The sequence below is a fragment of the Coptis chinensis genome, chromosome 3, assembly GCF_015680905.1.
Source record: "Coptis chinensis isolate HL-2020 chromosome 3, ASM1568090v1, whole genome shotgun sequence".
Lineage (NCBI taxonomy): Eukaryota > Viridiplantae > Streptophyta > Magnoliopsida > Ranunculales > Ranunculaceae > Coptis > Coptis chinensis.
In genome coordinates, this window is record NC_141458.1 from 16669586 (window position 1) to 16731490 (window position 61905).

The following is a 61905-nucleotide window of genomic DNA, read 5'->3' on the forward strand; positions in this document are numbered from 1 at the left end:
GACAGCAGAGCAGAAAATGATAAAACATTTTTCAAACAGACTCGATGGAACATTTAACCATAAGTATACACAAAATCGCAAATAAATATTTGAAAATGAACCTTTGAAGCCATATTTGATAGTCATAATAGAAGTAGTAAAGTTCAGGAGCTACAGACTGGAACTACCTTGAAAGTCCTCTTACGTCGAATCTCACAGAAAATGGTGCTTCGGTTAATTCTTTTTAGAAACTAGAACCTAACTAAGAAATTACGTGTTGGCATCATAATACATTTCTAGGCATTGATGACTTGCATAGATGCGTGAAAATGTTCTCACAAACCAGATATTATGAACCTGAAAGCTTGAGTCTGATATCCTCTTGCATTGTTCTTTCTGCTCTATATGGTGTAAACTGTAAAGTTCCTTTAAATTTTCAAACAACCCAAGTGCAACATTGGCATGTGCGGGATTGAACTGAACCGTAGACCTCAATTTCTACAGAATCCCTTTTCTATGAATTTAAAACTTAGCACTGTGTTTTAGAAATTTCGGGTTTTTGACATGTCTAACTTTCTGTAATACCAAGAGTCTTTGTCTATGGATTGAAGGCGTCGAATACACTAGAGTATAGACCAGTAGATCACCAGTGAGTGGCTGGCTTATATAAGCTATAGCCTTATACTCTTATGACCAAGATAAAGTGAACTGAATAGTGAAACCCAAAATGTATTTGAAAGTGTCGCCATTCTTTCATTCTTAAATTCCAATTTTCAGTTGGCGCCAATTGTAATTTTGGTCAAAGCTTTGGGATGCGTGTCTGTTTTGCTTAGTGCTTACAAATTGTGGTTGTGGTTACAACTCTTCTTCCTCTACTGGACGGAAGAACCCAGGTATTACTCTGCGCTAAATCTTGTCTTTTTTTTTTTTTTTTTTTTTTTTTTTTTTTTTTTTTTTTTTTTTTTCTCATTAAGCAAGATTTTTGTATTGAAGAAAGAGGGGGAAGGAGGACTGGAGGAGGGAGTACCTAAGTACAGGGGATACTTACAGCCTACACATCATTGTAGCACCATAAAAAATTAACAAAACCTATAATAAAGATGCTCTGGAACTTCCCATTTGGTTATCCACGGGATGGGGTTTAGCAAGAAAGTTAAGTTGAACATTGTCTTGAATATTGGCTGTGTACTTTGCCAATTGGTCTGCTGTAAAATTAACTTCTCTCCAAATTGGAGTCAATTTGCAGTAGTCTAGGTGTTCTATGCATCTCTTCCATTGTTGCTTCACACACCAAGGTAGATTTGACACGTCAAAAGCATTAATTGCAGATGTGGAATCTGACTCCACCCAAAGACTCCTCCAATTTCTTTGGACGGTGTACTCCACCGCCTCTAGAATAGCTAAATACTCGGAGTTGAAATTCGATGGATGGCCAATATTCCTGTAAATAAACGCAAGGAACACACATTCATTATTTCTAAAGCACACCCCATAGCCAGCCGAGCCAGGATTACCCTGCGAAGCTCCATCTACACTAGCTTTTATGATCTCACCATCAAGTGGGTACCATTTCCATTCCTTAATCCTAGGTACCCTCCCTAGCTTGTCTAGCCAACCCCAATTTTTCAAGATTTGAGAATCACTAACCCCTCTATTCATCTGACCTGGCGCAAGGCAGTAAAAAATATGGATATTAGTTCTCAAATGTGTTTTTAGCTGACATAGACTCAACCGTTCACCTTCAAAGATACATCGGTTTCTATTTCTCCAAATGTTGGCCATGCCTACTAGTATAGTCAACTCCTACAACTGCTTAAGAGCATCTCCAATTGGGGGGGAGGGGGGGGGGGGGGAGTGTAAACCGTATAGAGTGGAAAATTTACACTCTAAGTGTCAAAAAACTCTATCCAATGGGAGTGCTAAACTGTAGATAATAAACTATTAGTTGATAAGTTATCAATTGATAAATAGCATAGGTGACACTTAGAAACACACGGTGGGAAATGTTCCCCATCTCTATCTATTTCAAAGTTGATAAAAATTTTTAAACTCCTGGGTGACACTTGAAGTGGCATCCCTCTTTAAAATTTGTCCAATGGCTCCCATCCCTTTAAAAGAAATGTTCAGCGTTTTATTCTCTATCATTAATTTTCTATATATATAAAAGGATTTTTTTTTTTTTATCTTCTATTTTACTTGATATATGTTTTAAATATGTAAAAAAAATCCTTTGATATACATAGAAAAATAATGATAGAGAGTAAAATATGTTGACTTTATCCCTTTAAATTTCTTTTATTGAACTACTTTTAAAGGGATAGGGAGCCATTGGACTCGGCCTTAAAGTGTCATCCGAGTTTAAAATCAAACTTTTTTACACTTCTCCGTTGTGAACAATAGATAGTAGATATTTATGGGCTATATAATAATTTGCAATTGGAGTTGTAAAATCTTAATGGCACCTAGGTGGAGCCTATGTGGAAGTGTAATTTTACACTCCCATTGGAAATGCCCTAATCAGAGAACTACTTACTCTATGTAGCCCAAGAGCCTTTGAAAAATTTGCAAAGTTACTATTGAATCCAAACTGTGATCCAGCCCATTCCCATAACTTCTTCGTCTCCTTACAATCCCACAAAATATGTTGATGAGTTTCAATTAGAAACTAGTTTAACACCCCTCTTTTGTAGACCTCATCAGTAGCAGCACAGTTTCTTAGTAGTTTTCAGCAGTACCCGAGAGACCGAGGCCTTTGGTTGCAACCAATTGTGCCACACATTTTTGCACCACCAAGCACTTGCCGCTTTTCTTCTAATAGAGTCAAAAGCCGAATGAACCGAAAATTGACCTTGTTGGTCGATTCCATATTGCATGGTCTGCTCCATTGATGATAGGCAGTTGATTTAAGTTCACACCTGCAATCATAAGAATGAATTGAAGAGCCCGAGGGATAGACCATGCACTATCAGTAATAATACTGCTAACCTTAGCTCTACAACCCTTGAGGAGGTCAGATTGTAACTGTAGCCTCTGTTGAACCCAACAGTCTCTCCATACCTTCTCACCTGAACCCAAAATCCATTGAGCCCTGCAAGAAACTTTAGGCAAAGCCCACTTAACTCCTGCCCATATGGCAGACTTTGCATAATAACGTCTTTCTCATGAATGCAAAGTAATCATCGTCGCTAAATCTTATGTGCCAAACTAATTTCATTAACAAGGCCAGATTTAACTCTTTCAATCTTCTGATGCCAAGACCACCCTCCTCTTGAGGTTTGCAAACTTTTTCCCATGAGACTGTCACTAGTCTTTTCTTCTGTCACTAGTCTTTTCTTCGCTGGACTGCCCGTCCAAAGAAAATTCCTTGACGGTTCTTCGGCCTCTTTGATATTTGATAACGCTTATAGGCCACTTGTAAACTCCCATGTTGTACACCGGAATACTAGCCAGTAATGTTTTCTATTACTTTCAAGGTTGAAATTTGAGTTCTTTACTCTATGGGCTTCTAAATATGTACATGTTCATCAGTTTTGTGTTGCATAATGTTAGGTCCTGTATGTATTTATTGGAAGACTACTGGATCTCTATGATATTTAAGTTGAAAATATTGTTGAACTTGTTTTGGTTCGGAATGTTTTTTAAAAAAAATTGCAGGTTATTAAATAGGTCTATTGACTTGTGTGACGAAATGTAGAAGATGTATGTGAGGAATTGGTCCCAACTTCCGCCAGAACTTCTTGGATTAATAACACAATGCTTAACTTCTGTAGAAGACTACGTCAGCTTTGGTGGTGTCTGTCAATCATGGAGATCTGTTGGTCTGTTACTGCACATAAACCTCATTACAGTTTTCTAGCAAAGCGCTTCCTTGGTTGATGCTTCCTCAGGATGATGAGGTTGAAGGGGACCGCAGTTTCTTTAGTCTTTCAAAGAATAAGGTTGTTAAGAGTATTGAGGTGCGTCAAGCTTTTGATTGTGTTTGTTGGGGTTCTCCTTATGGCTGGGTAGTCTCACACTATATTTGGAGAAATGGAAATTCTGAATCCACTTACCCTTGAGCAAGTTCTTCTCCCACCTCTCTACTTTAGAAATCTACAACGGTTATTCCTTCTCTTCAAATTGCATTCACAAAGCCGTTTTAGCAATCTCCTCTGGTTCTCCCCTTCAACCACCCCTACGAAAGACCTATTTGTAGCTTTGGTTACTTTCTCCAAACACGAGGTCTTGGCATTTGCAAGGCCAGGAGATAAAACTTGGACTACTGTTGAAATCCCACATACTTTTAGTAGTGGCATCTTGTATGATGACAATTTGCATTTCAATGATCAGTTTTACATTGTTGATACTGAAGGCAAAGTTAGGTATTTTGACATTTCTAGTCCAAATCCAGTTGCAGTTGCAGTTGCATTACCTCCTGAAGATTTAGAAGCAAAAGAAAATATGGATGTAGAAACTGAAGGCCGCAGGTTTTATCTTGTGGAATTGCAGGGTGATCAGTTGCATATGGTTGTAAAACTTTTTTATTTTGAGACTAGGCCTTTAGATTGTGATAAGCTTGAAAATGATAGACCTTTCGAGCTCCACCACCCACATACAAACCTTCAAAGTCTTTTAAATTGGATTTATGCAATGCGGAATGGGAAGAGGTTTATACTTTGGGGGACTATGGCTATCTTTGTAGGTATGAATACTTCGTTTTCACTTCTAGTTTCTGACTATCCACTTATCCAGGATGCAAGTCTGATTCCATCTACTTCACTGAATCGCTGATGATGACTTTGGAGAAATGTCTGCTACCGGTCTTGAACTCTTGATATGGGGATATATGACCTTGAGACAGAGAATGTGGAACCATTTTATACCGGTGATGATGTTGTTACTTTGTTCACTCCCCCATTTTGGATTACACCGAACTTAAGTTTAATGAAGACGTTGGCTTTATTTACGTTCTTAACTGTTCTCAGTTTTGTTATTGTTGTTGTAGTGCGATTGGGTGTATAAGATCCTTTATAAGTTGTTGTATCACTTCAGATTTTAAAAGAGTGGAAACTGACTCAGTGACAATGTCCTTTATGAAAATTGTGACAATTTATTGTTTTAGTTGTGTTCTTAGTTTCTTAAATACATATCTGTAACCAGCTAATGATACTGCACTATTGCAGAGTAATAGGAATAACTAAATCAGGTAATATTGAGTAATATCTTTAAGGCTCAAAACAACAAATGAGATATCACTCTTGTAAAGAAGAGATTTGAATCCTGAATAAAGATGATGGGTTTGTGGTAGAGATGATCAGTTTAACTGCTTATCATAAATTCATAACATGACTCATTCTACTTACAGAGTTATAGTTGTAGTTAGTCCTAAACTGCTCTTCCTTTTAGGGGTTTAGCCGTTTAGGTATCAAATGAACCGATGGCATAATTTACCATCAAAATTTGTACCAAACACATCAATGGTCAAAATTTTCCCCAACTTACATCTAGCAACTAGAGCTTGAACTGATGACTCAGAGAAACAGAGTCCTGACCATTTTTCTCATATATAAACGCCAGACGATAGAGTGATATAGTAATAACAAGTAACAGAATGTTGAAGCTAGACTCCTCTGTGAAGAATTAAAAATTGTTGTTTTGCAAATGTCCAAATCCATAGGCAACACCGAAATATATGCCCAGGTCTATAGTTCTAGACGAAATCGCGTTAGACAAACGTAAAACCAAAAATATGATTCTCACAATCTCACTATAAATCTTAGAATCATCAGCTTGAGTTGTAAACTAATCATACATATAAGAAATGTGTAGTGAAGAGAATTTGCATCAAATCCTTACTTTTCTTTATATGGTCCCCAACAAATAATCAAGCTTCAATTCCATCCTCAAGACAATCAACTTTGAGAATCATCTTCTTCTTAGCCTCTTCCTTTTGTTTACTCTTCTTTTAGTAACCAGTGTTTTGTTTAGAGAATATGGACTCAATTAAGGACCAAATCATGCATTGTTCTCTTTATCCAGGATCACGCACATCTCTAGTTCAAGCTTACGTTTGCATAAATTGAATCGAGACAAGACTCGAAAAACAACACTAATGGGATTTATTATTGTTGCTGTTATTATTGTTATTGTTAGTATATTATTATTAACTTTAGCATATTTTCCAAGGTTGTCGTCGAATCCTTGAATGAATGGCCTAAGTCTTTTAGATGTTTGAACATTTGATTTGAGCATTTTTGCAATTTGGGTGGTACCAATAGGAATTTGATTTTCTAAAGCATCAATTATGGGCGTTCACATAGTTTTGTTAATTTGTTATGTGCGAATTTGTTTTAGGTTCCAAGATACTGTTGATTCTCCCTGTCAAAGTTAGTTTCGAATGTAAAGTAGACGAATCAATCAACAGTAATTCAAAAGAGAAGTCAATATTTTGTCATTTTTGTGAATGTTACTACGTACTTCTAGGATATAAGGTGCCGTGTAACTCTACTAGGAAAACACATGCTGACAATCTATAGGATTCGTAGACAAATTTGAGAGAATTGCTCATATCCGAAACAGTCACTCCGAAAAATGTTACATGTTCAGACAGTGTAGTCATCAGCCTATGAACTCCCAAACAAGATCTTAGCTATCAATCTATCAAACGTAAGTACATAACGACATATAAAAGCTGGATAATGTCTGCTGTAAAAATGACTGCACATCAACTAATATCTTTAATCTTATATATAATAGTTAGACTGATAGATTGCGAATGTAATGTATTATTAAAGAACTTAGGAAGATAAAGTTAACATTAACTTTGATTGGTTACTAAAACCGTAGAATCTAGTACTTCAAGAAAGGTAATATAAAGCTTAATTCTAACGATAATATACCTTATTGAAAGAAAAGAAAAAGTAAAAAGAATAAGCTTTTCGATCATAGAAAATTCATTCAGTCTGCATTTAAAACTGTTTCTTGATGATTAGCATGAAAGATGAGATCCACACGAGACAAGAAGCACAGCTACAGTTACTACAATGTACAACGTTTAAAGAAAATTAAATAGGAAAAATATCCGGAAAAGAACTCACGATCGAATCGATACTTCAAATATATGAAGTATGATGTAGGAATATTATATATATGCCTAAACACCATAATTTCTGTTAACTTCTTGTTATCTATCTCTTATACACAAATGGAATTGCCGCTCATTCTTTCTTCTTTGAATGTGACCATTGATTGACATGCCTTGGTCTTCAGTCTTCATGAAATCTGACCATTTTTCTGTGATTCTGTCTGGGTCGGGTGAATGAATCTGACCTTAAAATTAAGTCTGTCGACTTTAGTCTTCCTCAACCTAATTAAAGTCCTAAAGTAGTGGTTAACCATCTCAATCGACTTCTTCTAGTTATTAATCACAAACTGTTTCCATCCTAATGTGATAATCTGTACAACATGTTAACTGTGCAATAAGATTACTTTAGCTAAACGACAATGACTATATTGGTTACACTTACAATTGTGATTAGTCCCACTACAATGCCATTTCGACGCAACAGACTGGTACCTTGGAAAGTTTCTGTGGATGGAGTACGTAGAAAACTTCTGGCATTTTGTTACATTCTCTGGATCTCCATGGTCCATATATAAGAGTGATCTAAGAGATCAGATCCCCCAAAATACATATTTGTTTTTGGTAAAGCCTCCCAAAAACATATGTATGGCTAATGTGTGATGTTTCTAAAATTGTTGGCCTATAAACAGGATGTCAAGGGAATAGTTTGATGAAAATACGTAGTATCATATCTGAAGTATCTGCAACGGGTTCCTGAAAAACCAATAGTAGTACATTACAAATGTCGATATTTGTTTTAGGATATTTTGGCCCTTGCTCCTACACAATGATTATTTTAGCTCTAACATCAGCATCAATTGGTTCATTTTGTATCTATAGCACATATAAGTGGGGGTCTACAATCCACACCACGAATGTTTTATACATTGTGGGGCATTCGGTAACCATGATTTGTGGGGTGACGGAGGTTTTTAACTTAAACTAATCAAATTAAGCCAAGCAACTAGTATATATAGTGAGAGTACTCTCAAAGAGATGTGCATTCAAGGCCAGTCTGGACTTCCAACTCAATCTATACACACATTTCAGCTTCTACCCTGTGTCTTAGTCCCAAAACCATCATCACTTCCCAGCAGCATGTTTAAGTTATCAACTAAAATCTCAGAACTTCATCTCAAACCATCACCAAATATAGCTGAGAAGTTGGTTGTAGTGAGAGAGTATGATGAGAAGAAAGATACAGAAGCAGTTGAAGAAGTAGAGAGGCAATGTGAATTCGGGTCGTCAAAAGGAAAGCCTTCAGTTCTAATGGATGTCATGGGTGACCCGGTGTCTCGTGTTCGCCAATCCCCTTCTTATGTCATGCTGGTAGTTACATACTTAACATATGCATGTACAACTAGTACCATATCGTCATATTCCTATAACTGATGAGAATTTTCATTCTAGGTTGCTGAGTATGGAGAACAGAAAGAAATTGTTGGGATGATAATGGGCAGTGTAAAGACTGTGACAAGAGGTAAAAAAGGCATGAGTTATCAGTTTCCCGTATATGTTAAGGTTGCTTACATACTTGGGCTTCGGGTCTTGCCTTCACACAGGTTATTGCTTTCCCTATGTTACCATAATCTGCATTGCATGATTTTATTGGTAGTTGTAGTTTGTTGATTTGTTCAGTGAGTCATGGAAAATTCATTTATCACTCTTATATGAGTTCGTTAATTTCTTATGTATTTCCGGCTATTGTAGGTTATTTCATTAAGAGAGTTTTCTTTTACTTTGTCTGTAATCGGTCGATCAAACTTTTTCATGTACTATCTTTTCTTTTTCTACCAGCTATCATAGTCAGCTCTTTTGCGAAAGAAAAGAAAATGTGCTAATCAGCTAGTCCATCTAAATTTAGGAGTCGACATCAGCAAAACATTTGCCATCTGAACGATTTTGCCCTGCTTTCGGCTAATATAGAATGTGTGTCAAAGGACTCTTTTTAAGTAGTCTGTTAATCGCCTTTAATTCACTCATACCATAGTACCATAATTGATATATTTGCACACACTGCAACTTCATATGGGGCCATCATTCCTACATTTTTTTTCTTGATAATAGCCATCTTTCCTACATACAATTAGGGCCACATATACTAAATTTTTTGGCCAAACACTGGGCTATTGACCACAAAATACGCAAAAGTTATCTTTCTCTTTTCAACCATATGGCATCTAATCTAAACGATCAGATTCTACCATAAAAATACTGCAAATTGTTTCCATATATCAAGGAAAGTAAAGAAGTATATTATCAGTGCACTTCAGAAAAATAGATAAACTGTAACATGCACTTGTTGATTGCCATGTACTCTTTGCTTTAATAACCTAATACACATTTGAACTTTGCAGGAGGCTAGGACTTGGCACAAAATTAGCTCAAAAGCTAGAAGAGTGGTGCATGCAAAGAGGTGCGGAATACTCATACATGGCCACAGAATGTACCAACAAAGCTTCAATCAATCTCTTCACACTAAAATGCTCCTATGTCAAATTCCGCACACCAACCGTACTCGTGCACCCAGTACATGCCCACAAAAAGCCATTGGGCTCAGGGATCAGAATAATTCGACTGACCTCACAAGTCGCCGAATCAATTTATCGCCAAGTTTTCGCTAGCTCGGAGCTCTTCCCCAAGGATATAGAAGTGATTTTGTCCAACAAACTCAACTTGGGTACATTCATGGCTATGCCAAAGAAATTTCTCAACAACCGGGACTTGCAAAAGAGTAGTGATGGTAGACTTCCTCCAAGCTTTGCTATATTGAGTGTGTGGAACACAAAAGAAGTGTTTAAGCTACAAGTTAAGGGTATCTCTTCACTAACATACGCCGGATGCGTAGCTAGTAGAGTGATGGATACATGGATGCCATGGCTAAAAATACCATCTATCCCGAACTTGTTTAGTCCCTTTGGTGTATATTTCTTGTACGGATTACACATGCAAGGAAAGGGTGCTTCAGGGCTTATGAAGAATCTATGCTCTTTCGCTCATAATATGGCCAGAAATGATGTTGGATGTGGAGCCCTTGTGGCTGAAGTGGGAAAGTGGGATCCAGTAAAAGAAGGGATCCCACATTGGAGAAAGTTTTCTTGGGCAGAAGACATATGGTGTATGAAGAGGCTGGGAACATCAAGCAATGATGATGAAGAGAGTGATTGGACCACACCCCCACCTTCCTCATCTGTTATTTTTGTTGACCCGCGTGATTTTTAACTCTTAATCTAATGCTTTAAACTTTAATGAAATTAGGGTGGATATGGTCAGGAATTATTTCCTTCCTATTGCATCGACGCTAGAGTGCAAATATTTTGTTTGTTGGCGAACGCAGGACTCTTCCATCCAATGGGGAGTGTATACCAGAACCATTTACACACAAACAAGAAAGAAATGACTCGAGATAAAAACATATTTCTCTTCGATATAAGTGGAATAACGAAAGTAATGATACAAAGAGAAACCAGCAGAGAAATCAAAAGAAAGACACCAAGGAAAGTAAGAAACTACATACATCTCTCTGGAGTAAAACCTTTTTGGATTGCATAAGTACATCAGCTACAACAAAATCCATCCTTTTTACATTTTAACTGCTACCTTTTCCATTTGTTCAGATATCCTAATATTCTTCTTAAGAAATGGAATGCCTCCTATGTCTTGAAGAGGAACCAGATGACTTGGTCTCACCGGGATTTAGTGAGGTTGGACTCATAGAACTCCCTGACGTCTCCGAGCTCTTTATCTCCCCAAGGCCCTTGCTACCAACCCACAACTTATCAAAGATCCTCCTTGACCGAGATGGAAGCAATAATATCCCGCCACCTTTGCTTTTGCTGCTCTTCTTGTTTCTCTTCCCAGTTTTCCTACAATCTTCATCCGAAATCTTCATGCTTTTCATTTGTTTATCAAGACACTTGTAGTCCTCAGGAACAGTCTTCTCCCAGTCTTCTGTGTTTGTGGTAGAACGTGAACTGTGGCAAGAGATGTTTTGAGGTGGATTTAATCCCGCAGCAGCAGCTGCCCTGGCCTGCTCATAGAAGAGTACCTGGACAACAACACGGAGTGGGAGCCTCTCATTCTGCGCTGCATGCATACATGCATCCATTGTTAACTTTTTGACATCCATCAAGCCACATATAGTCTTTTTCTCAGTTTTCGTTAAAGCTGGATGTTCCTGCATAGGTAACAAAAAGAAGACATGAGATACATGATAACCAATTTTCTTTTGTCTGCACAGAGAGGAATAAAATCCAATCCAGGTTGCCGACAGTGTTATTTCTATCCAAATAAAAGGATACAAATAGAACGCAAAGAACTTGAATATGTTTTAGGCAGGGGACTACAGTTAACAAATTAGAATAAAAAAGGATACTGCAATTTAAAAAATGGATTTTGAACATCCAATAGCTTACAAGAAAGTTCTGTTTAAATTAGCTATACTATCATACTATCAGTCTAGAAGTATACAAACATATAGCAGTGCTAAAGTTCCAGAAATACAGTAGTCCTTTAAGGCTTTAATAGGATTACATGAGTTCATCTCCTCTGTATATGTACCATGTTTAAGCTAACCTACTGGGATAGGATTCACTAATTACTAATTAGCATACATACACCTAACATTAAAGTTTACCTTCAGATAAATGTCAATGGCTCGGTACACCCCATCATGTACTGGTCGGGCTGACAGAGGAATCGATTGCGAAAGGTCAACAAAGCTGGAGAGATGCATATTTGGATCACGCGCAATCTCAGCAAGATACGCATCAATAACATTACCAATCTTCAGCCACGAGACACGTCCTAAAACTAAATCATCTGTTCCTTTGTCATTTTTATCAGCATAATCCAAATTTCGAGTTTGGTGCAACACATATCGATTTACAAGATCTTGCACAAGTTCAACATCATAAATAATGCCGTCATCACATGTTGCCGGAATAAGTAGATCTTTGCCGGAAACTTCGTATAACTGCAAACTGATCCTCTTCATTAACTCTTCCCTTGGCACATCACCAACTCCCACCAAGATTGCAAATTTCAATAATTTCAGTAGGAAACTACAGGAACAACAAACATCCTTGTTAGACGGCAACAGCCAAATGATTGTTTCCACTAAAATCTTATTCTGTCGAATATGCTCTTCAGAAACTAAGGCAGTGACAGAATCTGGCAACCATCTGACAGCATAACAATCAAGTGCCTCCCCTATCACACTACCAGACATTCTCCCTTTCGCTTTGATCGCAAACATAACTCGCTTGTAAAGATCAATCTCCAGCTCACATATATCTTCAACCCACCAGTCCTTTGGAACAGAGTGGAATTTCTGTTGAAATCTCTCAGTGTTATCAGTAATCTGATCTACCACTGCTAATTTCCGATTATAGGTGTATGACCAGTTCACATTGGAAGGGTCCATAGAAGTCTTAGAAGCAATAGAGTCAATACATCTTCCAACCACTTTTAGATCCTCAGACAATGGCATAAGAGACTTTGTAGTTTGAAGAACAATTATAGAATCCTTCCAGCTTCTGAAAATACTTGAAGTCAAGAATACCTCGATTTTGAAAACAAGGTTACCACGGTCCACAGCTTCTGTCATCTCTAGGTACTCGGCTGCACATCGAGCAGTAACAACATTATAAGCGTTCAGGGTGACAGTCATACCATAACAAAATTTGGCACAAATCTCAAAGGCCTTTGGCCCACCAGGAAAATCGAGCATGTGAACTTCATCAGTATTTTCCTCGTTGGTTTTCGAAATCAACTTTTGCAAATGGTTACTCTTCGACAGGAGAGGGAACTGCAACAATTGGACAGACCATGCATCAAACAATAATTACACAAACAGGAGATATATGTAGCGAAACGAGAGCCATTACAGAAATAAAAGTACAAAAAAACAGTGAATCTCATGTTCTTAGCTGAGTTTGTCCAATGAGTCGATACCAGTATCACAGTTCCGTTTGTTCTCCCATAACTTAGGAAAAAGATAGTTGTCTCAACAATTATTTTTTAGGGATTTATCTCAACAGTCAATGAAAAATGTATGTACATGGATTTTCTCTCGTAAAAGAATTGGATAGAGAGAAGAAGATGTGGGTTTCTATAATGTAAATCATATCATTTGAAAACTTCTGTAGCAGAGTCAATGAACCAACAAGAAAATGTTGAGTGAAATAACCTTCAGTGAGAACATAAATACTTTGCTGTCCAATGCAGTTGGAAAACTCACTTAGCATAGGATATGGGCTTGTGGCCTTATGGGTAGTGTGCACCAGTCCCTAGTTTCTCTAACTGTTTGATAAAGTCTTTCAGTCCGTTCCACAACAGTGGATTTCTTCTGTTAATACCCAAGGCAATCAGAGTCACCAGTTTTATTTACAAATCAACAGTTCGGGATAAATTCTCATCGGAAGATATCACATAGAAAAACTATCGTTGTGAACAATTTAGGCAACTAAAGAAGAAGTATAAAGCAGAGACTTTACCTTGTGCAAACAAAATTTCACTTCTCCAACATTTATGACAATATCTGTCACTAGATCAGATGCCACATACCTGCACGAGTAGAAGTGAATTATGCCAAGCTCGAAACTTAAAGATTATGAATAGATAAGGGTGGAATTCAAGCTAATCAAGCCAAGCTTCACTATGCTCAAGCTTGGCTCGTTTATTAAGCGAGCTTTGAAAAAAGCTCAAGCTTGGCTCAAATAATATATGAACGAGCCCGAGCCAAGCTTTTAGCGAGCCGAGCCCAAGTAGCTCGGTTATTTTACACTATGGTGATGCTATTTCAGCTTATAGAGCCGAGCTTTATCAAGCTTGATTGTTACACGAGCTATAATATAGGCTCAAGCTTGGCACATTTATTAAATGAACGAGCTCGAGCCGAGCCCGAGCCGCTCGGCTCAAATTCCACCCTCAGAATAGATGGAAGGCCATTGTACAAGAAATTGGATATTAATTATTATAGAGCTGGTTGAATGGTACATCACGTAAACAAGGGAAGTTGATCTCTTTTGACCAAAAGAAGAAAAAGTATTGCATAGTTTTTCTTCCAACCAAATTTCAGAAACGCATGGGCACAAAAGGCATTGCATTGTCGAAGACCCCAAGTTATACTTTACCTAATATACTTCTTGCATTAAAAGATTTTTTTTATATATAGATAGTCATTTTAGTCATCCAAAACAATATTCTGAATCTACCCGCTACAATTAAGAATTTGCGGAGCCCTTCGAAGGGAACAGTTAATACTAGTTCAAAAATAATACAAATTCCAACATAATTCAAAGTTCTACCAATGGGTATCTCATACCAATTTCTTACATACCCAAATAAGATTACAGAAGATGCCTGATAATTTTTAAGACGAATCTGTTTCAAGTTTTCCCCTATTTCACAACACTTACCTACAAATGTCAACTAATTCATTAATCAAGCTGGACATTTCTGGAGTTGGACCACATATTCATCACTAGTTACAATCCAAGTTCAATGAGAGGAGGACCACCTCCCTTAATGGGTAAAAAATAATGTCTACGACCTCTTGCATTACTTCCAATCTATCTAGTCCAAACCTGAACTATACCATTTGAGGAGTGAGCCTCAAATCATGCAATTTCTCACTTCATACTCATTCCACTACAAATTTCCATATCATACATTTCAAGTATATGTACAAAATTTCACTTTTCATCTTCACCTACTAAAAATCTCACATGCAAAGAGAATGTACATAGAAAACGTCTGTTCACGATGACCTTTAGAGTTAACTAGACCAAGGAGCTGTTAGAATCTCCATTTCTTTACCAAAATCAGAATCTTTTCCTAAAAAACATGTTAAAAATGTCTTCTTTTGTAGTAAAAATGGCAACAAACCTTTCCCAACATGCTTCAAAGTAACAAAACAAACAAAAAAGAACAAAACACAGAATAAAGTAGCAAGAGCAAGTGAAAGAAATGAAAAAGAAGAAGAAGAAGAAGAACCAAACCAACCTTATACAGTTACCATCAGCTTGAAATGCATCTGGCTTAGAACCCAACTTCATAAACTTCATCTTTCAAACCCTTCAAAAAACAAAAACCACCTTCCAACTTCCAAAGCCACTTTCTTTTCACTCTCCCCAACCTTCAAAAAACCACTAAACAAAACACCACCGCAATGCACAAAACTACAACACTTATATATAAAAACCCACTTCAGTGTAATATAGGCCGTTGGATTTCTAGACTTTCCATAATGATGGTAATGAAATGTCCCATCTCAGTTGTTGTTGTGGTCTTAAATTCTCGCCGCCTTTGCCTTAAATCACTCTGATCCGAGAAAATCTCTTCTTGAGATCCCCACACTTTTTTTTGCTCTCTTTAAAACTTTTGCAGACAGCAATGAAAGAGAAAGCTGAAAACAAAAAAGAGTATATGTCTCAGTTGGTTGGTGTTGTGTAATGTGTACAACTTGTGTTTGTGTGTGAAATGCTACTGTATACAGAGTAGGGAACTCAAAACTGTGTTTTTGACAGAGCTTCTTTATTATGAAAGCGGCTTTTTTTTTATCTCTGCTTTTTTTGTCAAGGAAGCACGCCATGTGAAGGAAATTATGATATTGTCCTTGTTATTTAATTTTTATTCTACTTATTGTCCTTTGTTTTGGGACCATTTTTTATTTCATTCCATGTGGCGTTCAGTGTTGTTCCTGTGTACTGTGGGTTTGACTGTTTTTATCTGATACCTTAGTTTTTTATTTTGACTTTTTTTTTACTGCTTTGTTGTTTTTTTCGATGAATGTTGGAAGGAATTTTGGCTTTGGAAGTTTTAAGTTACTTTGGTTCTTGCTTGGTATGGATCATCACATGACCAAGAAAAAAATTGGATCATCACATGAACAATATCTCTTCGTTTGTATTTTTATGGCAGATGCATTTGATCCAAGAGCACGTTATTGATTCTATCTACTGAAAGATGAGCACGTTATTGAGAGAATAACATTTTGAACGAGTCCTGTAGGGCTGTAGCTGTAGTTGCAGTCAAGAATCTCAAAATTGCAACAAGTTTCGAAAGCTTTTAGTTGTCAAGCAGAATACTGGTCTCAACTCTCAACTCTCAACTCCTAATCTACTATCATCTATCATCTCTCTCTATATTAAAGCAGAATACTGCTGAGGTGGACAGTCTCTCTCTTAGGTGGCACTCTCTAAGGAGAGAGTTCTCCCACGTGGACACTTTTAATAATTATATCTTTGTGTATTTAGTTTCCTAATTGAACTTGGACTTTTAAGTAAACAAATATAATTAAATGCCTTAATAATTATATCTTTGTGTATTTAGTTTCATAATTGAGCCTTGAACTAATAACAAATATAATATATTGAAAAAAAGGTAAACAAATATAAGCCACATTTAGAAATCAATTCTGATCCGATCAGGAAACAAATAGCATGAAATTTGACCCTTCGTTGCTTTCAAAACATGAATTCCTATGCAAGGTTTCCATTACTAACTCGATCTTCACTTCAATGAATTTGTATCTTTAACTAATTCCTACAATTGCATATTGCGATATTCATTAATATCTACATTCATGGTCTTGGTTGGGATATACATCTACTATCTATATACTAAAGCAGAGACCTTTAAAGAAGGATTTTCTCTCTCCTATGTGGCACTATAATATGAGAGTTAGCTTTTTTTTTTTCTATCTTATGTGACACTCTAATATGAAAGATAATATTTTCTAATAGTCTCCCACATACATGGAACATCTTTAGAGAGTTTGAGTGTATTTCTAATTCTTATATTTTGAGAGTTGAGTGTATTTTCAATTCTTATATATTTGATCAAATAAAAAAAATTACTAAAAAAAGGTGATTTGTAAAACACTTTTAGTGTTCCAATTCTTATATATTTGATCAAATAAAAAAAATATTGCTAAAAAATAGGTGATTTGTAAAAACTAATTTATATTTGATCAAATAAAAAAAAATTGCTAAAAAATAGGTGATTTGTATAAACTAATTCCTTATTACAAATCATACAATTTTAGTATCTATGATAAAACACCGACTTATTTCGAATATATCCTTAACATGGCTTCAAAACATAGTTAAAAACAATTATACAAAATATATAATAGAAAATGAAAAAAAAAATGGCAAAGCAATAATGACAAATATTTTAAAATATATATAATATTGAATAAAACTAACGACAAAAAACAATTAATAGGGAATGGAAAACTGGATGCAAATGCATCGAACTAACCTCAAATAATATTTAATGGGAAATCGGAAACTGAATGCAAATGCAAGCATTAAATTAATCTTAAAAAGTAATTAATAAAAAATCAGAATATGGATACAACTGCATTAAACTAATCTCAAAGAATAATTAACAAAAAATCAAAACTTGGATACAAATACATCAAACTAACATCAAAAAATAATTGTCGGAAAATCAGAAACTGGATGCAAATACATTGAGCTAACCCTCAAAGATTAAATTAACGGAAAATCGAAAACTGGATGCAACTATATTGAACTAACCTCAAAGAAAAATTAATTATAAATTGGGAATATAATGTAAATGTGTGGAACTAATCTTAAAAAATAATTAACAGAAAATCGAAAATCGGATGCAACTGCATTGAACTAATCTCAAAAAATATCTTTGGATCTTGAAACCTCAAGAAATAATTAACTGAAATCGAAACCGGATGCAAACTCATTGAAGTAACCTCAAACAATAATCAACGGGAAATCTGAAACTAGATGCAAATGCAACTTTATCAAATAATAAACACGAAAAATCGAAAACTTGATGCAAATACATTAAATTAATCTCACATAATAATTAACGGAAAATCAGAAACTTGATGCAAATGCATTGAACTGACCTCAAAGAACAATTAATAGAAAATTGGGAATTTGATACAAATGTATTGAACTAACCGAAAAGAATAATTAACGCTCAATAAGAAACTGGATGCAACTGCATTAAACTGATTTAAAAAAATAAATAATGGGAATTGGAAATTGGATGCAACTGCATTGAACTAACCTCAAAATATAAATAACGAAAAATCAGAAACTAGATGCAAATGCATTAAACTAACCTCAAAACATAGTTGGGTTATATGTTGTGGGAATGTCTCGATAAGTATAGTTTTGCATTTAAAATGATGTTTATCTTATCTCTTTCCGTATGATTGGGAACTCCTTGCTATTCAAATAGCTTCAATATATATGAACTTCGACTTATTAGGCAATCTCACAAAAATTCAATCAAACTTCTATTATTAAACAAAAAAATGAAGTTGAAGAATTTTATCAAAGGTGAGTTATTTTTTTTTAATGGAGAGAGAGGTTTTAACGTTATAAGAAATTTGGTCGAGTGATCAATATAATATTAATATATAATAGTTATACATATTTGCAAATATTTTTTAAAATTTTTAATATAACAACACCCATTCGTAGATAATCTTTGAAGATTCCACATAGTGAGTAATGCATAATTTACAGAATAATTAACGAGAAATCGAAAAGTAGATAATCTTCGATGATCCCACATAGTAAGTTAAGCATAATTTACTTTTTATGTCATGTTTTCAAGGACACTACAGATGGATCAGTAGAAGTTGGTATTACACACCACATTGGATAATTATAAGAAAATTGGAAAATGGATTCAAATACATAACTGAGCTCAAGGAGTAATTAATGGGAAATCATAAACTTTATGCAAATTGCATTAAACTAATGACAGAGAGTAACTAACGGATAATTAGAAATTGAATGCAAATCCTTGAAAAATATTTATCGGAAAATCGGAAACGGTATGCAAATACATCAAACAAACCTCAAATAATAATTAATGGGAAACCGAAAATTGAATGCGAATGCATTGAACTTAACTCAAAAAATAATTAATATAAAATCAAAAACCGAATGCAACTGCATTGAACTAACCTCATAAAATAATTGGTGGGAAATCGAAAACTAAATGTAAATGCATTGAAATAACCTCAAAGAATAGTTAACGGAAAATAAAAAACTGGATATAATTATATCGAACTAACCTCAAAGCATAAATAATCAGAAACTAGATGTAGATGTATTGAACTAACCTTAAAGAGTTATTAACAGGAAATCGGAAACTGGATCCAAATGCAATGAACTAATCTCAAATACTAATTAATGAAACATTAAAAAATAGATGAAACTGCACTGAACTAACCTAAATGAATAATTAACGGAAAATTATAAATTTGATGTAACTGCATTGAACTAACCTCAAAAAATAATTAATCGGAAATCATAAACTTGATGCAAATGCATTGAACTAACCTCAAAGAATAATTAATATAAAATCTAAAATTATATGCAACTGCATTGAACTAAACTCAAAGAATAATTAATGGAAAACTAAAAACTGGATGCAACTGCAATAAACTAAAATCAGAGATTAACTAACGGGAAATCAAAAATTGGATGCAAATGCATTGAAATAACATAAAAAAATGGTTAACTATAAATCGGAAGTCGGATGTAACTGCATCGCACTGACCTCAAGGCATAAATATCCAATTTTTTAGCCTTCTCATATGAGTAATTACAAGTAATTATGAACCCAAAACGAAAGTGAGTTTATAAATTAAAACAGACTCTTACATGTATGCAAACTGTATAGAAATTGTAAACTATCGAACTAACCTAGAAAACAAACGGAAATCGGCTTATGCAAATATATTGAACTAACCTCAAAGAGTAATTAACGGGAGATTGGAACTTAGATGCAAATGCAATGAACTAATCTCAAAGACTAATTAATGAAACATCAAAAACTGGATGCAACTGTACGTACTGAATTAACTTTAATGAATAACTAACGGGAAATCATAAAATGGATGTAATTGCACTGTACTAACCTCAAATAATAATTAACGGGAAATCGAAAACTTGATGCAACTGCATTGTACTAACTTCAAAGAATAATTAATGAGAAATTAGAAACGGGATGCAACATACTATATTAAACTAACCTCAAAGAATAATTAATGAAAAATCATAAACTTGGTGCAAATGCATTGAACTAATAACCCTAAAACATATTTGTATTTTATGTAGGGAGAATAAATAGCTCGACAAATATAATATTGCATTTTAAGTAGTGTTTATTATAATTCTTTTTATTGTGATTGGGAATACCTTGCTATTCAAGTATCTTCAATATTATATTCGCCGCATTGGGCATTCTCACAAAACTTCAATTATTAAACCTAACAATAAAAAAAAAAAAAAAATCAATTAGTTTTATCAAGATTTGGTGCTTCCTTTTTATAGAGAGTGGTGCAAGAAATTTAAATGAGTAATTAATATAATTTTCATATCTCATAACTATGCATAGTTGCTAATATTTTTTAGAATAATTTAATATAACGGTACCCGTTCGTAGGACACGTTCATATGATAAATCTTTTCAAGTGGGAGTAGTGTATTATTTGAGGATATGGAAACAATTAATCTGTTTTAGTGATTTGTACACATTAGTACGTAAGCCGAACGGTGATGATTTACCGCTAAATCACCATAAATCTAATAAAACTATTATACAAGCTAGATCGAGTTTAAAATAATTTTATTTGAAAATTACAAATTAATATTCTAAACCACAAAGTGAATAGACTATCTCAATTTGATCCCTTAGTTTCCAAGTACTTATGCACCATAATCGCTGTTCATTAACGTATTTCGGTTTATTTTCAATAAAAATATATTCTGATTCAAAAATTTGCCGCTAAATCACCATAAATCTAAGAAAACTATTATACAAGCTAGATTGAGTTTAATATAATTCTATTTGAAAATTTTGGATTAATATCCTAAACCACAAAGTGAATAGGCTATCTCAATTTGATCCCTTAGTTTCCAAGTACTTATACATCATAATCGCTGCTCATTAACGTATTTCGGTTTATTTTTAATAAAAATATATTCTGATTCGAAAATTTGCCGCTAAATCACCATAAATATAATAAAACTATTATACAAGATAGATCGAGTTTAAGATAATTCTATTTGAAAATTACGGATTAATATCATAAACCACAAAGTGATGATGCTATCTCAATTTGATCTCTTAATTAGTTTCCAAGTACTTATGCACCATAATCGTTGGTCATTAATGTATTTCGGTTTATTTTCAATAAAAATATATTCTTATTCGAAAATGTGTGTGAGACATTTTGTAAAGCATTTTCAGCCCACAAAATATTTAATAGATCCCGGGCGTATGTCCGGGTCCAAAATCTAGTGTATATATACTAAAGCAGAGACTTTTAAAGAAGAATTTTCTCTTTCCTATGTGGCACTCTAATATGAAAGATAATATTTTATAATAGCCTATAATCCCACGTACATAGAACTTCTTTTGGGAGTTTAAGTGTATTTCTAATTCTTATATATTTGATTAAATAATAAAAAAAAATGCTAAAAAATAGGTGATTTGTATAAGGTAATTTCCTATTACAAATTAAATATTTTTAGTGTTCCAATTCTTATATATTTAGTCAAATAAAAAAAATTGCTAACAAATAAGTGATTTGTAGAAATTAATTTCCTATTACAAATCATACAATTTTAGTGTCTATGATAAAACACTGACTTATTAATTAATAGAGAAATCAGAATATAGATACAACAGCATTAAACTAACCTCAAAGAATAATTAACGGAAAATCAAAACTTAGATGCAAATACATCAAACTAACATCAAAAAATAATTGTCGGAAAATCGGAAACTAGATGCAAATGCATTGAGCTAACCTTCAAAGATTAAATTAATGAGAAATCGGAAATTGGGTGCAACTGCATTGAACTAACCTCAAATAAAAAATAATTATAAATTGAAAACATAATGCAAATGTGTGGAACTAATCTTAAAACATAATTAACGGGAAATCGAAAACCGAATGCAACTGCACTGAACTAATCTAAAAAAATACATTGGAAAGCTCAAGAAATAATTAATGAGAAATCGGAAACTGGTTGCAAATTCATTGAACTAATCTCAAATAATATTTAACGGGAAATCAGAAACTGGATGCAAATGCAAGCATTAAATTAATCTTAAAAAGTAATTAATAGAAAATCAGAATATGGATACAACTGCATTAAACTAACTTCAAAGAATAATTAACGGAAAATCAAAACTTGGATGCAAATACATCAAACTAACACCAAAAATTTATTGTCGGAAAATCGGAAACTGGATGCAAATGCATTGAACTAATTCTCAAAGATTAAATTAACGGAAAATCGGAAACTGGATTCAACTGCATTGAACTAACCTCAAAGAAAAATTAATTATAAATTGGAAACATAATGCACATGCGTGAAACTAATCTTAAAAAATAATTAACGGAAAATCGGAAACCGGATGCAACTGCACTTAACTAATCTCAAAAAATAAACTGGATGCAAAACCTCAAGAAATAATTAATGGGAAATTGAAAACTGGATGCAAACTCATTGAACTAAGCTCAAACAATAATTAACGAAAAATCAGAAACTAGATGCAAAGGCAACTTTATCAAATAATAAACAAGAAATACGAAACTGGATGCAAATGCAAAACTATTATATATTAATATTATATTGATCACTCAACCAAATTTCTTATAACGTGAAAACCTCACTCTCCATTAAAAAAAAAATCACCTTTAATAAAACCTTTCAACTTCATTTTGTTGTTTAATAATTGAAGTTTAAAATATTTATCATTATTGCTTTGCCGTTATTTTTTTTTTTCATTTTCTATTATATATTTTGTGATGTTATTTTTTGTATAATTGTTTTTAACTATGTTTTGAGGCCGTGTTAAGAATATATTCGAAATAAGTTAGGTGCTTTATCATAGACACTAAAATTGTATGATTTGTAATAGGGAATTAGTTTCTACAAATCACATATTTTTTAGCAATTTTTTTTTTATTTGATCAAATATATAAGAATTGGAACACTAAAAGTGTTTAATTCGTAATAAGAAATTACCTTTTACAAATCACCTATTTTTTAGCAATTTTTTTTATTTGATCAATTATATAAGAATTGGAAATACACTCAAACTTTCTAAATATAAAAATTAGAAATACACTCAAACTCTCCAAAGAGGTTCCATATACGTGGGATTGTAGGCTATTAGAAAAGACTATTTTTTATATTAGAGTACCACATAGGAGAGAAAAAAAAAAACTAACTCTCATATTAGAGTTCCACATAGAAGAGAGAAAATCCTCAAAGATTAAATTAATGGGAAATAAAAAACTGGATGCAACTGCATTGAACTAACCTCAAAGAAAAATTAATTATAAATTGGAAACATAATACAAATGTGTGGAACTAATCTTAAAACATAATTATCGGAAATCGAAAACCTAATGCAACTCAAGACTTTGTAACGCATCCACAAAATAATGTAATTATTTATTAATTAATTAATTAAATTATTTATATAAAATTCGCTGGACTGGATTTGGGAATGTGGGCCTGATTTCTGGGTCCGAGTCTGTATTGGGCTTAGGTTTCGAACCCAAGTATATATTCATATTTTTCTAGAGAATAGGGTTTGGAGATAAAAATAAAATAATAAAAATGGAGGCAGCTCGTCTCTATATTAAAGCAGAGTATACCTTACGTGGACAGCCACGTGGATGTTGGTTCTTTCGTAGAAAAAACTCAATTACTTTCCTGCCTTCAGTTTCCTAATTCAACGCAAACACTTAATAAGTCATCAAAAAAAAAAAAAAAAAATGCTTAATAGCATGTAATTAATGAGAGAGAGCCTAATTAGATTTTCTTCCCAACTCATTGTTGGGTTCAGCAGCCACGGTAGTTCTGTAGAATCCACTATGTATAGATGATATGAACTACCTAAACAATAATTCTTGAATGGCGAACAATCGGAGCCTATTACTCACTACATTAAAAAAAATCCATTAATAAAAATACGCATGTCCAATGAAATGGTGGTTGCTATCTGCTTCTGCTATTATAAAGACAACTACCAATATTAGTGTGACTGGATAAACTATACACTAATATATACGGTATATGGTATCAAAGAAGTTACCAAAAAAATCTGATGCATGTTTGATCAAATTGAGGAATTTTTTGACCACCGTGTTGTGCTCTCTATCATCTACAAAGTGAAGTTGCGACAGATGAACTTAGGAGAAGAACTCGATGATGATCGAACTTTAGCAAGTTATAACATCAAAGGGGGGTCAGTAATTTACGGTGGTCTTTCGTACGCTTGGGGGATACTTTAGCAAGTTATAACATCGAAGGAGGGTCACTAATTTACGACGGTCTTTCGTACGCTTGGGGGGATGCTCTGTCTTGATCAGGTGAAGCTCAAAGATGATATGAATTTGAATTAACTTGCTCTGTGTAACAAATTAAGATTTGCTAGAACTTCATAATATGATCAGCATATAAAAAATTATTAATGGGGTTCACAGGCCGAAAATTCCAAACAGTTTGAGAACTTTTACAATATAGTCAGAATTGCTTTAGGTATTTTGAGGAGTAGATTAAAATCTCTATAGTTTGATTTCCTTAGGTATATGTTTTTTAAGCATTTATTGTCTCTTCTTTGCATGACTCCCAAGTATATAAAGTGATGCAAGAAAGAACAATAATTCTCATATACACTTTGAGTCTTAGTTTAATGCATCTACTTTGCTCTTTGACATGAAGGATATGTACATTGTCAAACATATTGTACATATAATAAATCATTGTTATGCCAAGTGAATTGTTGTGATTAACACATATTATATTAAAGTTGATTTTGGGGTTTGATTTTGCACTTATGTTTTGCTTGGCTGCTGTCTGATGGAGATGACTAAATATCATGGGAAGTATACAATGTTTTTCAGGAAATATAGGACCGGCCTGATCGATTAAGGGAACTTCTATGAGCACTTGCAACTGATCGATCTATGAGCACTGCAACTTCTTTGTAAAAGTATAAAATCGCTAGAAACCAATCACACTACTATTGTTATGCGTTGTTGAGTCAATTGAAACTCAACATGAATGTACCAGAAAATTATGAATGGCAAGATTTTCGGTGTGTGATGCTTGATTATTATTTTCATGTCTTCATAGGGTTGGGCAAGAATAAAATGTCAGTGGCACTCTCAGAGTTAGTATGTAGGGAGTACTTTGTAGGTTGGAAACTTATGCCGGTTTTATTACCATGACATCGACTTTGTTATCTATTAAATAAATTATACTCCAATGGGAGGTTTTTCCCCACTATGGAGTGGTCAAAGCTAATTACCTTATGATAAAGGGCTGCTATGTGGAACCAAAGAAGCGTGTCATTACTCTGAGATAGTCACTGTTGAAGCAGACCTCAAGATTGGCCTTGGAGGAAATCAAGTTCAAACTCATAGACACGCATGCACTTACTCAATGGGAGGTTTTTCCCCACTATGGAGTGGTCAAAGCTAATTACCTTATAATAAAGGGATATTGTGTGTGACCAAGAAGCATGTCGTTAATCTGATACAGTCACTGTTGAAGTAGACCTCAAGATTGGCCTTGGAGAAAATCAAGCTCAAACTCATAGACACGCACTTACTCAAAGTTTGGCCATGGTAGAAGTCCAAGTACTATGGCTAATTCATGGCTTAGAAATTGCAGAATGTTAACTACCGTTCCGTTTAGTTCTAGCAACTGTTGTGTTTAGTTTGTTTTATGTTCTATGCTTGGGCTTTGATCTTCAGTGATCTTATTTAGTTTTTTGTCATTTCTGTAAAGATCTTAAGTTTTGATCACAATGTGACTTATGAGCAGTCGTATCCATAATACATATATACTATTGAAAAGTTACATACATCCTCTAACTCTAATTTATAGAGGACTGAAATTGAGAGATATCTAAACAATTGGACTTCTTTGGATTGCTTTAAAGTCTCTAATACCTAAGAAATGGAATTGAATATTGGTTTTGGTACATAGTCATCTATATATTGGGAAGTGTAAGTCATCAAGGTTTTTATGAGGATGAATGGATGTAAGAAAACATTTTTTAAAACTTTTAGTTTGCAAAATAATATAGAGAACTACCTTATCACCATTGTGAGTATATCTATTGTGTTTGATAATGAGAATAATTTTGGCAATGATATACATAGGCAACAATAGATCTGAAACAAAACAATAGATGAAGAGACAATGAATTTGTGAATGGTAATCTGATGTTGTTAGCAGGCCTGCTATCATGGTGTTTCGTGGTCGTCCTTTGTCAAAAACCAGATAAATGTTTTCTTATTAGTGGTGGAAAGTTAGTAGTAGATAATCACGAGCCTGACTCTTGAAGGAATAAATGTTATATCATTATCATGATTCTATTTTCAATTTAGTTTTTAATGGCACATGTTGAATGGGTTGTGCGTCCTACTAAACTTTTTGCACTATTGCTAGAAACATAGAAACTCCCATCAAGTAAAACACACTAAGAGTGATGGCCATATAGGCGGGTCGAAAATCTTGTCTATATACTAAAGTAGAGACCTCCAATGAATAATTTTCTCTCTCTTAGGTGACACTCTAATATGAGAGTTAGCCTTTTCTAATAGCCCTTACAATGCCACCATATAGACTTCTCTCTCAATTAAAACTCTTGACTTTTTGAGAAACCTAAAGACCTCCAAATTGGCAAAGCTTTCTATACTGCCTCCGCTTATCTCTTTCTCGAGTCTCGACTTATATATATTTTCTTGATGGGGCATAAAATATTTAATACCTTGATAGAATTAATCTATTTGGAAAATAACCGCCCACAATTAATTAAGGACGGAAAGATTGGTGTGGTTACATTTTGTTTTTAAGAGGCAATGTTTATGAGTTGAGGACTTTTTGATATAAACTTTTACATGGGAAAACATGTATAAACGTCGTCTATTGGGATCCTCATAAATTGTTGACCTTAACTCTTATGGGGTTTTTTTTTTTAATATTCACCACTAGTAATGCATGCATAACCGACGACAAAGAAGAATTCATCAATATTAGTGATGATTATTGAAGATTTTCATTGTTTCAATTATTAGTTTGTTTGTTTACTTAAATTTACACAAAACAATAGTCAATTAAAGAAATTATGTTGTATGTTCAAAAATAGTCTAGACACTATGTTCTATGCATTAATTTTTCTTTAACATGTTATTGTTCTACTCACATTACACGAATCACACATTATAAAAGTGATCCTTGAGGAGAGAGATTGTGCAGATGAAGCAAATTGTTAGTAATGTTAGTAGTGGGTCATTGGGTTTAGTAGCTTATAATCCTAAGAAACTTCTGTGAAAGAGCCATATAACTTAAATTTTTTTCATCAAAAAGTGCTAGACCAAAACTACAATCGGAAATAGATGTCTTATCTGGACTGCATAAGACACATGTGATAGATCGATAGAGTACGTATTGGAACATAGAACACATTTGATCTTAATAGTGTTTCAGGGCATAAACAATGTTCGAATACTGCGATTTATATACTCAAAATACCTAAAAAATCTCAGCCTATACCCGGGCTCAAAATCTAATACTTAGCTAAATTAGCAGCCAAGTTGTTGATATAAATATGATACCAAAATTACCAAGTCGGTTTTTGGCTGAAAGTCATGAGAGTTTAAAAGAAATCCAGCCAGTATTAATGACTTGTAAAATGATTTTGAATGGATCGAAGTGGATGTAGAACTTCACTATTTTAAACACTTGTATAAATTAGCTCTTAAGTTATCTAACAATTTATCATAACTTGACCAATACTTGACCATAAATGGAATGAAGATAGTACTAGAATTTGCCCTAAAACAACCAAGCAGGCAAGCAGCAGATTGGTGTGCCACAGTGCCAGCAAGACTAAGTGCGTGTTAGCTGAAAAAGTGTGCTTTCTAATCCCAATCGGACGTCTCGAGGAATGCAATGTGTACTGTTCAGATTCCAATTTCCAACACATTACCTTTGCTTTGTTTATCAAAAGATTGTTTTAACAAGCAAAAGTAGTGAAAGTAGGTTTGATGATTATGTTTAGTTATTGGTCTTTCATGGTGGTTACAATTTACATGAGCTTCTAGAAAACAAATTATTCTCCTCTTTACTCATCAAGTTTCTTTTAGCAACGTAATTGCTAAGTTTCTGGCACGATGAGATGAGATTCATCAGTCATGGATCTGGGTCCAAAATCCAATGAAACACATCATGCATGATTCACTTCTTGCCTTCCGCAAATACTGTATAACTGCCGAAGGACAGTAGTCCATAGACAAGAGTTTCCGAATCACATATTTGACAAGTAATAAATTGGAAACTTAAACCAAAACTTTGGTATTTATTGAGATATTTTGGCATGTGGTGGTTTATAAGGCATACTCCATGTTGAATTCCTGAAAATCCCACAAAAATCTGCAAAGTATCGGTATATTTCAAATGAAATTGGAGTCTAGGCGACTAGCGGACTAGGTAATCTTAGAACATTATGTCGTGCACTATCCCGATATCTGTAACGATATATCTCATTATATTGTATGCACAACGATTAAATGCCCATAGGCCACTTTGATATTTCAAGAGATCTATAAATGATCCAATATTTTTTTGTTCTCGGATATTTTGCCTAATACAACTAAAAGTCTAAAACCCTAAAGCTAAAACCCGGTAAACCTTGGTTCTTATTAGAGTTTCAACTTTCAAGACACTCTCCAAAGTCCAAACCTCTCTTTCATGGCTTCGTCTGTTCTTAGAAAACCTAACTCCACGCATCTTTTCCGCTTCTCTACCATTCACTTTTGCTGCCGAGGAGAGATTACTAATCACTTTTCTGAATACGGGCCAATCTGCACAAATGCACTAATAACATATTCGGTTAAACCTGATCCACCACAGGAGATTCGCGTAGAGATTATAGGCCCCAATAATGAACCGAAGACGTTATTTGTATGGCAAATGGCACCGAGAAAAAATGGAAAGGATTTTGATTTGGTTTCTATTGCAGAAAACTTGTTGTTAGAATTGTCCAAAAAGATTGGAATAAACCTATCGTATCTGAGTATCAACCCTTTTGGTCAGCAGGTTGCTACGCCCATCGCCCTCCCAGAAGACTACCCTCCCAGAAGACTACCTTTTGACGAGTTTTTAGATCAGTATCATTCAAGTGTTAGCAATAGCATCAGTAGTCTCTCTTTTCAAGAGCTTGTAGAGCAATTCATTCTACAATTAAGTAAGGCTGGAGATGAATCTACAACATTGGAACGTTATCAAGATGCTAGATACCATATCGAACGCTATCTTAAAATGCTTACATATCGTGGGCATGACTGCCTGTCATCCACCATCCAATGTATGGGGAAGATTATCTTTTCAAGAAATGGCCGAGGATTACATTCTGCATTTAATATCAAAACACAAATTTTGGGAACTTGGATCACCGCCATCAACACATATTGAGGATTTAGAAGTTATCTCATACTTCATCTTTGAATATGATAGTAACGTGCCAAATTTAAATATGGAAGAGGTGAAATCAAAGTTTGTAACCATGCACGAGAAGCCGAGTCCGAATTTGTTGCACACTGATATATCAGGGTGCTTGTTAACACTTTTTTTTATTGGTCCACATCTTAATTTCTTCCACCTCAGCATTTGACTTAAAATCAAAATCAGGGTGCTTGTTAACACTTTTTTTTATTGGTCCACATCTTAATTTCTTCCACCTCAGCATTTGACTTAAAATCAAACAAAGATACGAGATAAAGTTTCTCACAACTCATGAGAGGAGAAAATGAAAAACAAAGAAACAAAAGCTTTCTCCTTCCATTCTCTGTATCGTCACTTTCCATTCTTCCATTCTTCAATTTATGTTTCAGCATAATCTAATCGTCACCAATACTCATTCTCATCGCTAAAGGTATCTCCACTCACCATTCCCAACTCTCATCAATTCACATTCCATATTCACCTCCAAAACTATTGTCCACATTAATTAATGGATCACTACTTTAATTTTTTCCTACTAAAACATCACCTTTTAATTTTTTTCAAGCTAGTTTCTTGAAGTGATCATTATTGTAAAATTTGTTTTTTTTTTTGCTCAACATTACATATTTTATTTTTAATAAATATTTTCTTGTTTAAACTTGTTCAATGTCAATGTAAATGAAATAAATATATTTGATATTGATATACTACCTTTCTTTTGTAGATGGATGGTGAAGATTTCCAGGTCCTAGATTCCCTTGATTTTGATGATGATAGTCTAGGAGGCTTTCGACAGAACACAGTTGGGGTCTGATGATGATATGGCAGAGCATGATGAGTATAACTTAGAAAGTAGCATCTTAGTTGATGAAGATCCCAAAGTTGGTATGGAGTTTAACACTACAGAAGAGGCGCACAATTACTATAATCACTACGCAAGAGTTGTTGGATTTAGTGTTAGAAAACGGAGAACAAATAAAAGCGCAACTGATCGAAAGAAGATACTGAGATATACATTATGTTGTTCTTGTGAAGGTACTTATACTAAGATCAAAACTCCAATAAAAAAGAGAGATGAAAGACGATTTAATTGTAAAGCAGAATTTGTTGTTAAGCTTAACAAAAAGGGGAAATATGAGTTGGTCAAGTTTATTGCAGAACACACTCATGAAGTTGTCGCAGCTAAGAGTGCACATTTGATGAGGTCACAGAGAAGTGTTATGTTTTCACAAGCAGACTTTTTTTAGTAAAATGTATTCTTCGGGAATTCGACAATCAGATATATTCAAATATTTCAGTGAAGAAGTCGGAGGAAATGAATATCTTAATTTCACAAGAACTGATCTCAATAACTTCTTTCAAAGACAACATGCAGAAATTCGTAAAAGAGGTGATGCACTATCTCTACTTGATTATTTTAGAGCAAAAAAAGAGGAGAACAAGCATTTTTATTATTCTATTCGAACCAATGATGATAATGAAATTTGTGGGGTCTTTTTTTGTGATGGATTGTCAAGGCGTGACTATGCGTTGTTTGGTGATGTAATGAGTTTTGATACAATATTTAGAACAAATGACTACAACATGCTTTGCGCACCGTTTGTTGGTGTCAACAATCATGGGCAAACAACTATCTTCGGATGTGGTTTGATAGAGAGAGAAAACAACCGAGTCTTTTATATGGTTGTTCACTACTTTCTTGAATGCTATGGGAGGAAAAAAAAAACTGAAGCCATTTTTTCAGATAAAGCTATGGCAATTTCGAATGCTATCAGTGATGTGTTTCCTGGTGTTTATCATGGACTATGTCTTTGGCACATTTACAATAATGCATTAACAAACTTGAATCACATGTTTCGCAAGTGCAATTATGAATTTAATCGCCGTTTCAGAGAATGCATATATGAAGGAGAAACGATTGAAGAATTTCAAGAGACTTGGGCTGATTTTCTCAAAGATTTTAACTTGGAAGATAATAAGTGGTTGCAAGGGTTATACAAGTCAAGCGAAAAATGGGCTCAAGTGTATGCTCGTATTCATTTTTGTGCAGGTGTAACCACGACACAAAGGAGTGAAAGTATAAACAAGTTTTTGAAAGCATTCCTTGGAAGTAAGATGATTCTTCGAGAGTTTGTAGATCAATATGCCAAGGCTATGGCTACTCGTCGTGAATATGAAAAGGAAGAGGACTATAGGACCGCCAAACTGCACCTAGCTTGTGGTCTAATTGGTGCGTGGAACGTGAATGTAAAGTCCCTGAATTTTATACAAGGAAATTTTTATAAATTTCAAGAAGAGTATCAAAAACTAGGGTCATTTAATGGAATTGGTTGAAACTAACGTTTATATTTCAACCGTGGCCCGAACTTACTAAAACTTAACTCCCGAGGGGCATAAGGCACGTTAGAATCTCTATAACACCCAATTTGGCTAAAAAAATTAGTGGCTTTTTCCTTTGTTTAATCGACATTGAGTGGGGTAAACCCTGAAGAATATAGCGATTAAATTTAACGGGTTGGGCCATAATTACCCCCTAAACACCTTAATAATTCAATTCTTCCAAATATATATATATCCAAAATAGGCCCACAACCCGAAATCTTAACCACAAAATTCGCGCACTTCATCTTCCTCAATTTTAAGCTTTCTAAAACCTAGGAGAGAAAACAAAATTCTCTCAATTCCCATCGATTTTACATCAAAATGACCTCAAACCTAGAAACCTTAAACCCAAAATGAGAAATAGTCTCTTGAAAATTGAGCATCAAAGCGGCGAACTTGAGGAATTCCTCTCCAACCGATTCAACCCAAGGAACAACTAATCCCCCAAAACACCCAAAGCAAGTGTGGGGGATTCAAAAGGTTTGGAAAACCTCTTTTCCGTGAGTTTGAATTCGTTTCAAATAAATAGTTAGGATTCGATTGCAAATTGTAATGTTGAATTTGATTGGGTTAGGGGTGTTAAATAGGTACTTATAGAAAAGATTTAAAACATCAGGGTGTAGCCGAAATTCTTGGATTCAAATATCGGTTTTCGAAGAATTATGAATTTCGCAAATCGATAGTGTAAACTCGATTTCGAGTTCATTAGTGGATATAAAAAAAATATTTTAATAATAATTGGAATTGGTTGTTGAATGTCCTATTAGAATGGTTTGGAGAGGATGAGTTGAGCGATATCGGTGGAGCAAAGCTAGGAGCGATTTTGGTGACTTCGACCAAAGGGTACCATTAAATATTCAATCTATTTTAGAGCATTGATGCTAGTTGTGTTGTTTAAAAAATCCCCAAAGCTTTTAGGGCTCGGTGGTGAGTGAAAAGAACACCCACTTAGTATTATTGGATTAAATGTGAATTGAGAGGTGGAGAATGGGTTGTAGTTGAAATTTGGACCGGAATTGGGATAGAATAGGATCCTCGATTGATATCCGATATGAGGGGACTAAACTCTGGCGAAAACGGCGAAGAAGACCGTCGAGTTATGTAACCCCAAATGGCATGTAGCCATCTAATGCCATGACAGTTAGATGGAAATTTACCATGGTTAAATCCTTAAAAAGTAGAAATTCTTTTCGGCGTTACTAGATAAGAATTTTCTCATTAGTTTGATAAACTCTAACGACCGGCGTATACATTTGATGTTATAGAATGATCTCGAGTGAATTTGATTAAGTGGGATTGATTGATTAAGTTCCTTCTTTATGAGGAGAATTCGGAATTGCTAAAGGTAAATCCCCTACATACCAATATATATATCTATATATTTTCATGCATGATTTGAGTTGTTTAAAATGTTAAGAAATAGTTTATATTTACCATGCATGTATATATGCTATTCATGTTTTTGCATTGTAGTTTTCCTCGATATGAACTAACCATATGGATAACTTATGACTCCCAAATGGTTTTCTAGTAAAATCGGGACCGAGGATTGTTTTACGGTTTAAAAGTGAAAAACTGGTTTCCCTGAAAGGTTCGGCAATCTTGTCCTCCCACCTAGTTAGACAAAGAGATGGATTTTGTCACCCGGGTAAAATTACCTCGTTGTTTGTAACTAGGTCGTGAACCCTTCCCATGGTCGTGTTATTTTCTCTTTTGATTCACCAAATCAAACAAATCTGTTATTTACTATGATCGCCCGTTTAGGGAGTCATAGGTTTTCAAAACCACCCATTTCAAATCCAAAACTATCTATATATATCAGTTTTAAAAGAAAAACTAGATATGTAACTAGAATATTTGAAAATAATATATACATGCATATATATAGATATTACTATGTTTATCCTATTTAAAAATTTAAATCATTCTATAAAAATAAGGCTATATTGGTATGTAGGTTCCTACCTTAGCAAGCTCCGATCTCCTCAAGCCCACTTAACTCAATGGGCCCCCTTTAAAGGGGATGCATCACCGGATGTAGTCCTATAATTCCTTTTCTACTTTTCTAGATAACCATTGATTGCAACGCGTGAATTCTTATTAGTATGGTGATTAGCTTGTGTGGGGTTACATGCTTTACCTCGATGAGGTTTAGTGAGCTTAAATTTTCATGAGAGTTTAGTCCACTCTGATGCGTGTCGAGGATCTGATCGAAAGCGGTCGTCGAACGGTTGACCACCGTAAGTTAGGTGACATCCCATTCCAAGTCCAAATTTCAACTACAACCAATTCTACACCTCTAAAAGCTTTTCTATTTTGTGTGTGTTTCCTTATCCCAATCACGACATTTCATCTCCCTTAAACGGTTAAAATCGACAAAATATCGGTGCATGGTTCACATTATCTTGAAATTGACATGAATACCGGTCGGAGTGAACCATTCAAAAATCTAATAGGATCGTGGCAAATAGTTGTATGATGACCTCCACCAACTCTATTTTGAATATTAAAGAAGCATACCGATATGATTTATGCTAACTAGTGATTTATTGTATAGTCCATCCATGAATACTATTATAGAAACCAATGTTTTAAATGTTTTGTATAAGTAGTCTAGTATTGGTTATGTATGTTTCTCTCTGGGCATAGTTGTTTGCTCATCCTACCTAACATTTCTAGGTTTTGAGGTTTCGGGGAGGAGGCTTTCTACCTAGCGAGGAGGGTTATGGGGATTTGGGAGGATTTCCCATGCTCTGACCTAGGGTTTTTTTAAAGGTATTTTGAATTGGGGAAGAAGATGACCTTTGTTATTCTTTTTCAGATATAATGAGCCTAGCTCTTTTCCTTTGGTTGTATAGAAAGAGACTAGTTTCTTTTGTTGTATATATAGAGAGCTAGGTCATTTTGATGTAATAATCACTAATTTGGCAAATCGCGCTTCCCTTGTTTTGTAGTTATATCGCCCATCCCCGTAGTAGTTAAAGTTAAGTTAGTATATATGGTTGTTGGATGTATGTATGGTTGGAGGAATGAATTATAAGATGTCCGGGTTTTATGAAAGTTATGACCAGGAGTTTTTAGGGTTAAAACGCCGAACAAACAAAGGAAACTCAAATTTCGTAGAATCGGGATAAGTGTTTGCTCATCTTCATTCCTTAGGAGTCGGAGTTAAGTGTCCTTGGGTCTCGGGCGTGACGTTGAAATATAAACCCGGCGACAAGAAAAATATTTTATATATTTCAATGAAATTTACAAAAAAAAACTCTTGATCTTAATGGAATAATTCAAGAATTTACATGTTTGTAAATATAGAGTGGAGGAAATAGGAAGTCAGAGAAGGAGTCGTACTCTTACATATAATCAATCAGAAAAGTCAGTGTTTTGTACATGTATAAAGTTCGGGTTTCAAGGAATACTTTGCTCCCATGCTTTGAAATTGTTTCGTGACTTGAATTTTTGTAGTTTGCTCTCCAAGTATTATCTGAAAAGATGGACAAAGAATGTCATTGATGAAGTTGTTTTTGACTCGTATGGAGAAGCGATCCTAAGGGACATTGATCCGGAAGCTGCAACTCGATATAGTGAGTTGTCACATATTTTGCAAAGAATTATTGCAAAGGGTGCGACGTCGAGTGATTTGTGCTTAGTTGCTAAGTCAGAGTTACTACAAGTCGAGGCAAAACTGGATACATTAGCCATTAAAGATGTGAACCAAGGACAAGGATCTCAAAAGAACACACCTGATACACATGGAGTTTCTTTACCCGACATGAATGAGGATGCACAAATTCGAGACCCAAAAAGAAAACCAAGTCGTGGCCCAGCTAAAAGAGCAAAAGGTCCGCTCGAGACTAGACCATCCATAAGGAGAACTTCATCTAAACCAAAGGGTTTGTGCTTACATATCAATGATATTTTAATTATCTATTTGTAACTTACATGACTTTCTCTATTTTTTTGAATGTGAGTGTATCATATAGGTAACCAAGAGACACAGGAGATACCTATTACAGAAGACATATAAGGGGAATTAAATGTGGATAACACAACTAACCCAACTATGGTATGTATTGCTTTATTCTTAGTTTTAAAGTATTGAATTGCTCAAGATCTTAAGATATATGATATATCATGTAAGTCATTTATTTTTTGTATGGGAGGCACATGAACAACAATATAACTTTAATAGATGGAATATCGGAGAAACATCAAATGCTTATCAAGTTCTTGCAGTGGTAAGTATTTTTGATGTCCATTGTAGTATATCAATATATAGAAGATGATTATGAATTCTGACATATGTGTTGTGTAGGATCCATTTAGATTGGGACTTGGGCAGATTCACCAACAATCACATAGCCAAATTTCAAATAACATGGGCGTAACATTAGACATGTATCGACAAGTACTGGTACATCAACCTTCATATGAACACAACCCAAATCAAGTACCTCCATTTCTTGGCCTTTTCCCACCAAATGATGTCTGCCATTCTATGCTACTATTTCCTAGTGACTATTCCATATCTCAACAGGTATCCAAAATAGCAAATACATTACATCTTTATATTGTGTTGGCTAGCTTCTCCATCTCAATGACTAAGTTATGCTTCAAATGTTTTTGTAGGCAAGTATTTCCACATTCTTGAAGCTCAACGAATCGCCTCGACGATTGTCTTTTCTAGATTCATCGATACCATAGATGGTATAATACGTTGGTACATGGTTTATATAAAGAGTGTTTTGTAAATGGCTGTAAAAAAATTATATGGGGCACAAAGAAAGTTTTTGGGAATATGCATTTTTGAAGATAGTCTTTGCTAGTATTTGTTGGTTAAGTTGTAAACTTTTGTGAATTTTGTTTTGGTGAAAAAAATATAATTATTGTCGTGTAAACATTGATGGGGAATATTGTTTTGTGTTTTATATTCCATTATCTACTCTGCAATCCAAAGATGTTGTTTTTCAAATTGAACGGCAAAGGTTGCTTGCAGTCTTTGAGGCATTCTTTTTGTTTAAGGATTTAGGTTTTCATAATAGTATTTATTCCGAATTGAAGTTAGCGATGGTTGATAGCTTTATGAGCTGTTTTATTTTCTTTTTGGGTTGTTTTTGGAGCTCCAGTTCTATAGCCATATCAATAAAATGGATGAGGATTGAAATATTAATATTGTTATAGATTTTTCTAATCCATATATTATCACTAGGGTATGCCCGTGCCTACGGCCCACGAGACCTCGCCGTGCCTGCGGGGCTACCCGAAAAATGAACAATCATGTTCATATATGTTTTGGGTATGAACATTTATTGTTCATATATATGTTTTGAAATGAACAATCAATGTTCATGTCTGTTTTGGGTATGAAAATTTATTGTTTATATATATTTTGGGTATGAACAATCAATGTTCATATTTGTTTTGGATATTTTTTTGGTAAACAATCAATCAATGTTCATATCTGTTTTGGGTGTGAACATTTATTGTTCATATCTGTTTTGTTCATACCTATTGTTCATAACTATTATGTGGTACACATATCAATCTTTGTCTATCCATTGGTTGCCCAGTGTGTTTACCGTAACTTTGTCATATCTCATTTCTTAATTTTCAATTCCATTGTTTTAAAATGTGTCCACCTACTACAAAACATAAACGTCCCACCAAACTTTGCGCTATGTGCGGGGAGCTTTTGATTATCTCTTCTTAATCCCAAGCAAAGAAAATATTACTTTGTGAGTATCCTATATATGTTTGGGAGCTAGAGTGTGTATGGGTATCTAATTACCCAAACCGAATCGAATTAGAACTGTTTATAGCGGTTATGGGTTTAAAATGTTAATAGCGAATTAAAACCGAACCGAATTAATTAATACACTATATATGTTAAAATTTAGTGTGTAATATATATTTATATAGATCGTATGTATGTATGTATAGTATAATGTACTCTTGTTCGATTTAAAATGGAAATTAATACATAAATGCGCTTCAATTTATGAGTTGTACTTAAAGTTTTTCTAAAAAATTCAAAGATTATCAATTTATAACCATTATAAGTGTTATTGTCGCACTAAAAACTAACTTTTATATCTCTTACGTAATTAAAAACGTAATTTTAGTAATAATAATATATAACCCAAGAAAAAACCGAAACCAACTTAATTAATGGGTATAGTTTCGGGTTTTCTTAAAAATAAAATAAAATAACCAAACCTGATAGGAACCATTAAAAATAGAATGGAACTCGAAACCAGTAAAAACCGACCCATGAACACCCCTATTTAGTACCATGATCAATTGATCTTTGTTTAACCTTAGGGTGCCGAGGTGTGTATACCGCAAATTTGTCCTATCTCATTTTATTATATTTTTTATTTAAAAATGTGACCTCGTGTTATCAAAGAAAAACGTCCACCAATCTTTGAAGTTATGCCCTCGCCTACGGCCCACGAGACCTCGACGCGCCTGCGGCGCTACCCTGAAAAATGAACAATCAATGTTCATATATGTTTTGGGTATGAATATTTATTGTTCATATATGTTTTGAGTATGAACAATCAATGTTCATGTCTGTTTTGGGTTCATGTTTTTTTTGGGTGTGAACATTTATTGTTCATATCTATTGTTCATAGCCTCTAAAGCACGGACGCACCTCCTAATAGGTTGATGACACACATGGGCCGTCGGGACGTGGTCAACATGGTCGACGCCGGTCAACATGGTCGTGGTCGTAGGATTTTGACCTAAAAAATAAAAAAAAAATCAAAATAATATTAAAAAACTCAATTTTTTCATTTTTTTTTGTTTTGTTAAGACTTATAACATGTTTTTAAAGTTTGATTAGGAAATATTAAACTTAATTTTGTGGCTATTTATCTTTAATAGTTTTGAATTTATGAATGTTGATACATTTAATTAAGTTTTTAATGTTTAATTTATATAAAATAAAATTATAAATATTAATTAATTTCCGCGTCCTTTACCGCGTCCGCATTCTACTTTTTTGAGATATAACCGAGTCACCGCGTCAGTATCTGCGTCTGCGTCAGTGTCCGCGTCCGCATCCGTGTTCATGCAACATAGTTCATAGCTAATGTTCATAATTTGGAGTATGAACATTTATTGTTCATATCTGTTTTAATAAGCAGTTGATGAAGAACAACTATATAGTTGATTGAGAAGTTATATATGTGATAAAATATATGAAGAAATGGTCACACACCCCATGCTTTCCAACGACAAATATTCCTTATGGGCTTACTAGCGAGTAAATTAAGTGTGTAGGAAAAGACGGCTTTGGATTGTGCTTTTAAACAGACTTAAAGATTACAAGAACTTGAAGGAGAAAAGACAATGGAATTAGAAAGCCTGAAATGAAGTGCACGTCATGTTCAAGTGAAACGTATCAGGGATGGTTAAAGAAGTTAAATGGACTTGTATACAAAAGGGTATGCCCGTGCCTGCCTACGATCGTCTCCACGACGCTAATTCTACTCAAAAATGAACAATCAATGTTCATATATAAATGAACAATAAATGTTCATGTCTATTTTGGTATGAACAATCAATGTTCATATATCTGTTTTGGGTGTGAAACATTTATTGTTCATATCTGCTTTTGTTTATACCTATTGTTCATAGCTAATGTTCATAATTTGGGATATGAACAGTTATTGTTCATATCTGTTTTGGGTTCATGTTTTCATAGCCACAATCAATGTTCATAGCTGACGTTCAGCATGGGTAGATATGAACAATCAATGTTCATACCTATTGTGGGTATGAATGAAAACAAAACCTGTCAAGTCTCATAGTTCAAACCAAAAACCAACTTCATTCTAGGCATTTTTCACCATAAAATAATAATAATAATAAAAGATTCTAGTGCCTCTTCAAAGGAAACTAAGGCATGTGTGAATATGAATACTAAGGAAGCTTTTCATCATGACAGCAGCAATCTGCTGAAAATTTCCCAGACAAGGTAAATTGCACCATACAAAGTGACTTCTAACATCCAGCAACCAAAACCAGGCGGGACATCGGGATCATCATCATGAGAAATTCAAAATGTGGCTATAAAGAGATTGTAGCATTCGCATGAAATTTCCGTCTCAAGCACATTGGCAGCAGTAGTTGAAACTTGGAACCGGAGAACACACTATTCCCAAATCGAGAGTGAAGAATGCAATTAGTAACCTCTTCAACAACCCAACCAAGCCATCCATGCATGAACCTCTAGCTGGTGGACATTAATCACTTATCTTGAGTTGTTGATAGTCTTGGTTATTTTTGTTGATGGAGACTTGAAATGATTTTGGACTGAAGTAATGATTTATAGCTAGATATGTGTTTGCAAGGGAAGCACTCAATGCTGGGAGTTTTTTTAGTTGGGAAATTCTCTCCTTCTGAATTTCTACAAAAGCAACGTTTGTGCTTCAGGGCCTCACGAAGTATGATGAACAAGTGTGTTGGGTGTTTATGCTGCTTGAAAATTTTCAATAGCAGTACTTTCTTTGTTACTCGATAGTTTTTGAGGCTGCTGTATATGTGTTTCACGCAGGTGCTGTGAGTTATCATGGTCAGTGGAATACTACTTCCTGGGTTTTAATTCCACTCTACTTGTAACCTCAGTATTTTGGTAGCGAACTTGGAATTAAAAAAAAAACACTGGAAGACATGTGAGATATCGGAAGAAAACAGTATAGAACTTCAAATTAGGAAGCGTGGGTGCCTTCTCTTAATTTTGTGAACCTCTTTTCCTGGCCTGCTAGTAACTAAAATTTCCTTTACCTTTTTATTAAAGGGGAATTAGCGATGATTATCGAAAAATATATATATTGTAGTAGCTTGTAGCAGCAATTCTTTTCTTTATTTATTTTTTTCATTTTCTTAACCTGCTGTGAGTGGAATTTGATCACCACAACTTGGCGGTTCATTAGGAATTATAATACCAATGATATATTTCATCAAGAACTAATTTTTTATCAGACTTTGTTTAAACAAATCGTTAAAAACTCGACTTCTCTAGCTCAGAATATATGGTGCAATATGAAGACAATGATAAATTTGACCATAAAACATGTGTCTCGCGAAAAATATGGAGTGCGTGCATGACTGCGAGTGTTGGGGAAACGAAACAAAAACGGTTTTGGAGGTGAATATAGAGTATGAATTGATGAGAGTTGGCAATGGTAGATGGAGATACCTTAGCAATGAGGATGAGTGTTGGTGACGATTGGATTAGGCGGGAAAAATTGAAGAATGGAAAGTGATGGAGGGAGAAAGTTTTGTTTCCTTTTTTTTTTTTTTTTTTTTCCGTTTTCTCGTCTCATGAGTCTCATTATCTCGTCTCTTTGTTTGATTCAAATGCTGAGGTGGAAGAAGTTAATATCTGGACCAATCAGAAAAAGTGTTAACAAACACACTGATTTATCAGTGTGCAACAAATTCGGACTCACGAGAAGCTTGAGGTTAGCCCTTCATCTAAATCCTATGAGGCTCTTATCGAGTTATCGTCCATTGCTTTGATTCTTTCAAGAACCAACTTCAATCTGAAAAGGAATTTCATATATTGCTCGAGCTTCTTTCGGGGCTGAAGAATACCAATACGAATAATTGGTACGATAGCGTTGAAAGGATCATCGTACATTATATTCAGCAAAAGAATTTAAGTTGTACCATTGAGTTGCTCAAGAAAGTAAAGGATCATTCTACAAGGTATGTTTATCAACTACTCGATGAGGTTTTTTGGTTAGTTTTCGACATGAAACCTACAGATTTAAAGCTTGCTCAGAATATGCTCAAAGCTGTCAAGGAAGAACTTAAACTTCTTCCAAAGAAGATTTGGGTGGATAATCATTTTCATCTTTCTGCAAGTGTCAAACCCCCAATTCAAAGTCGGCGGATGACTCGGGAAAAAGATGGAAATAGTAGCGTTCGCTACACTACTACATACGATATCTGTTGCATGTAGCTACACTACTACATACGACATTTGTTGCATGGGAAGCCGCCTCATTAAACTTTTAGCGTAGAGGAAAAAAATACAATACGATAGTACAATGTCCCAGGAAAAAAAGAAATTCAGTATTTTGAAATTCTTTAAGGGCGTCTAGGAAGAAGATTGTGCGGGCGAAACTTTCAACGTTTTATATAAAAATGTTGTATCCCATTAGAAAGAGATGAATTTCTACCTTGAATAGGGCAGAGACATGGATTTTGCTGAGGAGGCATTGGGGCAAGGTAAGTTACTATAAGTGTATAAATAGCCTCTTTAATTGGCTTTGTTATGCTTTTTCAGTGAATAGCTGCGCTTTGAGTCAGTTCCTTTCTAGCTAAGTCCTTCTAATTATTATGTTGTCATATTGCAGCACATAAGTCATAACTCGTAACAACTGAAACATGAAAAAATCGTGAATTTTGGACCACAAGGGTTGGGCAGACTTACACGACGAAATTCGTAATAACAAAAAACTTTTATGAGCATTAACACTAAGCCAAATTTAGACACACACTCGGCATTAACTGAATTTTGGACCACAAGGGTTGGGCAGACTTACACGACGAAATTCCAAGTAGGTCTAGACTACAGAGCGTTAGTTGGCCTTTTGGATGTACATTATTTAGAGTCGACAAGCATAAATGAGTATTAGTCTATTGGCTTATTAACTGTTTAATTAGGACCTCCCCTAGTCTCCCATGCATTCCAATTCACCAGAAACAGACTTATTGATAGACCATATCTACGAAAGTTAAGCAAACTACACAGAACTTGATGAATTCAACATCCCCTGATCCCATTATGATATTCTTTCAGAAGCAACTTTACAAAAATGTGGCTCATTTCTATCAGCTTTAGAGGCCAAATCTTGGTGAGGGTGGTAATTATTGTGGGAATGATTGTGTGCATTCCCACTGTAATAAAAAAAAAATGAGAGGCTTTTATCCCCCATTGCTTTGATTTTTAAAGTAATCATCTTCACTCTGAAAGGGAATTTCACATATTGCTCGAGCTTCTTTCGAGGTCAAAGAATTCTAATACAAACTTTAAACATAACACCGGCATTAACTGCTTTCTGGACTACAAGGGTTGTGCCGAATTACATGATGAAATTGCAAGTAGGTCTAGACCATAAGCATTTTGAATGTACATTTAGATTCTAAAAGTATGAATGAGTATCAGTCTATGATCCAAAGTGTTTAGTTAGGACCCTCCCCTTGTCCCCTGCATCCCAATTCACTAGGAATGGACTTACTAAGAAAAGCAAATACAAAAGTGAATTCGAAAAAAATCTACCATTATTGATTATTATCGAAAAAAATAATCTACCATTATGAGAATCTTTCAAAAGCAAATTTTACGAACTCATTTCATTTCTATGGCACTCAATTATAGTGGGGATGATTGTGTGCATGCCCATTGTCTACTCGGACACTTAGTGCCAGTCATTTCGTAGTATGACTTTATCTAATGGGCTTATTGCCCTATTGGTCCTTAGGTATGTATGGGGGGGGGGAATTCACATGATATTAGAGTTTAATAACATCATGGTTTCAATCAATCCGTCAAATACTTTTCCTTCGTATCTGCGAAGTGTGCTTGCTTGCAATTTGTATATAGTACCTAAAGCTGCTTTCAAGAGCCTGGCCAGAGAAGCAGAATTTGATGTTTCCACCTACTTTGCAAGTTGGAGTCCATCTTTATTGATTTGCTTTTGAACTGAGCTGTTTATGTACTACATAAGACATATAATCTTTCGAAGTTCAAAATGAACGTATAATGGTCGACTTTACGGCTGTGTTTGGTTCGCGTGCTTTTGGAAATCAAAAACCTTGAAATTGAATTCAAAGAATTCATATAACAAAAATCTGTTTTCAGTTGTTTGGTTGTTATTTGAAAAGTAGGAAAGTTTGTTTTAATTAAGTTATATTTAGACCATTGGATTAAGACCTGCAAAACACCGGATCAAAAGTAGACAAAAACCCGAGTCTCCTAACAGTATCTCGTCTTTCTCCTCAAAGTGAAAACAACTTTCTCTTTCTGAAAAAGAATGTTGAATTCCGTTGTCTTGACCTCTTTGAAGAATCCACTTTCCATTTTTCCGTTTTCCGTTTTCCGGAGTTAACCAAACAACATAAAAATTGTACTTTCGTGGAAAAAATATCTTTTCCACTATTTTTCTTGAACCAAACCAAATTTTAACTTAATATGCCGCAACCAATCTATATATTTTAACTTAATATGGAAAAGGAAAGGAAATAAGGGTCAACGGAATCTTCATAATATATTTACGAAAATTAAGAGTGTGTTTGTTATGATGGAATAGAAACCTCAAATCCCCAAAATCAAAGGAAAAGTTTCTAAGGTAGAAATTTGAGATTTCCATATATTCAATTTTAACTTTTTTGTAATTTTGGAATTTATTTTCAATTCCAATTCCAAAGAAAAACTTCCAAACACTTAAAAAGTGGAAGTTTTTAATGAGTTTTTCCATATAAAAACAAAATCATAAATGAAAAAAATTTGAAAAAGGTTTTTGTGTAATTAATCCCCTCAAAATTTTGTGAAAAGAAAAGGAAAGAATAGATAGCTAGGGACTTACTACTAACACACCCATGATCCAACAATACAATTATTCATTTCCATAACTTTTGCAAACAAACATGATTATTCCTTTCTCCAGTTTTTACTTTCCTTTCCCCAGTTTACCAAACATATACCATTTAAAATTATTTCCTTTCCATTCCATTCTACAATGGACCACCAATTTTATTTTTTTCCTTTCCATGAGTTAAAATTTAACAAACACACCCCTAGGGGTAGGGTCATGAATTTTATCTGAGGCCAAACTAAGTTACCAAGTATATTTAAGTAAAATCTCAAGAGTTGTGACGATAGAAATTCATTGGCCTGTCACATAAACATGTTTGATATCATGATAGCCTACTCCTTTAAGGGCCTGTTTGGTGGCATGGATTGGGTAGCTTGTATAATAAATAAGGCCCTTGATAAGGTCTTTAGTTGTTTGGTCAAGTCTATTTATTGAATACGGGGCACAACTTATAAATAATGAACACAAAAAAGCCCAAGATAAGGTCTTTAGTTGTTTGGTCTTGTCTATTTACTGAATACGGGTCACAACTTATGAATAACAAACACAAAAAAAGCCTAATAATCAGTATAACGTTATTTCTTAGTTTAGGTGCGATAACGATATTTATTGTGTAAATTATATCGAGAGTTGCAACAAAAAGTTTTTTTTCTTCACGTGCGCGCTCATCTCCTTCCATTCCTATCTCCTCCACCATGCAAACACTTAAAACATCTAGTCTTCACCTCCTCCATCTTTCATCATTAAAAAAAAAAAAAAAAAAAACCCCTCCATCTTCACCTTCTTCGTCTCTCTCCACACAACATCTTTAATTTCTCAAAAGATTTAAAGTTGGAATTCATCCATATTCTCACATATATTAAACCCAATTTTATTTGGTTATTGTTGCTCTAAAAGAAGTTGATGTGATTTATCTTTTTGATTTTTTTTTTTTTTTTAAGAATATAGAAATATGTTTGGAGTTGTTTTTGCAATTAGTTGTGAAGCTTGCAATAATCTGATTTTGGTTTAATTGAAAGTTGGGATTTTGATTTTGGTTTAATTGAATGTTGGAATTTTGATTTTGGTTTAATTGAAGGGTGGGAGAAGAAAGATGGAACCAAACACTTTCTACATTTATCATCTATGGGACATCAACTACAAGAATTGGATACTCCAAATATGATCAAGTACCACGTTATACAACACTAATTGTTACTTGCCAAACAGAGCCTTAGTGGTTCTTTTATGCATTTTCAGTGAATTGCTTGCAGCAAGTTCCTTTGTAGTCCCACTAATCATGGTGGCTTCTTATTGAAACGGTTTTGAAGGTGGTCGATTTGCTGTGCTACCATGTCTTAATTTGTTCTTGTCAATTCACTCAATTGCACATCGACCAAAAAAAAAGTGTCAAATGCGCACGTCCATCAAATAGATAACATTCTTAGCCAATGACAAATAAAAAAGTCCCGCAATCACGATTGTGGTATTTTTTTTTTCCAAGCACCAATATTGCACTAATATTTTGCAAGTGACATAATATTTTCTGCTTTTTTTTTTTGTTCGAAATATTTTCTGTTTTGTTATGCGCAGTTTGAAGAACATTTATTGGACTTCACTAAAAACCAGTAAACCATTATCAGAAGAAGATGTAGCAAAAGAGAGAAACATATTAAGTGTTCTGCGAACTGGGAGCATTTCAATATCGTCATCCATCACCAAAAATATTTAGTATTCGTCCGCCTGAATGTCTTTTCACCTTAACACACGTACGTACAACTGGGATTGATTCGTCTTTCTACTCTGAGGATATTAACAAAATAGCTATTAGCTTTTTATTTTTGGGGTTAACGAATATTATCCCTTCACCACTAGATGAGATAATTAGGATTTCCCTACTAGATGGGAAGTTAGAGTCTCCCTCCAAATATACACAAAAAAACACGGTTAATCCAAGTTGATTTTTCTAAGTTGATTTTTTTTGTGTACTTAGGATGAAGACCCTAATTTCCCCAGAAAATCCTAATTGGCTTATCTAGAGAGTAATACTAGTTAACCCTTTTTTTTTTTATTAACCAACTATTAGCTTATGCACTAAACATTTGATAGATAAATGATAAAATGAATGACAACGTATGAGCTAAAAATAGATTACAATTGAGCTTAGTACAATACATCAATTCAAGAAATATGCAAGACTTCGTTTGAAAAATCCCAGTCCCATTACATATAGCAAGTTAAACAGGGGTGATTTTTTCAAATTGTCATATAGCAACCACAAAGAAATAGGAACTAAAAACACTTCGGCATCAACAGTGCTAGACTGATGCACGCACGCTGTGCGTTTTGCTTGAAGCAAATAAGGATAATATCATAATTTATACTAAAAAACAGGGGGCAAATGTTTTTTTGGTTAAAACATCATGGCGATATCGTCAATCTATTAAACACTTGGAGTAAAATAGTAAAAACAAAAGCATGTACCACAAAAATTGAATATATATAAATAGGGTTAAATTAGGTAATAATCAGAAAGCACAAGAGCAAAAATAGTATAAAAAGTGGAGAAGTGATTGAAAGATGGGCAAATATTTTTTTGGTTAAAACATCATGGCGATATCGTCAATCTATTAAACACTTGGAGTAAAATAGTAAAAACAAAAGCATGTACCACAAAAATTGAATATATAAATAGGGTTAAATTAGGTAATAATCAGAAAGCACAAGAGCAAAAATAGTATAAAAAGTGGAGAAGTGATTGAAATATATATATATATATATTTCACTGTTGTGGGACTGTAGCTGAGGGCGCAATCACTAAAGTATTTTAGATATCAAAATGTATTATTAAATTGCCTTTTGGACCAGAAGAGAAGAGTTGGGCAAATTGATTACACGACGAAATTGCAAATTGGTTGAGAAGAGAGCACCTACTAGACCAGCAGCACTTAAAATGCCTTTTTGCCTAAAAGTAAGCTTAAGTGTGTGTCAATGAAATCTTAATTGCATGATTAGAACCCTCCATGGAGTGCATGTTGGCTCAATGGAATATATTAATTAGTGGCGAAGCCAATGGGGGTCCTCGGGTACACCTTGGCGTACCCTCAACATTCTATAAAAAATATATATAAATAGTTATCACTTAAGACTTAATCAAATCTCCTCTTCTATTTTAGTTTTCTACCCAAAACACACACACAACAACAATACACACACAACAACAACAATAATTTGTCATTGATCACTCTAGATTTCCCACTAAGCCACCAACCTATTCGGGTGTTTTTTTCAAACAATTAACATCCTTACACGGTTTATTTATTTTCAATTTTCTTTCATCTCAATCGAAATTTTCCTGGCATGAATTATATTACTGAAATGGTCATTACAATATATAGTAACTAATAGGGTCACAGTCTATTAACATATATACTATGTTTGTGAAAATGGTTTCAAGTTTTGACATATATATTAATTAGAATTATCTATTTTATTTGGATGTGTTGATTGTGGCGTTTCATATGTATTTTTTTTTATCCATATGCATGATTGTTATTCTCAGGTGATCTCAAGTTTGTTGTATGTTGTTGGAGTTATCTTTCACATGAGGATGAGAAAGAAGTGTTGTTCGCATGAAAAGGTCTGAGCGCGTGCGCGTTTAGATTGGTCTAGCCGGCCGCCCTCTTGTTACTTGAAAACGGAATAGGCACTTAAGGGCGTGCATGCGCTCGGAATTGGCCTTGCCGAGAGAGCGCCCACGCCCATGCCTATATTTGCAATTTCTAATTTGCTACAGTAACCGCGAATTTGAAAGGGCAGTATAAAACACAAAAAATCTTGAATAGAAACCCAATTTTGAGAGCTATTAAAATTGAGAGAAAACCCTTATAAAGAGAAAAACTTGTAAGAAGAGAAGAGTGATCTAATAAGGTGGAGAGACTTGAGAAGAGTGATTGTAATATTCCTTCCCACGTTATATCTCTAATTTTGTGGTGGTGGTGGGGGTTAAGTTATAATAAGAAGGGTGTTATAAGATGGTCTTATAAAGTGGTTTGTTTTTCATTTTAAGTTCCTCTTATAAGCACTTGTAAAAATAAAATAAAAAACAAATACACAACATCCTATATATGATTATTTGACAAATATAACCTTGTTTTACATCACATTTAATTTGAATAGATTAATTTGAAACAAACATATAATTTGATTTTCGGTTTAAAATCAATTTTAATAATTAGAATATCGATTTTAGGAAATTATCTTAATAGCAAAGTGGTGGTAGTGGTCTTAATAGCATGATGGTAATGGTGATGGTGGTAGTAGAGGTGATGATATTGGTCTTAATAGCAGGATGGTGGTGGTAGTGGTGGTGGTGGTGGTAAAGGCATTGATGGTCTTAATAGCTTGGTGGTGGTGGTGAGGTGTTTAGGGCAATGAAGTTATTTAGAGAAGAAGATAATGAAAATAGAAGAATAGAGAAATTGGGCTAGGAATATATGGACTAGAGGGGGTGTTTGAGTTATTTTTCAAGTTATAAGACTTAGAGCAAGTCCAATGGAGAGCTGTTAAATTGGGCTACTAAAAGGTGCCACATAGGCTTTTTAGCTTGCCCAGCCAAATTTGGCACCCATAAAATAAAAAAACCAATCCAATCACATTTTCTGTTTTGAAGTCTTAAATGATACGGACGGCATAGTTTTTGCCATCCGTCCATTATTTTTTTGGACGTACGATACAATTTTTGCCGTCCGTTGAAATTTAACACATGGACGGCAGAAACTATGTTGTCCGTCTCACGAACTTATTATAGCAGCTGCTAGCGAAGGTCTTAACTTTGGTTGGGTTTTTGATTCCTTCCAAATTTAAGACCCTTTTAGCAGCCCCATTGGAATGACATATTTGTGGTTGGGGTGCTATATTTGCCTTTAGCAGCCCATATAGCCCCTCATTGGACTTGCTCTTATAGAATTGAAATAGATCCAATTTTGGTACTTATAGAATTGAAGCCTCTTATTAAACATTTTTAGTAGAATATCTCTTATAATAGGCAAAAAACAAACCAAAAAAATATCCAAAATCACTAGTCCACATCTTATAAGAGGTTATATGGTCATTTTTATCAAACTAGCTTTCGAACCCGTCCTACGAACGGGTGTCATTATATTAAATTATTCTAAAAAATATTATCAACTATTCATAGCTATGAGATATGGAAATTATATTAATCACTTGTTTAAATTTCTTGCACCACTCTCTATCGAACGAAAGCACCAAATCTTGGTAAAACCCATCGATTTATTTTGGTTGTTATGTTTAATAATAGAAGTTTGATTGAAATTTTGTGAGAATGCTCAATGTGGCAAAGATGATATTGAAGCTACTTAAATAGCAAGACATTTCCAATCATAATAAAATAATTATAATAAGCACTACTTAAAATGCAAAACTATACTTGTCGAGATATTATATTCTCCTTATATATAATACAACTATGTTTCGAGGTTAGTTCAATGCATTTGCATCAAGTTTCTAATTTTACTTTAATTATTCTTTGAGGCTAGTTCAATGTATGTAGTTGGATCTAGTTTTCGATTTCCCATTAATTATTCTTTGAGGTTAATTCAATGTAGTTGTATCAAATTTTTGATTTCCCGTTAATTATTATTTGAAGTTAGTTTAGTGCAGTTGCACCAAGTTTACTATTTCCCGTTAGTTATTCATTAAAATTAATTCAGTGCAGTTCCATCTAGTTTTCAATGTTTCGTTAATTATTATTTGAGATTAGTTAATTGCATTTGCATTAAGATTCCAATTTTCCGTTAATTACTCTTTGAGGTTAGTTTAATACATCTGCATCCAGTTTCTGATATCCCGTTAATTATTTTTCGAAGTTAGTTCGTATCTAGTTTCCAATCAATTTCCGGTTATTTATGCTTTGAGGGTAGTTCGATGTAGTTACATCCGATTTCCAATTTCTAGTTAACTATTCTTTAAGGTTATTTCAATGCATTTGCATCCAGTTTCTAATTTTCTGTTAAATATTCATCAAGGATATTGCATCCAATTTCTGATTTCCCGGCTTGTTAGTTAATATATGATTTTAGTTTAATGCAGTTACATCCAGTTTTCGATTTTCCGTTAATTATTATTTGAGGTTAATTCAATGCAGTTGCATCTAATTTATGATTTTCCATTAATTATTTTTCGAGGTTAGTTTAATACATTTGCAGCAAGTTTTCGATTTCCGTTAATTATTTTTTGAGGTTTGTTCAATGCAAATTGCATCAAATTTATGATTTCTCGTTAATTATTCATTGAGGTTAGTTCAATGCATTTGCATCCATTTTTTTTATGTTTCTATATTAAGTTAATTAGTCTTTAGATTAGTTCATTACATTTGCATACAGTTTTCGATTTTTCATTAATAACTCTTTGAGGTTAGTTCAATACATCTGCATCTAGTTTATGATTTATGATTATTTATGCTTTGAGGTTTTAATTAGTTCGATGCAATTTCATCCGGTTTCTGATTTTCCGTTAACTATTCTTTGAGGTTATTTTAATGCATTTGTATGTAGTTTTTGATTTCCCGTCAATTATTCTATGAGGTTAGTTCAATGCAGTTGCATTTGGTTTTTGATTTCCTATTAATTATATTTTAAGGTTAGTTCAATACATTTGCATCCAGTTTCTGATTCATCGTTAATTATTATTTGAGGTTTGTTTGATGCATTTTTGCATACCGTTTCCGATTTACTGTTAAATATTTTTCAAGTATTTGCATCCAATTTCTAATTTCCCATTACTTATTCTCTGACGTTAGTTTAATACAGTTGCATCCAGTTTTCGATTTTTAATTAATTACTTTTTGAGTTTAGTTTATTGCATTTGCATAAAGTTTTCGATTTCCCGTTAATTACTCTTTGAGCTCAGTTCAATGTATTTGAATCCAGTTTTCGATTTCCTTTTAATTATCTAATGTGGTGTGTAATACCAACTTTCTACTTATCCATCTGTAGTGTCCTTGCAAACATGACATAAAAATAAATTATGTTTGATTTACTATATTGGATCATCAAAGATTATTCAGTTCCCGATTTTCCGTTAATTATTCTTTAAATTATATACTTGACTCACTATGTGGGATCTTCAAAGATTATCTACGAACGGGTCCTGTCATATTAATTATTCTAAAAACTATATATGCATAACCATTATATACAGATATTATATTGCTCACTCATCCAAATTTCTTATAACATGAAAACCTTACGTACTCTCTATTAAAAAAAAATAACTCACCATTGATAAAAATCCTTCAACTTCATTTGTTGTTTAATAATAGAAGTTTGATTGAAGTTTTATGAAATTGTTTAATAAGATGAAGTCCATATTGAAGCTACTTGAATAGCAAGGTGTTCCCAATTATACGAAAAAATATATGATAAATACCGTTTTAAATGCAAAACTATACTTATCGAGACATTCCCACAACATATAACACAACTATATTTTGAGGTTAGTTCAATGCATTTGCATCCAGTTTTTGATTTTATGTTATTTATTTTTTGAGGTTAGTTCAAGGTCTGCGATTCCATCCGGTTTCTTGTTTGTTATTCTTTGTTTCTTTGTAGTTTAATGCATTTGCATCCAATTTCCTGCTAATTATTCTTTGAGCTTAGTTCAATGCAATTGCATCCAGTTTCCGATTTCCCATTAATCATTTTTTGAGATTAGTTTAATACATTTGCATCTGGCCAGTTTTCGATTTCTCGTTTATTATTCTATGAGGTTGTATTTGCATCTAGTTTCTGATTTCCCGTTAATTATTGTTTGAGATTAGTTCAATGAATTTGCATCCAATTTCTGATTTTTCCGTTAATTATTTCTTGAGGTTAGTTCAATGCATTTGCATCAATTTTTTTTTTTTTTTTAAATTAGTTCAGTGTAGTTGCATCCGATTTATGATTTCCCGTTAATTATTTGTAAAGATTAGTTTTACGCATTTGCATCCTGTTTCCAATTTATAGTTATTTTTTTAGGTTAGTTCAATATAGTTGCATCCAGTTTCCGATTTCCTGGTAATTTAATCTCTGAGGGTTAGTTCAATGCATTTGCATCCAGTTTCCGATTTTCCGACAATTATTTTACTACAAGAGATGGGGCCTTTTCCTACGAAATTATTTGCAACACTTAGAAAGTATAGCAAATACCACACATTAGCAACGCTTTTAAGTGTAGCTAAGCTTTCGTAGGATACAAGTAAAATTGGTAGTATCGGCAACGCTTTTAAGTGTAGATAAAGATATTTCATGTTTTTTAGTAAAAAGAAAATGGTGTTTAATTCATTTTAATAGTATCATCGACACTTTGAAGGGCGTAGTAAATAGTTATAAGTTTTTGCTACGCTCAAATCTGCAGCTAATATAACGTTGGGTGGTTTCTAAAAAGCTTCGGCCACGCTTTACTGTTTCGTTGCAAGTGATGGGGCTTTTGCTACGCATTGGGAGCAGCAAATATGTTGCTATAATAGAATTATTTTGGATATCTTGCCGCTACTTCCCACTGAGTTTTCCCTTATGCGCTCCTTTTTTTTGCCAAAATATCAGAAAAAAAAAAAGAACCCTACCTAAAAATACCACCGTCTCCTTCTCACTAACTTCCAGCTCACCTCTCCGATCTCTCCCATCACTCTCTATTTTTAGCGTGTGCTCAACCTTTACTGGTAAATCACTTCTCTTTTTTGTTTAGCCATCTAATTAAAGTGCAAAGGTTTAGTGGTTCTAATGTTGAAGAATTTTGATTTTAAACATCTTTTTTTTCCCCGTTAATCATGAGTCTAATTTTAAACATCAAAAGTCTTAATCTTTCGTTTTTGGCGATTCTAATTTTCTGAAATTTTCTGGAAAGGTGGTGTAGTTGGATCCCAGGTTAAGCTTTTTATTCTAGGTACGCACTTCTTTTATTTTACACATATGATTTTGGATTTTATTTAATTTGTTTGATTGAATGAGGGGTCATGTTGTTTTGTATTCTGTTTTAGTATATATGGTTTAGTAGGGAAATCGATTTTAAGCGTTAGATTTCGATTGGTTGTTCGTTTTCGAGGAAGCTCGATATGTGTAAAATGAGTGAAAAATCAGGGAGATCTAGCCTTATTTAAATTCATTTTGATTGTTTTGAGAGATGGGATTGATTATCAATTTGATGAGGTAACACACTTAGTGAGCTGGTGATTGGTCATTCGCTTCGATATCCTTTGTGATTGATAGGTGTTCGAAAGCACCGAAACTTCGGTGCCTTTGTTCACTTGAATATCTTGTGGTTAAATGTTGATGTCCATTTGCTTGTCTTTTTGTTTTTCTTGTTAATTATTTTATTTAATTTCATTTGTGCTGAAATTAACTTTCTTAAACATTTTTTTTATAGGAGCTGTCTCATTATTGAATATGGATAAGAGTTGGATTCAATTGCCAGATAGGTTTGGCACTCAGTATACCAATGGTATTAATGAATTTATTATCGTTGATGGTGTTCACAAAGACAAGGCGGATAGAATTCTATGTCCATGCCGGATTTGCAAAAATAGATATTACAAGCTTGTCAATGACGTGAAATATGATTTGGAAGAGCATGGCATGGACAAGAGTTACACTCGTTGGGTATATCACGGTGAAGAATTGGAGGTGATGAGTGAAGAAGATGAAGACGAGGATGGTTTTGGTAATGAAGGTGGTCATTTCGATGGGATGCAGGACCTGCTTGAGGATTTAAGAGCACCAACTCACGTGAATAATCCTATTCCACATATACAGCATAGAGAAGTTGGAGATAATTATACAAATGATATAGATGCAGACCCTTCTACTAGCCATAATGATACGAGTGAAGAAAATCCAGATTCTTTTGATAGACTTTTGAATGATGCACGATAGCCTTTGTATCCAGGTTGTGGGAAATTTTCCAAATTAGATTTTCTTATGAAGTTGCTTCACACAAAGATAATCTATCGTTGGAGTAGCAAATCATTTGATACAATACTTCAATTGATAAAAGTAGCATTGCCTGCAGGCGAGACACTCCCCGCATCCCATCATGAGGCTAAGCAGTTAATGCGGGGGTTAGGGCTTGGTTATATTCCAATACATGCATGCGTAAATGATTGTGTGCTGTTTTGGAAAAAAAAACAAGGATCTTGAGAGTTGCCCAGAATGTAATTCACCAAGGTATAAGATTAATGAAGGTAAGAATAAGAGAATACCACAAAAGGTTTTGCGGTATTTTCCACTTACACCGAGGCTTCAAAGGTTGTTTAGGTCAAGGAAGACGGCGGTGGATATGAGATGGCATAAAGAGAAATGGGTTGAGGAGGAAAATGTGCTTAGACACCCAGCAGATTCTAAAGCATGGAAAGAGTTTGACAAGAAGAATGAGTGGTTTGCTAGTGATCCTCGCAATGTTCGCCTTGGTCTTGCAAGTGACGGGTTTAACCCTTTTGGTGACATGAGCAATCAATATTGTATGTGGCTAGTAATGGTCATGCCATATAATTTGCCACCTTGGAAATCTATGAAAGAGCCTTTCATCTTCATGTCTTTACTTATTCCTGGTCGTAAATCACCAGGAAATGACATTGATGTGTATTTGCAGCCATTGATAGATGAATTGAAGGATTTGTGGGTAAATGGGGTGGAGACATACGATGTTGTGAAGAAGAAGACATTCTAGATGCATGTTGCACTATTGTGGACTATAAATGATTTTCCTGCATATGGTAACTTGTCTGGATGGAGGGCAAGTTAGCATGTCCAAATTGCAATAAGGATATTGTTTCTATGTATTTGAAGAATGGCCAAAAGTTATGTTATATGGCCAATCGCCGCTTTTTGCCTCCACGACATCCTTGGCAAACCCGAGGAAAGCAGTTGTTTGATGGAAAGGTTGAGAATAGGCAGCAGCCAAAGGAGTTGCCAGATGATGAAGTGTTATTGCAGCTTAATCTTGTTGAAGAACAGAAATTTGGGAAGAGACCGAACAAGAAGAAGAGAAAGCGGACAGAGATTGAGTTGAATTGGACAAAGAAGAGCATATTTTTTGAGTTGCCATATTGGGAAAATCTTGAATTGCGCCACAATCTAGATGTTATGCATATTGAAAAGAATATATGTGACAACGTGTTGGGCACACTAATGAACCTAGAGGGTAAAAACAAAGATTCGGTAAAAGCTCGATTGGATTTGGCTACAATGGGCATAAGGGAAGAGTTGCATGTAATTCCGAAGGGTAATAAATTTGTTGTACCACCTGCATGCTACACTATGTCGTTTATAGAGAGAATTGCATTTTGTGAGTGGTTGAAGTCAGTGAAGTTTCCAGATGGTTATGCCTCAAACATCTCTCGTTGTGTAAATACTAAAGATGGTAAAATATTAGGAATGAAGAGTCACGATTGTCATGTACTTCTACAACGACTTCTTCCTATTGGAATACGAGATTGTTTGTCTAATGATGTATGCACCTCATTAATTGAGTTGGGTACCTTCTTCAAGGAGTTGTGTTGCAAGACATTGAGATTGGAAATTCTCGAGAAGATGGAAAAAGACATTGCCTTGATTATATGTAAGCTTGAACAGATTTTCCCGCCGGCATTCTTTGATGTCATGGTTCACTTGGCTGTTCACTTGCCCCATGAAGCAATATATGGTGGACCTGTGCAATACTGATGGATGTATCTTATTGAAAGGTAAATGTTTAATATAAAATGTAGCTTATGTTTAAAACTATAGTATCATGTTGTATTCAGTATTCAATAATTGTGAAATTTTATGCAGATTTCTTCACACGCTGAAACAATATGTACGTAATAAGGCACACCCAGAAGGTTCAATTGCAGAAGCATACGTTGATACTGAATGTCTCACTTTCTGCTCTATGTATCTACAAGGAATTGAAACAAGGTTCAACCGTGAAGAGGGTTTACAAACATGGTTTGGGAATCGAGGATCCTAAAAACCAGGCGGCTGACGCATGAAAAGCGTCTCAGAAAGGGCACCCTGAAGAAATGGGTAATTTTGATGGTGGTAATGGGAAACAACATATAGGGTTGTCTATTTTCAAACAGAATGTACGACCACTGGGGGCTTCTAGGTATATGATCATGGACTCAAAAGAGCTCGATAAGGCTCGGTACTACGTGCTGAATAATACAAATGAAGTATTACCATATCTTAAGTAAGTTGAATAATTATTTAGACCCTATATAGGTGTTAGTAAGTGATGGAAAGACATATAATCATAATGTTTTCACTATATGCAAACAACACAAGATAGAGCTTAACATGCAAAGTCCACATAATCTAGAAGAGAGGCAGGAAGCACTTTTTCCTGAATGGTTTAAGCGTCGGGTTAGTGTTCATTTAGGGTCCTTTTGATATTGTACTTAACTACATGCCCATTTTGATATTACTGATTAGTCTATATTTTATTGGTAGATGCAAATATTGCGGTTCGAGAAATCTCCCCGCTAAACCGATGAGTTGTATTCATTAGCATGCGGGCCAGATAATCGTGTCAATCAGTATAGCGGATGCATTGTTAATGGAATAAGGTTTCATACTAGGGATAAAGAAGTAAACCTACGCACTCAAAATAGTGGTGTGGTTGTGGAAAGGTGCCACGAATCAAAAGAGATCGACTTTTATGGTATCTTAACAGATGTCATAGTGTTGGACTACTTATTTGGCTATCGAGTTTTTCTTTTCCAGTGTGATTGGTGGGATGTTGGTAACAGAAAAACATGAATACACACAGACCGCTATGTGACTAGTGTTAATGTTTCGCGGACTTGGTATAAAGATGATTGATTTGTGCTAGCAACTCAAGCAGCTCAAGTCTTTTACGTGAGTGATACTAAACTGCGGGGTAGTTGGCAAGTTGTCCTGAAGTTAAAACCTAAGAATGTGTATGATGTTTTAGAATGAGAGGATGAGATTGGAGTAGAGTATGGTGGAGAGGCATATCAAGAAGAAGAGCAACTTGATGAAAGTAGCAATGGAATCGAAGCAGAAGAAGTTGCACCCATACAACTAAATAGAGAAGATTTGAACCCAAGTGAAGTTGACGCGGCTGCGGTCAGGACCATTATAGAGAGAAATTCATTGATGGATGATGATTTTATTGTTAATGATGGTGAAACTGATGAATAAGATGATATATTGGCTGAATATTGTAATTATGAAGAAGAGGGCATAATATCTAGTGATGATGATTTTGACTTAGATTAAATGTTAAGTAAGTTCACTTTTGACATGTTTAATGAATTGTTCTACGTGGTATACCTATAGCTAGTATTTTGTTAACTTTTTATAAAGATGTAATGGTGGGTGTACTTTAACTTTTTTATTCTACAATGTATTCCTTCTACAGGGCAATACATGGTGCATTAGTTGACAAAATAGTGCTCTGCAGTCAAAAGATGGGAGGGACATGACTCTTCTCAGAGGTATTTTTCATATTTTAATAATTATCTTTTAGGCTACGAGTAATTTGGATTTGGCATTTTTAATATGCAAGGTGAACATGTTAATTAGATTATCAAATTAAACTATTGGAAATTGTTAGTAGAACTTAAGGTTGACCACTTAAGTGAATGTGATTGATAAATTGGGCGTGTTCTTTGTAGTTGTATCAATCTTTGGGGTAAAAATGTATTGAAAAAGGAATTAAGAACATGAGAGTGGGGTGGTTTTGGGACTAGCATTTTGGGCTGAGTTCTTCTTTATATAAATTACTAGTTGGTCTTTAGAGATTGGGGTGAGGTGTAAAACCCTCTCTTCCTCACCTTTATCTCCATTCTTCTAAGGTTTTCAAAAGAGTAAATCTAGGGTTTTATTGTGGAGGAGGAAGAACTCACATTATTCCTCGATTGAGTGCCTTCTAATCACATTCTTCACAATTGTTATTAAATATGAAGTAGGGCATTTCGGTAGGGTGTCGAATTGAAGCTATAGACCAATGGTAAGCCTCATCAACCACTAAAGATGAATGTGATGTTCTGTTTTTGTACCATTAGAATGAGATCTCAGACTCCTGGTTGTACCACTACTGTATGACATTTAGCATTAGTCGACTACTTTATCAAACTGCAAATTGACTAACCATGATACCTTTTTCCTTGACGGTATTGCTTTATTAACTTTTAATTCCCGTCTTTCTTTTATTGATTGTGACAAAAAATTTCTCTTCTGACTTCAAAAGATAATGCATATATGTTATTTGTTTAAACTAGTTCCTAAAGCTTTGATCTCGTTCAGATGCCATGAGCATTTCCTTGAATTTTAACTTTGTGTTTCCCGCTTAACTGTTTCATCCCATCACTAGCATGTTCAACCTAATGTAGATTGTGTGGCTATTTTTGTACAGGCAAACACCACTTCTAAGCCAAAACTCACATTGACGAGACCTAAGGAGCCTGACATGGAAACATCTCACCGCTTTCGATGTTAGGGTGAAAAGCTCTCTGGCGAGCTTGAGGAAGAGATGATGGCCAATATTCCAAAGTTTAAGGCGGACCAGTTAACAAGAAGGTATGTTAACTTTGACATGTTTTTAATTTTTTGTAGTCCACTTTATATTTTTCAGTTGAATTGATCTTTGTTGCTTACAGATGCTGGAAGCTTCAACATTGCCCAGAAGTACCCCTCAACTGCCAGAGTTTCAGGTAATCTAGTTTTCTATAGATCTTTCGGATAGGAATGAAAATATATGGCTAAGGTCATAAAGTAAATATATTATGTTCAGGAGTTTCATTTGAAAACAACGGAGAGGGCAAACCAAAACGTTGAAACATCATCAATTGAATCATCTTACCGGGTTAATTATTTTCATTCTAGATTTCTAGTCAAAGTACCTCCAACAGTTTTACTCATTGTTAGAATTAATTGATCTGGAAATGGTGTTTACGTATATAACAGAATCTTTGGAATCCCCACAAGCTTACAGAACCGAAACCACCACGCCTTGAAACATTACTTCGAGCACGTCCTCCCAAGTAGAGGACTATGTTATTTGGTCACAGTAGAGGACTTGCTTTTCTTTTGAAGGCAGTTTTTGTTCAAATACTGCAAATGCTTTTCTCTCATTCATTCTTTTTTCTTTTTCAATGTAACCTCCTGTTGTGTCTCGGTTTCTTCCTTTTATAATGACACCATTGTCCCCTGCCCAACATGCATGCTCTTGTGGCTGTGAGAACAATATAACTCAGCTGGGAAGTTGTGTGATGTAAGTTCACTTATAAGTTTTCGTTTTCTATTCCACCAGTGCACATGTTACACTCTTTCTTGTTCTCTGAACTTTAAGTTGATTTACCAATAATTACTTTCATGTTTGTTTTGAAGGCCAAATTCTACAATGATTTGCTCATGCAAGATAGGCCTTCGTGGGGAAGAAGTCGTTTCCAAGACTGTTGAAGGCCCACCACCTCCTGAAGAATCTAGGGCGAAAATGGTCGGTGCAGGGGGTGTTATGGCTGGACCGGGTTTGGGTCGTGCTGCCGGTAGAGGTATTCATATTGCTCCTTTAGTTCAAGCTCAACCTGGTTTATCTGGTCCCGTTAGAGGTATTGGTGGACCTGCTCTTGGTATGATGCAACCTCAAATATCGAGGCCACCTATACCCAATATGACTGCCCCACCGATGAATTATCCTCGACCTCCTCCTGGACAAATGCCACCTGGGCTATCCTGGACAACAACCACAGCAGATGGGAAGAGGACTGCCACCACCTATGTTTCGACCTGGTGGACCTCCTGGGCCTTTTCAGATGTCGCCACCGCAGTTTGGACAATGGCCTATGCCTCCACCTCAACAGATGATGAGAGGACCACCTCCTCCGCCTAGACCCGGTATGCAGGGTCAGCAGCCACCTAGGTCTGGGATGCCTCCTCTTGGTCAGGGGATTCCGGGGTTTCGTCCTGGTATGCCACCTCCACCACCTAATCAGCAGCAACAACATCAGTAGTAGTGATGACTGGTATGTGCTTGCTACATTGTCTAGATGTCTCTTGCTTTTTTGCTTTTATGTTTATTGGATGGTTACTATTTTTTTGCTACAACTATGTGGGCTAATATTCTTTTTAACCATGTAGTGCTATCCTTGGGAAGATGATGTGGCCATTGCTCGAGCAATTCTATTGTAAGGGTCTTGAGCTTGATACCCATTCTGTATATTATGCATGTCCTTTCTGTAGAACTCACTACCATGATTTATATATTAGTATTTATTTGTATTATTTTGGGTATTATTATTTGGCATTGGGAATATCTGACCTGCTAACAGTAACCCTAGGATAATGCCCTACCAGTTTTGATCATTTAGAAAATGAGGTGGGAATGACCCTCCTAGAGTAGAACAATATTGTTGTAGTGGAGGCATCATCACAATTTGTTTATTTTGCATTGTGTTTGGGAACATTGAGCGATGTTTTGTCTTCTTCCTTATTAGTCACTTGTGGTTTGTCTGAATGCACTCGTTGCACATTTTATTTCCCAGAACATGTTATTCTAAATGAAGTGCCAATGAAAGGAAAAATGATAAAGCTATCGAATGAGTTTTATGTTACTCTTCCTATCAAATGTTATATAGAGCTAGGGGTATGGTGCTTAGGTCTATGTAACAAGGCTAGTTGATTTATTATGAGTTAGGGCCATGTTACAATGGTAGTATATTAATTAAGTTATTCTTAAACTTGTTATATCTTTGAAGAGTGGAAAGTTGGTTCCTCGTGCTTTTAGTTTCTTGACTCTTGTAATCTTTTTATTGAATAATGTTCGATGTGGACTCATACTAACTTTGGATTTGCAGGTGACTGAAGGACTTAAAATTATGAAGACGACTGAAGGACTTAAAATTAATTGTAGTTGTGCATTTCTAGTTTCTGCAGTTCTAGATTCGATGGATTTCTATCATTATTGGGAGGATATTATATTGTTTCTAGTTTCTGCATAAGTTATGGATATTTTGTAAACATGGAGTAAAAGTGTTCTGGTTCAAGTTTTTTGGCTGATGTAAACAGTTCATATTTTTGCTATTTAGTGCAACAGTGCTCCAAGATGTTTTAACTTTCATCTTATACGTATCAATGACTGCAAGTTTTCTACTTTTTCCATAGCCTCCTACAGGTGCTTGTTATGTTGAAAATGATGTAATAGCTTTTCTTCTGAAACCTGTCAGAAACAAAGCCAAATTTAGATTCGTGGTCAGTAACTTTCCTCATTTTAAAACCAAATTTATGTT

The 61905-nt window shown here is 34.6% G+C and overlaps 2 protein-coding genes, 1 long non-coding RNA gene and 3 pseudogenes across 4 annotated transcripts; 5 read left to right on the forward strand and 1 right to left on the reverse strand.

Moving 5' to 3' along the window:
• Positions 1-674: 674 nt before the first annotated feature.
• LOC147508274 (uncharacterized) lies at positions 675-5001 on the forward strand. The gene is made up of 2 exons (XR_015218004.1): positions 675-872; positions 3634-5001. It is a non-coding gene; the product is annotated as an uncharacterized LOC147508274 (long non-coding RNA).
• Positions 5002-8062: 3061 nt separating this feature from the next.
• On the forward strand, positions 8063-10394 carry LOC147508275 (putative N-acetyltransferase HLS1). Its single transcript, XM_086600845.1, has 3 exons — positions 8063-8410; positions 8492-8643; positions 9439-10394. The coding sequence occupies exons 1-3, from the start codon at positions 8078-8080 to the stop codon at positions 10301-10303; spliced, it is 1350 nt and encodes a 449-aa protein (XP_086456971.1). The 5' UTR covers positions 8063-8077; the 3' UTR covers positions 10304-10394.
• An 84-nt stretch (positions 10395-10478) lies between these two features.
• On the reverse strand, positions 10479-15616 carry ENP (Phototropic-responsive NPH3 family protein). Of its 2 annotated transcripts, XM_086600844.1 has the most exons (5): positions 15089-15284; positions 13579-13648; positions 12797-12890; positions 11718-12703; positions 10479-11258 (listed from the first exon to the last, which is right to left on the reverse strand). In XM_086600844.1, the coding sequence occupies exons 1-5, from the start codon at positions 15148-15150 to the stop codon at positions 10716-10718; spliced, it is 1755 nt and encodes a 584-aa protein (XP_086456970.1). In that variant the 5' UTR covers positions 15151-15284; the 3' UTR covers positions 10479-10715. The 2 variants fall into 2 exon arrangements, with proteins under 2 accessions (XP_086456970.1, XP_086456969.1); XM_086600843.1 differs by having other exon boundaries at positions 11718-12890; positions 15089-15616.
• A 14845-nt stretch (positions 15617-30461) lies between these two features.
• LOC147508277 (protein FAR1-RELATED SEQUENCE 5-like) lies at positions 30462-36046 on the forward strand (annotated as a pseudogene).
• Positions 36047-54532: 18486 nt separating this feature from the next.
• LOC147508278 (uncharacterized) lies at positions 54533-56621 on the forward strand (annotated as a pseudogene).
• Positions 56622-59153: 2532 nt separating this feature from the next.
• Positions 59154-60630, forward strand: LOC147508279 (uncharacterized; annotated as a pseudogene).
• The last annotated feature ends 1275 nt before the right edge of the window (positions 60631-61905 follow it).

What these genes read in the sequence shown, in the direction of transcription:
- ENP (XM_086600843.1), bottom strand. Translation starts at nt 15,150, where the DNA reads ATGAAGTTTATGAAGTTGGGTTCTAAGCCAGATGCATTTCAAGCTGAT. An exon ending in TGAAATTTTGTTTGCACAAG is followed by an intron (nt 12,891 to 13,578) that starts GTAAAGTCTCTG and finishes CAATTGTTGCAG; the next exon opens with TTCCCTCTCCTGTCGAAGAG. An exon ending in CCATTGACATTTATCTGAAG is followed by an intron (nt 11,259 to 11,717) that starts GTAAACTTTAAT and finishes TTACCTATGCAG; the next exon opens with GAACATCCAGCTTTAACGAA.
- LOC147508275 (XM_086600845.1), top strand. Translation starts at nt 8,078, where the DNA reads ATGTGCATTCAAGGCCAGTCTGGACTTCCAACTCAATCTATACACACA. An exon ending in CCCCTTCTTATGTCATGCTG is followed by an intron (nt 8,411 to 8,491) that starts GTAGTTACATAC and finishes TTTTCATTCTAG; the next exon opens with GTTGCTGAGTATGGAGAACA. An exon ending in CGGGTCTTGCCTTCACACAG is followed by an intron (nt 8,644 to 9,438) that starts GTTATTGCTTTC and finishes TGAACTTTGCAG; the next exon opens with GAGGCTAGGACTTGGCACAA.